General features: G+C 41.6%; 5 protein-coding genes across 7 annotated transcripts; all 5 read right to left on the bottom strand.

Annotated features, from left to right (window-relative positions):
• Nucleotides 1-5685: 5685 nt before the first annotated feature.
• On the bottom strand, nucleotides 5686-7303 carry LOC108442749 (free fatty acid receptor 2-like). The gene has a single exon (XM_017722933.2). It carries the CDS (start codon nucleotides 7293-7295, stop codon nucleotides 6318-6320), a length of 978 nt encoding a protein of 325 aa, XP_017578422.1. The 5' UTR covers nucleotides 7296-7303; the 3' UTR covers nucleotides 5686-6317.
• Nucleotides 7304-20232: 12929 nt separating this feature from the next.
• Nucleotides 20233-21316, bottom strand: LOC108442750 (free fatty acid receptor 2-like). Its single transcript, XM_017722934.1, has one exon. The coding sequence runs from the start codon at nucleotides 21314-21316 to the stop codon at nucleotides 20387-20389; it is 930 nt and encodes a 309-aa protein (XP_017578423.1). The 3' UTR covers nucleotides 20233-20386.
• Nucleotides 21317-27278: 5962 nt separating this feature from the next.
• On the bottom strand, nucleotides 27279-28256 carry LOC108442743 (free fatty acid receptor 2-like). The gene has a single exon (XM_017722927.1). The coding sequence runs from the start codon at nucleotides 28254-28256 to the stop codon at nucleotides 27279-27281; it is 978 nt and encodes a 325-aa protein (XP_017578416.1).
• A 7489-nt stretch (nucleotides 28257-35745) lies between these two features.
• On the bottom strand, nucleotides 35746-40692 carry LOC108442748 (free fatty acid receptor 2-like). The gene is made up of 2 exons (XM_017722932.2): nucleotides 40661-40692; nucleotides 35746-37869 (listed from the first exon to the last, which is right to left on the bottom strand). Exon 2 carries the CDS (start codon nucleotides 37845-37847, stop codon nucleotides 36870-36872), a length of 978 nt encoding a protein of 325 aa, XP_017578421.1. The 5' UTR covers nucleotides 37848-37869; nucleotides 40661-40692; the 3' UTR covers nucleotides 35746-36869.
• Nucleotides 40693-51677: 10985 nt separating this feature from the next.
• On the bottom strand, nucleotides 51678-66137 carry si:dkeyp-97a10.3. 3 transcript variants are annotated; one of them, XR_005129569.1, is made up of 9 exons: nucleotides 65659-66124; nucleotides 63501-63848; nucleotides 61896-62162; nucleotides 58860-59144; nucleotides 58410-58514; nucleotides 58263-58324; nucleotides 56296-57972; nucleotides 52454-52531; nucleotides 51678-52218 (listed from the first exon to the last, which is right to left on the bottom strand). XR_005129569.1 is itself a non-coding variant. In XM_017722935.1 (9 exons), exons 2-9 carry the CDS (start codon nucleotides 65699-65701, stop codon nucleotides 52505-52507), a joined length of 2814 nt encoding a protein of 937 aa, XP_017578424.1. In that variant the 5' UTR covers nucleotides 65702-65981; nucleotides 66070-66137; the 3' UTR covers nucleotides 51678-52504. The 3 variants fall into 3 exon arrangements, 2 of the variants coding, with proteins under 2 accessions (XP_017578424.1, XP_017578425.1); XM_017722935.1 differs by having other exon boundaries at nucleotides 51678-52531; nucleotides 65659-65981; nucleotides 66070-66137; XM_017722936.1 differs by having other exon boundaries at nucleotides 51678-52531; nucleotides 65659-65716; nucleotides 66070-66131.
• Nucleotides 66138-72089: the final 5952 nt, after the last annotated feature.

Raw genomic sequence — 72089 nt, 5'->3', positions numbered from 1 at the left:
TTTTGGGACTTAACTGGACCGTGAGGACAATGTTTCATTCCATTCATTCCATTTCATTCAAGTACCACATGTGATGTGATTGACAAAGCCTTATCTTATCTTATCTTATCTTGTCTTATCTTATCTTATCTTACCTTTACATTTGCATTTTTATGTGGCTTGGCCTTTCAGAAATAATCCTGATAACTCCAAACGCAAGAAGTGACCAAGTCTAAACAGGGTCAAAAGGTCCTGTGTGATGAGGCAGCCCCCATATGTGTGAGTAAATAATTCTAATTGTTGTTACGATCCGGCTTTTAGTGTTTTGAGTTTTTAAAAAAGTATATTCGTGTTTACAGAGGACAGAAACACAACATTACAAACGACTTAATGCTGAAGCAAAGCTGCAAAGTGTGACATTTACAGCTACACAAATCTGCATTGTGTCACTTCTAGAGAGTTCTGACAATCAGCTCTTCGAAATGTAAGGTAAACCTTCTATGTTAAGCAGCTAGCAGAGCTCTAAAGAAACAAATGTCTTTTAGAAAAAAAATTCAGGTGTATCAGCTTCAGAAGTCCTGTCAAGAAGAAATGGCAAACAAGAACAAACTGGATCAGAAAAGAGGAAGAGTGGTTGCAAGTCAAACTGCAAAACAGTACATACGCAGACAATCAACAAGATAGTTGCTAAACGATGCAAAACCCAGATATTTCCACAGAATGAAATAGCACATCAGGCATTAATAGTTTTTTAAAGAACTCAACAGAGTCAGAAACAGCAAAATTCCACCGCACAAGAGTGGAACTAAAGCATGGCCGGCGTTCATGTCTTCTTATCTGTTGTTTGAAAATCAGAAATTTGTGCTTGTTGATCAGTTCTGCTGTCCACCAGACCTTCATCAGTGCTCAGTTTCTGAACACACATCACCATATATATATATATATATATATATATGAAGCCCAATGCACACTGTAAACTCAACAGTACTCAAATTATATTATAGTTAATATGCTTACTTTTACACTCATCATAGTTTTTGTAAGTGCTCATGACTTTTCATTTTATTGTTGTAATATATATGCTATAACCCATGACTCCTCCATCAACGTGAGGAAAGCCAGGGAACGTACACAAGTGCTTAAACTGTTGATGAAAGAAGTCGTGCACATACCAAAATATCTGCACTGTGAGACTAATTACTTACATAAAAGCAACTGAAGATGTGCCAGAACTTGGTGTTGGTTCCATCTTGGGATCACTGAGTCTACAATCTATGATAAGGCACTTCTTGGCTTCGGCAAAATATTTGTAAAGCTTGCAAGAAGATAATTCTAATAAGATTTATTCTGATCTCTCTGCAAACATAAGCACTTAGAGCCTGCTTCATATCATCAGGCTCAACTTCGGAACCTGGTCAGATGGGACCAACGTAGAGCCTTTAGGTTCCAAACACCACAGCAGGATTTGGCACAAAAAGAGAACATGGACTAATGAAGGCCCTGGGAATTTTGTTAGGACACATGACATCATGGATTCCAAGTTCCAGGATATTTTAGACGTCATGTAAGGTTTCCTATCTGTTCCACATGGTTGTATATTGACTAGGCAGTACAAAGCCAATTTAGCAGACTAAGATATGGCAATGGTGATCTATCACTATCAGTGGTGAGATGCTAAATCTAAAGGACCAAGACTGCTAATAAACCCTAATCAGGTTGGATTCAGTTTACCAGGAGAACGTCTGTACGTTGGACGTCTCCTCAGTGATAAAATTCTTCCATCCAGATGGTACTAAAGATACTGAAGGTGCGTGAGTTTCTAGTGGGTTGTATTTTCTACAAAGCAGGATGTTTATGTCTCATGGCTGCCGTTATAATCGCTCATCCACATGCAGGATCTCACTTTTCTGACTGACTTCTTTCTCCAATTGCTAATGCTTCCCACTGTAGAGAGGATGGAAATTCTACCACCTAGACCTGGGGTGTCAAACTCAACCACTAAAAGGGTCAATTCTGAAAGTCTCAACAAATCCATGGCCCGAGGGATGGCCCTGTTTTTATTTCATTTTTAAATAGTGTTGTGCTGTAACTCAAACTGGCCATTGTTTATTCAAAATACCTAAAAACTTCAACAGTAAAATTCAGGCACGTGTAGTAGACCTTAAAACATACACCTGGCTTTCTTGGCTGCTCGTTCAATAAGCCTTGTGCTCAGTTTGAGCTCCTGAGCAAATGTTAGGTGTCAGTGAAGCTAGTGTGTTTGGTGATATGACTGGTATGGAATTGCATAGAATTGTGTAGAGTTGAGACGTAACTGCTGTTGGTGTGGGAGAATGGAGCACACATTACGTTGCAGATGCTGGGGATTGTAGAGCATTGCACTAGTGAACTAGTGAACCTAATTAATATTAATAGAAAATTTAAATATTTTTTCATATGGCCCGTAGGCCTTGTGTAATAATGTGTATTAGACCTATATTAAGTAAATGACTGAGACTCTTTCAAGTGTCCATCGTTTCATAAGGAAGATTTTAATATGAATACATGTGCTAGAAGACTGAGAACAGCAAGTCGCAAGGCAACATCTGCCTGGAAAATCATGTAAAATGTGTTTTGAGATGGGACTAAAATTATTAGAGCAACGCTGAAAAGCAGTAGGTAATGTAATTACCTACTGTAATTTTCTCATGGGAGGACTGAGAACACCAACAGAGAGAAAATTACCCCAGGGCCCCTCTCCAAATCATGTTATTGCCAGGCTTTTCAGAAAACTATACCAGTTCTCTGGCCTAAACCCTACTGAAAACTCACGGAATGAGGATTCTGAGAGGTTTTCCGGATTGTCCTCATTATCCTGCATTGTCGCTGTTATTTCTACCTCTTCAAATATGTCAAGTAAAGAATCTTGGCAGTGGGGGAAGCATTCAGTGGTACCAATTACTGTGAATGACTTTGTGTCAATGTTTTCATTTTCATCGCAGAATTCTGTCCTGATGTTTGTCAAGCTGCTGAGCGTAGACCACACTTCATCAACAATGAAATGAATTTTATCCAACCTTCTCTTAACATTAACGTCCGCCAACTTTATCGGTAACCTGTCCAGCCTGTCATCTCTGAATTATTTCAAAGCTGTTAAGGCCCCACAGTGTCGCCTCACAGAGTAAACAGATATACATGTGCATATACTGCAAGCTCTTTTTGGAAAGTGTCTGTACGTGAAAGGAACTTGCAGCACGTAGCACTTTCATCACATCACGTCCAAATGTGCCTCGTGTTGAAGCAGAAGCGGCGGCAATCTGCACCGCCTCCCCTGACATTTCAGCTGATACAATCAGCGGCCTTATGCTGATAGATGGATCTATGTGATAATTAGATTGGCCTGTTTTTTATCTCACGCCGTAATTACCCTGAAATCCAGTGTGTCCGTGAGCAATGTGAACAAGCAAAGGGGATGTTTATCAACACAGATCTGACAGGCGCTTCCTTGCACACCACTACAACTAGTGATTTACCCACTGATCATGGGTCTAACAACCTGTCAGCAACAGCCATTTTAACTCCTAACATCAACATCTTATCTCATGTTAAGAGTGTTTCTATATCTTAAGTCCTAGGAAGTGTTGATTTTAAAAGCTCCCAAATTCTACTAGAGGATCTACAGAACACTTTGTAGCAGATGTGTGTTCTAATCTAGCAAATAAGTACCTGAAGACTGCAACCCTTCCTGTGGACTATGTGGTTTAATATTGTAACGGAAGTGGTTTGAGTGGTGTAACTGACTGGTGAAGAGGTGCTGGAGATCACTATTTGTGCACATTTCACATGCAAAAGTAGCTACATGCACTGCAATGATTTGCAATGATTTGAATTCATTTAGTATAAGCAACATGCTGAGTCAACACATTCAAATGACATTCTCGCCTGTTATTTAAGTGCAAATGAATCTCTATCCACTTTGCCAGGCTTTATTAGCCCATTACATATGAGCCTTTTGCTTTCAGGTGATGTGTGTTGGCTGTCCTGGTTTGTCAGTGTAGTAAATGAGACAGAGGATCCACATTCTACACATTGTTGGCGCCCTCTAATGGACAGAAATGCTAGTTTTCTCCATTTGCTTTTTTTTAATTTAGATTTGAATTTAAGGCCATGATGGCAAATTCTGTCCATTAAAAAAGAGAATTTCTTTTAAAAGATGAACAAACTTTATTTTTTTTAAAAACATGTTTCAGTTACACTGAATGTAATATATGATGTACACAGTTCTTACTCACTCTTCATTCTGCAAACACAAATGAAATGCTACATGTTTAACTGTATAGCTATTAAATGAGCATGGCTACATATAAGATACATTTCATAAAAGTACATTTTCACATCAAAATATGTATAAGTGCAAGGTCAAAAACCGCCTATTCATTTTATTTCCCAAATAGCCCTTAAATATTAGACATTTAAAATATATATATATATATATATATATATATACAGTGAAGCCCAAAATTATTCACACCCCTGGCAAATTTTGACTTAAAGTTACTTTTATTCAACCAGCAATTTTTTTTTTTTACCGGAAATGGCACCGGCATCTCCCAGAAGATAATAAGACGATGTACAAGAGCCTTTGGCCTTTGCAAATGAAGAATAGAACAGAATAGAATTCAGAACCATTTGTCTCTGTGTTCTGCACACTGTGGAATTAGACCTCTGCATTTAACCCATCCGTGCAGTGAGACACCCACATACACACACACTAGGGGGCAGTGAGCACACTTGCCCGGAGCGGTGGGCAGCCCTATCTACGGTGCCCGGGGAGCAGCTGGGGGTTAGGTGTCTTGTTCAAGGACACTTCAGTCATGGACTGTCAGCCGAGGGGATCGAACCAGCAACGTTCCTGTCAAAGGGCCGGTTCCCTAAATGCTCATCTGGATAAAGAAGAAGACGTCTGGTCTTCTGTTTTATGGTCAGATGAAACAAAAATTGAATTGTTTGGCCACAATGACGTGTCCTTCATTTGGCATAAAAAAGGAGAAGCCTTCAACCCCAAGAACACCATCCCCACTGTCGAACATGGTGGTGGGAACCTAATGATTTGGGGATGTTTTTCAGCCAATGGACCAGAGAACCTAATCACAGTAAACGGCACCATGAGAAAAGAGCAACACATCAAGATTCTCAACAACAACATCAGGCAGTCTGCAGAGAAACTTTGCCTTGGGCACCAGCGGACATTTCAGCACGACAACGACCCAAAACACACAGCGAAAGAGGTGAAGAAGTGGTTAGTGGACAAGAACATTGACGTTTTGCAGCGGCCCAGCCAGAGTCCTGACTTCAATCCAAATGAGAATAAGAGCTAAAATACCATGTGGGCAAAAATACCAGTGGAGACACGCAAAAAGCTGGTGAGCAATTATAGGAAGCGTTTGCTGTAATAGCCAATAAAGGCTTTTCTATTGATTATTGAGAAGGTTATGAATAATTTTGGACTTGCCACTTTTTGTTCAAATGTAAATAAAAGCTGAGAAATATTTTTTTCCACAATGATGCCTCTTGTACATTGTCTTATTATCTTCTGGGAGATGCCCGTGTCATTTCCGGTCAAAAAAAATTGCTGGTTGAATTACTGGTTGCCAGGGGTATGAATAATTTTGGGCTTCACTATATATATATATATATATATATATATATATATATATAGCACTGAGTTGTCTTCTCACAGTTGAAGGATGGACTGTGGAGTGGAGTGATTTTCCAGTTATTTTCCTTTTAACGTTTCTCCCTCCTGATGCAATTGGATTATCTTATGTCTAATCTCATCAGTAATGTCTGTTAACAAAGAAATACCTCTTACTTCATAGCCGCTTTGACAGCCAATGAAAGGCAATCTATGACTTTTGCTTTATATTGTACATAAAAAGCGATAAAATAAAGTGCAGTAAAATAAACCGCATGCTAAGCTCAAGTTTATTGCACTACTGAGGGTATCAGAAGCGATGCACCTACTAAAATATCTCCCCTTTGAAGAACACTTAAGTATGCAAAAGAACAACTGAAGCTTTGCTGAACCTGCATGGCGCAGGACGCGGGTGAAATTTGAGCGAGAAAAGGCCGCTCTTAGGGGATTGTCTTGGGGTTGGTTCCATGCTGGGGTCACTGGTTCTGTGAAACTGTAATGAGACACCAGCAAACTATGTGTAAGGCATGCTGACCTAACTGTACTACTGTGAGCTTAGACCTGAGGTTTCAACTTGGTCTAGTGTTTCTTTTGGCCAATGGTCTTAACGGTCTGAATACTACCAGAAAGAAATATGGAATAAGAGCAATCTTGGAATGGTCTTCTAGCGGAAGCTGTTAGTGGAGCTCTGTGTGCTCTCCTCAATATAGGCGCAGTTTATCCGGGGGCAGCAAACAGCTTTAGGACAATAGGGCAGCCTTTTGATGAGTCTTCGCGTGAAGAGTTTCAGCGTCTCCCGGAGTGCTGAAGAGGAGAAGTAAAAGATGAAGGGGTCCATACAGGCGTTAAAGGTGCTGGTGAGCAATGCGTACACTCTCCAATCTGGATTGTACCAACCAATGAAACCCACCAAGTGGGAAACGCTGAAGGGCATGAAGCAGACGATGAAGACGAGGAGAGTGCCGAGAGCGAGCCCGATTGCCCTGAAACGCTTCTTGGGATTGATGTTGGGCAGTCGGGAGAGGATGAGGATGAAGTTGATGTAGCAGAAGCAGCAGATGATGAAAGGGATGCAGAAAAAAACCACAAACAGCTCCAGACGGACAGGCAAAAGGACCTGCAACTGTTCTTTACTGAAATCCACGTAGCAGGTGTTGCGTTGTGAGAGAGCAACCACAGTACTGTTGGTGTGATCATAGTACTGCGTGATGAAGATGATACTGCAGTGCGCCAAAGATATCGCCCCAAACATGATGCTGGCTATCACAGCATTGCGGGGATGACGTTTGACCTTGTACCTGATGGGGAACGCCACTCCGAGGTAGCGTTCCACGCTGATTGCCGTCAAGAGAAAGGCGCTGTTGTAAATCGTGGCAAAGAAGAAGAAAATTGATAGTGTACAGAAGAAGTAACTCCTTTTCCATTGCTTTTCTGCCGCCTCTTGAATGCGGAAGGGGAGGAAGAAGAGGAAGATCAAGTCCGAGATGGTGAGACTGAGAAGGAGCACATCAATGGGTTTGGCGTTCTGCCGTACCTTTCGAGTGAAGGTGTAGAAGGCCAGCATGTTGGCAGGAAGGCCTGTAATCAGCGTGAAGCCATAAACTACCAGGACCAGGATGCTCATTTCATTTGTCCACTCCATGGTGCCTTTTGCAGGTGAATCAATCTGTAGAAAGAAAAAAATGCATCAGCTGCATGTCATATGATGAAATAAAATAAATCTGACACATCACTGATGACTTTGTTTCTTATACAGTTGTGCATAAAAGTAGTCTGTTAACTCCGGAAATCTGAGATATTACTTTTCAGAAATCGAGAGATTTGTTTTCAGATTTGTTACTGTGCTGTGCAACTCGCTGTGAAACTAACTTGCTCAGAAGCTGGCTTGCTTATGATGCTACATAAGAAAAAAGACAGTTACTGTGCTATCCAGACATTTAACATGCATATCGATGCTAAACGGTAGGCAAATATGCAAAGAAATCAGGTTCCAAGAGTTGGTCTACTAAACGTTATTTTAGGAACATTAGGCCAGAACCCTCTGCGTGATTATGTAGTTCTTTGGACCATGAAAGGCTTTTTCAGAGTGATGAAGAATGTGTTGGATATGGTGCTATATAGAACCTTTTTTAAATGAATGAATATAGATTGAAAAAAAGGTTCTTCTATTACAACCCCAATTCCAATGAAGTTGGGACGTTGTGTAATTTCCCATTCCTGCTTGATGTACAGCTTCAGCTGCTCAGCAGTCCGGGGGGCTCCACTGTCGTATTTTGAGCTTCATAATGCGCCACACATTTTCAATGGGAGACGGTCTGGACTGCAGGCAGGCCAGTCTAGTACCCGCACTCTTTTACTACGAAGCCACGCTGTTGGAACACGTGCAGAATGTGGCTCGGCATCGTCTTGCTGAAATAAGCAGGACGTCCCTGAAAAAGACGCTGCTTGGATGGCAGCAGATGTTGCTCCAAAACCTGTATGGACCTTTCAGCATTAATGGGGCCTTCACAGATGTGCAGGTTACCCCTGCCATGGGCACTAACACCCCCCCACACCATCAGAGATGCTGGCTTTTGAACTTTGAGCTGAAAACAATCCGGACAGTCCTTTTCCTCTTTGGCCTGGAGGACACGACGTCCATGATTTCCAGAAACAGTGTGAAATGTGGACGCGTCAGACCACAGGACACTTTTCCACTCTGCGTCAGTCCATCTCAGATGAGCTCGGCCCAGAGAAGCCGGCGGCGTTTCTGGGTGGTGTTGATATGTGGCTTCGCTTTGCATGGCAGAGTTTTAACCTGCACTTGTAGATGGAGCGACGAACTGAGTTCACTGACAGTGGTTTTCCGAAGTGTTCCTGAGCCCATGTGGGAATATCCGTTACAGAATGATGTGGGTTTTTAATGCAGTGCCGCCTGAGGGGTCGAAGGTCACGGGCATTCAGTGTTGGTTTTCTGCCTTGCCTCTTACCTGCAGAGATTTCTCCAGATTCTCTGAATCTTCTGATGATATTATGGACTCTAGATGATGAAATCCCTAAATTCCTGCAGTTGCACGTTGAGAAACGTTGATCTTAAACTGTTGGACTATTTGCTCACGCAGTTGTTCACTAAGTGGTGAACCTCGCCCGTCCTTGCTTGTGAGCGACTGAGCCTTTCAGGGACGCTCCCTTTATACCCAATCATGACACTCACCTGTTTCCAGTTAACCTGTTCACCTGTGGAACGTTCCAAACAGGTGTTTTTGAGCATTCCTCAACTTTCCCAGTCTTTTGTTGCCCCTGTCCCAACTTCTTTGGAACGTGTTGCAGGCATCAAATTCAAAATGAGTGAATATTTGCAAAAAACAATAAAGTTTATCTGTTTGAACATTAAATATCTCGTCTTTGTAGTGGATTCAGTTGAATGTAGGTTGAAAAGGATTTGCAAATCATCGTTTTCTGTTTTTATTTATGTTTTACACAACGTCCCAACTTCACTGGAATTGGGGTTGTATTACAATTACAATATTATTATATTATTCTATCATTACTTGACATCATAACAAGAACACAACCTTGAAGAAGAGCTTTTTAAGTGTGTAGGATAATGTGAGGAGTGTAGTTCAGGGATCGGCGTGAACATAGCTACTGAAAAAAAATGTTAAAGATTTTTTTTGTCATCGTAGTAAAATGTAACAGCAACAGTATTCCTGCCAAATACCTGACCAGTGGACTACCCTAACCCTAACCCTAACCCTAACCCTAAACCATCAGCCCCCAGCTCAAGTGGTGCAACCCTGGTTTGCTGACTGTAAATGAGTCTCATACAGTGGAAAGACATTAGTTCAATTTAAACTTCCACCACTTCCTCGTTTAATCAGCTCCACTTACTGTATAGCTGCACTCTGTAGTTCTACGGTTACAGACTGTAGTCCATCTGTTTCTCTGCCTTTCACCCTGTTCTTCTGTGGTCATGACCAGAGGATCCCCACCAAGCATATTATTTGGGTTGTGGGTCATTCTCAGCGCTGCAGTAACACCGACAGGGTAGTGGTGTGTCAATGTGTTGCTGCACAGTTTGTGTTGTTCATCCTCTAGTCCTGACAACGCTGGACTGAGATTAGTCCACCAACCAAAGATATCCAGCCAACAGCGTCCCATAGACTCTGAGGAAGGACTAGAAGGCGGATTGTGCAGCAACAGATGAGTCTCTGACTTTACATCTACAAAGTAGACCAACAACCTGACCACTGAAGAACAAGGTGAAACAAGACTAACAAAATGAAGAAACAAGACTAACACAGGCTAAAGATGGACTAAAGCCTGTAATTATACCACCAACTGCACCTATATGGCAAGTGGAGCTGATAAAATGGACAACGCATGTAGACAAAAGGAGGCGGTTTTAATGTGCATCGGTTCACCAGCTGAGAAAACAAACAACAGTGAGCTAAGATACCAAAGAAGAGATAATTATTACCAAATAGTGTAGAAATATGTACTCAGATGTGCCAAAACTCATGGATGACATGGCTAAATTAAATTTCCTGTTAAAATGTGTTTTTGTTATTAATTTGTTTGGTTGGCTTGTTTCTCAGTGTTTGATAAGGAAGCTGCATCAATCATTTTGCCACATTGCAGCATTTGTATAAATAGGCTAGATTTGACACAGTGACCTACTTTCATGTGCGTCCGTTGTGCCTTACGATTGCCAGCTTTACTACACTCAAACAGTTGCATGTACATATTAAATGAATTCTTCAGCATCTACTTCATGCATAATTAAAACTAAACAAATCTCAAGTATATATGTGTGTATGAACACAACTGAAATATATTCTGTGATTCTGTTCTAAAATGGATTGTTCTGCATAAAAGATCTTAGCATGACATTAATAATACATTTAAATCAAGCAATCAATTGTTTGTGCAGTAGATCTTTGACAATTGCAGATGTAGAAGTGAAGATGTTCTTACCTATAGCCAGTCTGGATGCTACTGGCTTAGATGTGATCACACTCACGCTTTTACTAATGCTGCAGTGACATATATGCAAGTGTTCATGAAGGAAAAAAGTCTAGGTTCCCCTTTTCCTTGTCAGACTATGTTAATGTGCTGAAAGCCTTTTAATTGTTTTCTGTTCACTTGTGTTAACCAGCTCGTGTACATGCAAATCACAGTGCTGCATTTTATGTAGAATTCATTACAAAAATACAACGGCTGTTTATGGTAATTTTATTGCTACAGGACTTTGTTAATAAGATGATTGGCTAGTGGAAAATGCTAATGATACAGCATGTCCTAATAAGGCCATAAAAGCTGTGGGTGGTTAGCTGCCTGGTGAAGAGGTGTTAGAGAACCGGATTTGACTGAGAATATAATTAGAACAGCAGAGTCTGAAGTTGTGAAGATGACTTTGTGAAATATGTACGTGCATTACATACATTAGGCCTTGGCTATGTGGTCAGTGCATCTTCCAAGTTTGCAAAGTTTTGCGGTGTTTATTCTTAAACCTCCACATTTAAATACAGACTTATGGTCACATTATTTTTGTTACTGCAGAGTCCTATTTCGGATAAGGACCTTGTGACTAGTGACCAGGTTTCTGGCCATTTTAACACTCATACTAAAGTTCCGCCCTTCTATAGCACCTCTGCTGCTGTGTCTCTGGTCTTCCACAGTCTAGCTAAAGAAACAAGTTTCTCAAATCACACACTGTTTTCCTGTGGATGCATCAATATCACTCTTTTAAGACTGAGTGCACGTATGTTTTTCAGTGCTTGCTGATACTGATACTGACCATAATAATCCAAAATTAAGCATTTCTCTGTGTAAATGGGTAGCATAGACAGACAGACAGACAGACAGACAGACAGACAGACAGGCAGACAGAGAGAGAGAGAGAGAGATAGATAGATAGATAGATAGATAGATAGATAGATAGATAGATAGATAGATAGACAGACAGACAGACAGACAGACAGACAGATAGATAGATAGATAGATAGGTGTCATTGCAGTGTTTCAGTAGCAGGACATATAATTGCACATAAACTATGTAGAAAAATGGAAATAAATCTAGACAGAAGTTTAAGCACAAGAGAAATAAAATCAAATATAAAAGTATCTGTTTACATGTTTACATGGCGTATGAGATTCGCTGTATTTACAGACAGCAGGCCCTGAGCGGTGTGAGGGAGTGTAACAGTACAGATTATAGACATCACTAACTCTGAGCTGCATCAGTATTACAGCGTAAAGTGCATAGGGAACGTGGCAGTGCAGTAATAGTGATAGTGATAGACCGCACGGTGTGTATTAATCAGAGAGGAGATACGGTGATGTGGTTCAGCTCAGTTCAGACAGCAGGAGATCAGTACCATCTCTGCAGTAAGGAGACTCGTTATAGAGCTGAATATCAGTGGGTCAGAAAGATCTCACACGGCTCTTTAACACAGCACAGCTGTAACAGACGCCACTGAAGGAGCTTCTCCGTTCATCCAGTGTAGCATGCAGACGGCGTGAGGTGTTGTCCAGGATCTCTAGCAGCTTGTTGAGCATCCTCTGTTCTGCCACAACCTCCAAAGTTTTAAGTTCAACCTTCACCTGAGTAGCAGTGAATGAATCATCACTGCACGTTCCAGTTGTGGGGAGAGGGTGAGAGGTGTCCATGGCAGACAGTGGTTGCTGATGGTCAGAGGTGTGAATGACTGTGGTGGGTGAAGGCGAGGCTGTGGATGGCTCATGGTGTAGTTGTGTAGGAGTGTTAATCTGCGTAGGAGACGGATACAATGGAGTAGAAGAGCTGCTGTCAAACCGCACAGAGAACTGGTTTGTTTTCCAGCTTGGACTTGTTCCCCTCTTTGGCCTTTTTAAATGAGTTTTTAAGCTCCTTGTGTACCCTCTTCAGTTCCTGCCATCAATGCTCTTTTCTTCTGGTTCAACAGAGACTTTAAGTGTTAAGGGTATGTTGTTCGGGAAGCATCGGACAGTCTTGGAGGGTACGACAGATTCCACACAGAAATTGATGTAGTCAGTGATGCATAATGTTACTGCATCAATGTCCTCACCATGTGGTTCAAACAGGACATCCCATTGTGTAGCCTCCAGACAGCCCCTCGGTGATTCGACAGCCTCAGGTGTCCACTTCTTCACTGTCCTTCACTGCCTGTCTCTGAACCTGGGGTTTATACCAGTTGAGGTGAACCAGGTTATGGTCTGAACGGCCCAGTGGACGGAGAGCTGTGGATTTATATGCTTCCTTGACATTGGCATACAGCAGGTCCAGAGTCTTGTTCTCTCTCATACTGCAGTCCACAAACTGGCTGAAAGTGGGCAGACATGATGAGAGGGCAACATGGTTGAAGTCTCCAGACACTGCGATGAATTCACTGGGGCTCTGGTTTGCACCCTCGCAATGGTCGAGTGGATGACGTCACACGCGGCGTCCGCGTTAGCAGAAGGTGGGACGGACACAGCACACTGGCGTGGGAGAACTCACGTGGGAAATAATACGGACGCATAGCTACAACACACAGTTCAATGTCCGGCTTACAGATTACTTCTTTAACCGTCATGTGACGGGAACACAGCCAGCCCTCCTCCCTTCATCTTACCAGTGTGCTTATGGTCTCTGTTGCCCTCACAGTAGTAAAACCATTCAGCTGAACATGGGAGTCAGGGAAACATGAGCTCAGCCGTGACTCAGTGAAGCACAGAATGCTGCATTCCCGGTATTCCTGTTGTGTCCATGTTAGAGCAGACAGTTCATCCATTTTGTTGGCCAGTGACCATACGATCCCCATAAATATTAAGAGGAGATTTGGTTTTTTTCTTCAATTCTTTTCCCACTGTTTCTCTCCCGCTCTGCAGCCCCGGTAAGGACGTCTCAGCTCCGCTGGAACCACCAGCCACTGCGATGTAAACAAAGCTGATTCCTCGTGTAGGCAAAGCGAGGGTGGGCGGTGTAGTCATAGTCTGAAAGTTCCATTAAATTATTCATTGAAAAGTCAAATAGAGTTTTAAAAAGTTGAGTAACAACTTTAGACCCCGCCTCAATATCCAGAAAAGAAAGAAAGTGGGTAAAAAAGAAACTATTTACAAAAAAAATAGAGAACGCAGACACGGAGCTACTGGCACAGGCGGCCACCTGGAGCGCCGCCGCAAGAATCGAAAATGAACAAGGAATTCTTTCACATCCAGCTTTTAAAGTGACATGGATTAGCTGTGTTAAATTATCATGGATCAAGTTTTGTTCCACCTCAGAAAAACACTTGTGTGTAGCTGTGAGTAAAGTACAGTTTGGACCTTGGTGATGTAAAGCTTGGATGCAGCTGCTCGGCCATGTTTTGGAAAGCAATGATAAAGATTGAACGTGCATTTTGATATGAAACAAAGGAGTATCATGTTACACAAGGAGTCTTCAAGGGGAATTTAGAAAGATATGTAAAAATAGAGACGTGACATATGATATCAGCTGGCACATTAGCATTTCCTTGATTGATTTGGTCCAAATCCATGTAGCAGGAATAAAAGCTGCCAGTCACAGCAACACTATAAATACAGTGGTCAAATCCTCCCATGTTGGGTTTCCAGAGTGCCACACATGGCTATGCAATGCTTCTCCCAGCTTCACCCATCACACGATTCATATCACTAGGTTGTGAGAAGTGTGGTCAACACTATAGATAGTGTTGTGGTGGGTGAGTAGCCCAGATGCTCCTAATTCACTACACTTAGACATCAGGTCTCCATTTTCCAGTGCTCTAACATGTATTGAAACTACACACGCAAGAATATTTATACTAATAACCAAAGCTGTATGTAAATGACTCCACTGACCCCTCGGTCAGAATCATTTCTCCATACAGAAGTAGCGTAATTCTGCTCAATTAGATATGAAGCTGCAAAGCCAAACAGACCTTCTTAAATCACAAAGGAACTAACAGAGATGGTTTATTAGGAGTCTGGCCACTTCCGGTTTCCCCCATTATATCGAAAACATGACTGTAAAACAGCAGAGGGCGCCCATGAGTTCCTGTTCCTGTCTTCCTGTCCTGTCTCCCCACTTGTCATATTGTATGTGCTCGGACGGGTTGATCAAAATTTCGCTGGTTACTTTGGTGACTATGTGACAATAAAGACTTCATTCATTCATGAGTAAGTCCTCAATGAGTGAGGCTGAATGGAGCTAAACAGCTAAAAATGAGAAGTTAAAATAGTTTCTAATCACTTTCCATTAATTTTAGAAAGTAGAAGATGTATTTCACTAAAAAAGCAGATTTACCTGTATGATTCAGTTTTTCTACAGCAAACAGGTTTTTGGCAGTAGAACGCAGGCATTACTGCTACTGAGTGCTGCTTGTACATGAGCTGCTGTTTTAATCTCCTCAAGTTTAAAATCTCAAAAAATATAACAGCGTTGTTTAAATGTTCTGTGCTGTTCAGGATATGAATGTATTCTTTTATCTTAAAAATGTTTCAGCATATAAAAACTATGATTTTGCTCAATTGCTCCATCTTAACACACTTACTTTAGAGTAGTTCGGGAGCGCCCTCTAGCGTTTGAGAACCCTGGAAGACATTGCAGACTGCAAGGCAGACATTCTCATCTCTAAACGTTCTCTGGAACTAACTTTGTCCCCTTTCCCTCTTAAACTGGTAGCTCTTCCTACATTGGATCTGGGTCATACCACTGTTCAGATCTAGGGGTGACAAGAAAACAAACAGTACACATATATATTTCATACAAATCTGGCCATTTCTTATCATATATACATATGCACACTCAACATGTAATAGAAGCTGTATGCTAGCATCATTTAACATTGTTTTCTTTTTTACAGGTACCTGCAACCTGGATCCCACCTCACCTGGATTCCCCGGTAAGTAAAACCTTAATTTTCCCATTGCCACAATAAGTCACCTTAAAGTTCATGAAGGTAAGGGGTGTACTTCAACATATATACACTGGGCCTTCCAGCATGGATTTATCATGAATGTATGTTCTTAGGAATGTTACCTCTCATTTTCATGGATTCCCCACAATAAAACTCTCTTGCAAATACATCCTGCCTCTCCCTGATTATTACAACAGCGGTAGGAAACAAGGTTTCAGATACTTTTGTCTGACAATGTCTTTCGACTTTTTTTTATAAAGAAAAAGTATGCGCATAAACATAAACAAAAATAAAAATAGTGATAGGAGAAAAATGTTCAGACACCACAAATTAATAACAGATTAATTACTTTGCTGTAAAGCCATTTTAGATAATTACAGCTCTAAAACCAATAGCGTAATACATAGTTAGCTTTTGCAGCATTGTGCATGGTTCACTATACACTTTTCACTTGAAGTCAGGTCAGGAGACCTGGTGTGGAAATATAAAAGTTTCTGTTTTAATTACTAACTTGATTATTAAACAAATTATATTTGACAAAGCTGATTAATACAAGCATTCTAATTCTCTCACTAAGGATAGGCCTTGTATGTTAAGGGTTTTAGCTGTGGAAAGTCCCTGAAAATTCAGAAGCTTTGGGATCAAGGACGAACCTCCAAAGAGAACTGCAGAAGCTAAGAACCGGCAGAAACGGTTTTAACAGGCTGTTAATAAATCAGGAGTTAAAGGGCCTCGAGAGGATGGAACAGATTTGAACAGCCAAAATATGTCATGTATGATTGGAAGCAGGGTGTCCAAGAGAATTGCAGAGTTAGGATGCAAAATGATATGCGGAGGTAACGGGGGGGGGGGGGTAATTTCATCGCGTTTTGCATGAGAGAGCAGAATAAATGTAGAACTAAAACTAAATTTAGAATTAATTAGTTGTAACGTGACACGTTCGGACTTGGGGCGGAGGCTGGATCGCTCTAAGTCCTGACACTAGGCCAGGGGTTGGCAACATGCCGCTCTTTCACTGCCCAGTTGTGGCTCCACATCAGAATTACATTTGCAGGGAAGCAGTAAATCATCCTCCTTTGTAGTAAAATAAAGGTCTGCTGATCGTTAGTTCTAGCACAGATTTAACAAATGCTGGTGTTGATGTATAACTGCTAATTCACCAACCTCTGATCCTGAAGGTTGGCGCGCAGCGTGCTGGACTCACTAGTAAGTCATGAAAGGCAAAGAAAAAGATTTTAGATGAAGATTGATCATTTGGAGAAGAACAGGCTTTGCATTTATAATCTTCAGGAGGCATTGAGGTAAGATGCAAGTGCGAGTTGCTTTTATTGAAGTGAGATTCAATTTTCAAGTCCAAAATTAAAGTGGCAGAGGTCAGTGGAACAGATACATCCATGACAAGACAAAGCAAAACACAGTAAAACAGAACTAAACAAAAAAGAGCAACAGGGTATATAGACAATGAAAGACGAAGGGACTGAGCAAACAAAGGCAAACAGAAGATTAGAAACACCTGAAACCAATGAGAGGGCAAAGAACAGGTGAAGACAGGGCAGGACAGGGGAGAAGTCAACATGACAACAAAAGCACGTCACAAGAAAACACATGGCAGATATACAGAAACACAGAGCAATGGGAAACTAGGACAGAGAAAGACCAGGACAAAGACTGAGCGGATGTTACTCGTCAAACACGAAAAGGTTGTGAAGCTGAAGTCCGTTTCTCGTTCACCAACTTCTCAGTTGAATTGTCCTGTTCCACCTTAAATGGTACACTAGTTACAGTCTGGCACGTCAGGCACCATTTAAGGTGGAACAGGAAAATTTGAAGAAGAAGTAATAAGTAATTGTTCAGGAACTAGACTAGACCAGCATTAACGCTACTCAGGTCATAGTGAACTAATGACTGTAGTAGTTCAATATTAACTGATCAATATCTACTGAGTAGAAAATGACTTTAGTAACTATGGCGTCTTAAAATAAATACTCATAAGCTGAGTCTTGCATGGTTACCTACCAAATGATGTAGTGTATTCCAACAGCTAAATGTGTTGAAATAATTTAGGTTATACTCTCCATCATTATTAATAACCTCAGTGAATTAATATCCTGGTGTACCACATGTACTTACACTGTTATTGTCAGCAACCTAAAAACACTAATGTAATCTTCATATCTTCATATTTGGCAGTGTGAACTAACTTGCACATCAGCACACTGATAAATGGTACAACTGCTAAAATACTACAGTTTTAAGTAAATTACTCCAATTAACTCATTAAGTCATTTTAAGGATAGAAACTATCATTCTTTTCTGCAGGAACATGTGTGACTGTGTGTGGATTTGCACTTAATGCACTTAATAATCTCATAACTGCAGAAAACCAGATGCTGTCAGTGATCTGATCAAAGCATTTGCACCTAAGTAATCAGATGATAGGGAAACACTGGGTCTGCATGAGTCAGGCTGTAATCAGGTTTTTGCTTTGCAACCAGCCAATAAACTCACAGAAGAACATGTGATGTAAAAGAAATCTTAAATCTTAAACTTCAAGGTTTTTTTACGTCATGCCACTTTTCCTGAAAATAAGAGCATACATCATCTAGAAGGTGGAGAATATTTAAATCCTTTATTTTATCAAGCAAGTAGTTGATTTTAGCATCGCTCCAAAAGCATTTTGCTGCTATCTTGCGCCAATGCTCCTGAGAAAAGTGAAAGAAATCAGATTAAGAGTTTACAAGCACTGAGAAAACTGATTACTAAGCTAAAATCCAGCTCTCTTTAATGGATTTCTTAATTGGATTTCTAGACCTTACTCCAATCTAAGGAATCAGAGTATGCTGTTTATAAGACCATTTGAATAATCAGATCATAAATCTGATTATGATCAGTTTATTGTATGTTTAGTTTATTGTAGTTTATTGCATGTAAACACAATCAGTGTTGTTTCTTCTAAACAGTAGTTATTCTTAAGGACAATTGAAGAGGTGGCTCACAGAAATATTTGGCTGTGAATGTGACAAATCTTCAAATTCCTCCAAAATTTCTTACAACTGATGTCACAAAGCAGCTTCACAGAATTCCAGTAAAGACAGAGTTTTAACATGAATGTAAAGCCCCCTGGTGGGCAGGCCGGGGGGCAACAGTAGCAAGGAGAACCTCCCTCAGAGCTGAGGAAGAAACCTTGGGAGGAACCAGGCTCACCAGGGGGGACCCGTCCTCCTCTGGTCAGACTACCTACAGAGTTATTATACTACTAATATTAATAGCAGTAATATTAGTAGTAGTAATAGCTGGGAGTCCATAAATATGAATACACAAGCCGATCAACAAGCTGAGGTCAGAACAGAAAATAGACAATTGGCCTGGTTCCAGATTGGCAAAGGAGTTAGGCAAGGCTGCCCACTATCACTACACCTGTTAAACCTGTTTGCAGAACACAATGAGAGAAGCAGGACTGGAGGAAGAAGATCAAGGCTTTGGAATTGGTGGGAAAAAATGTCAATAACCTTCAATATGTGAATGATGCAACACCCATAGCAGACAATATGGAAGGCCTGAAGGCCCTTATAAGGAAGGTTAAAGAACTCAGTGAAAAGATGGAGCTCAACACGAAGAAGACTAAGGTTATGACGACAAGAAACCCTAACCCTAACTTTACCATTGATGGAGACGATGTGGATATGATGGACAACTTTTGCCTTCTCTGATAAATTTATGACAACAGGGGATACAGCACTCAAGAAATTCGACGCTCAGCAGAACAAGGAGGAAGGAAGCTTGAATAGATCTTTAAATGCAACGTTTTGTTTCTACAAAAGTCAGAACTGTCCAGGCTGTGGTCTTCACTGCCTTTGAACTCTGGTGTTGGCAGACTTCTATGAAAACCTTGAACAGGAAAGAAAACAAACAAATGTTTACAATCAAACTAATCATGAACCAGCCATTCAGAAGCCTGAAGACCCAGACAGAAGATAGGATTTGCTGGAGATTGTTATATAATTATAATTGTTATATAATTATAACCCTAACCCTGAAATTTGAGTTCATCTTAAAATATTATATGACCTAAAAATATATTATCAGAAATATGTTCTCTATTATGCCCTGAGATGGACTGGCGACCTGTCCAGGGTGTATCCTGCCTTCCGCTCAATGACCGCTGGGATAGGCTCCAGCCACCCCCCCACGACCCTGACAGAGAAGCGGCTTGGAAAATGGACGGATGTTCTCTATTCTGCTCATTGTGCATGCAAGGCTAACGGTTTAACCTTCAAACAGGTATATAAACAAGCATGTGCAGAGATAGACCTTCACCACTCTTGACCGTCCCCTTTTGACATAGTATCAGCACCTCTGGAGATTTCCCCTCAGCAACTCTGGTCTGTTGCAGATTTATGCATCACCTCATCACTGCAAATTCTGGTAATGAAGCATTGATTTATTGTATAATAGTGGTTATTTTGAACCAAACAAATGACAAAGGAGCTGTTAAAAGCCATTAACAACCAAGTTTTTGTTATTGTTTTGTAGAAAACAGAGTGTGGTTTGCGCTTGTCCCCTGGGCTCTGATGACAGCCACACAAGCTGGCAGGGCCTGAGCTCTTTAATTTGCCTCTTATTTAACAGCTGACCAGCCAGGGACCAGAGGCAGTGCCCAGGAGGCGGGGCTCAGGACTTGCACACCTTCCCCCACTCCCTTGTGGATTTCATCCTCTCCCCACTGTCTTCAGGGGGTTTCATCTGAGCTCCACTTTCCTGCTGGCTCTCATCGAGTCCCAGGGGATGGGTACGTGCCAACCAGGAATTTTGCCGGACACTGTGGAGCTCTTAAATAGAATTGGAACTCCAAAATTTATTGGTCAGTTGAGTTGTGACTGTATAGTGCTTTGGGATAGCAGGACAATCTTTTTAGGAGTCCTCGTGTGCAGAGTTTTAGTGTCTCTCGAAGTGCTGAAGAGGAAAAATAGAAGATGAAGGGATCCAGGCTGGCGTTAAAGGTGCTTGTGAGCAGTGCATACTCTCTCCAGTGGGGACTGTGCCACTCAATATAACCCACCACGTGGGACACGCTGTAGGGCATGAAGCAGATGGTGAAGATGAGGAGAGTAGCAAGAGCGAGCCCAATCGCCCTAAAACGCTTCTTGGGATTGACGTTGGGCAGTCGGGAAAGGATGAGGATGAAGTTGATGTAGCAGAAGCAGCAGATGATGAAAGGGATGCAGAAAAAAAGCACAAACAGCTCCAGACGGACAGGCATGAGGACTTTCAATTGTTCGTTACTGAACTCTGCATAACAAGCGTTTTGTACAAGTTGAGTGGTGGTGTTGGTGGGGATCCGGTATTGCACGATGAAGATAATACTGCAATGTCCCATTGATAACACCAAGAAAATGACGCTAGCCATCACAGCATTGCAAGGATGCCGCTTGATTTTGTACCAAATAGGGAAGGCCACTCCGAGGTAACGCTCCACACTGATAGCCGTCAAGAGAAAGGTGTTGTTGTAAATGGCAGTGAAGAAGATGAACGTTGACATTGCACAAAAGAAGTAGCTGAAATTCCATTTCATGTCAACCGCTTCTTTCATGCGGAAGGGGAGGAAGAAGAGGAAGACCAGGTCTGAGATGTTGAGACTGAGCAGGAGCACATCAATGGGTTTGGCGTTCCGCCTCACTTTTTGGACAAAGGTGTAGAAGGCCAGCAGATTAGCAGGAAGGCCCATGATCAGCGTGATACTGTACACTGCCAGGACCAGGTCACTCATTTCCCTCTTCCAATGCATGGTGCTGTGGTCAGTGTGAAATCTGCAGAGAGATGGAAATTTTAACTACGTCACATTTAAGTAAAAAAAAATTCAATCTTATAAATGTTTCAGTGTTTATGTATGTTTTGAAAACTAAATTGATAGGGAAAAAGTATTCAGACCCCACAAATAAATAATATTAGTACTTTTTGGGAAACCATGTGTTTACAGTCACAGCTTTGAGACAGAAAGAAGTAATTGGGGTTTAACTTTGGCGCCAGGGTTGTGAAGGTCCCTAGGATGGACTTGCAATTTCTAAACCTTTCACACATTTTTTAAGTGGTTAAAATCGGGAGATTAGTTAAGCCATGCGAGCAACTTCGCCTTTTTTTAGAAACCAATCTTGAGTTGTTTTGGCTGCATGTTTGAGGTCTTGTTAAAACTTCTCCCCAAATTCAGGTTCTTGTCTGATGAGATTAAATTATCTTCTGATATGTCCATCGTTCCATTCACCACTCCTGTCATCCTTTGATGGCATGTAATATCCCAGTACCATTTGCAAAGAAGCAGCCCAATACCATGATGCTCCCACCGCCATGCTTCACTGAGGGTTTGATGTTCTTAGTATCAAATACATAACTTTTTTTCCCACTTTGTTCCAAAACAGTGCCAAAGCACAGAACAATGGCCTGTTGCCTGTTACATTTATAGTAATGCCTGTGTTTGGAATGGGATATTCCATAAGCTCATATAGGTGTGAGGGTCAGATATCCACATACTTTTCACCATATTCATAGTCATTCTGTAACAAATTAAAAATGTTGACATTCTGTGTATCAGAAGAAGAAATTCCCCACTGCAGCTTTTTGCAGATGTATAATTTCAGACATAAGAGTAGATATTAGTGCAGAACTGGTTACATTGTTTTGTATTTGGTATGTTTCATTTTCACATTCAACATGACATCATCTATTAATCAGCAGTAAGTTGAGAGTAATTCTACTTCTTATGCACATGTAAGAGTTTCAGATGGGCAATAAGCATTTATTTGCTCAGTACAACACTTATGTAAGATACAGTAAAACACATATACACTATACACTATATACTCTACACTATAAATACAGATTATGTTAATACGAAAAGGTGTAAATAAGTAGTGACTGTTCTGGGGAAAAAATCTTTTACATTTGACTGTGTTTGCATGTATTATAATAATATTTGGTGATTTTACAAGTAAAATGACACTCAAATGGCTTTAAATAATGTTTTAACTGCTTAAGACTTTTGGACAGTACTGGACATCTTCCATGCCCTACGTTTCAGTTCATGCTTTTCTTCAGTTCACTCAAAACTTAATTCAGTAAATCCTATAATTTATTTGAATTTGCGCATTGATAAAACTTGGCAATATTTTTATTAATACACATTTATACAATTGAAATATTTTTACTAATTACATTACATTATTTATAAATCTAAGTCAAGATATTTGCTATTTACATAGAGATTTTTCAAAAGATATCGATGCAGAAGTAAAGATGGGAGGACTTACCTTTTGCCTGTCATTGATGCGAAGGGCTGATATTTGACTGCTCTTGTCTTAACAAAGCTGCAGTGACATGCATACAACTGAGTTCAGAAAGAAGAAACATGTGGTTTTCCCTTTACTTACCAAACAATTCAAATGAACTGAAGCCCTCATTGGGCAAATGTTTTCCTTGATGTGCATTACCTACCTTCTACTGTAAAAGTTAATGACCAGCATGCCCTAATAAGGCAGTAAATGTTGCCTGTGGTTGAGTGTGTCTGTTAAGGTCAATGCTCAGGAATGAGGAAACCTTAGTTCCTTTTTTACTCGATGGAATACTTTAAAGTACGGAATGCCTTCTAATTCTGTTTATATGTTCCCTGAGTAGTCTATATGTTCGCTGCCTGGTGTAGACATCCCACAACCAAGAAAGGCCAGATGTAGTCTTTGGAGAAGGCTGGGAATGGACAGATGTGTAAAGTATGTGCACAAAGGTTGCGTTTTCTATGTTATTCATGTTCATCTGAAGCCAATTTGTGCAACAAGTAAGAGAATTGCACAAAAAATGGGTAGAGATACAGGAAGTGTGTGTGATCACGTCTTCCATTCGGTTTACTAAGAACTGCCCTGTTCAGTGTGAAGATGTTGTAAAGATTACTCTTTAATATTTGTAAGAGAACACCGTAGGAATGCAGAACCTATATGATGACAGACACTTTGACCTGGTCCACCCACACGGAAGCTCTGGTCAAAAGAGCTCAGCAGCGCACGCACTTCCTGAGACGGATGAAAAGAGCACCCCCCCACACACACACCTCCAATCCTCATCCTTCTACAGAGGCACTGCGGAGAGCATGCTGACCAGCTGCATCTCTGTCTGGGCAGGAGCCTCAGCGCCTCTGACTGGACGTCCCTGCAGAGGCTGGTTAGGACAGCAGAGAGAACTATTGGGACTTCACTTCCTCCCATTAAGGACATTGCAAAAAGTCGCTGTCTGACCAGAGCTCAGAACATAAACAGAGACCCCTCCCACCCCCACCATGGACTGTTCTCGCTGCTGGCCTCTGGAAGGAGGTTCTGAAGCCTCTGAAGTAGAACAGCCAGGTTCACAAACAGCTTCTTCCCTCACGCCATAAGACGGCTGAACTCTAAATAACATGCTGCTCCAAATCTTTCTTTTGATTACCTCATACAATGGACCTCCAGTGCAATACACTCCTGTACATATACTTATTAAAAATGATTTATCTGCAGACACACGTGTTTACATACGCACTACACTTTGCCCTACATTGTATTACTTGTATTACCGATCTATTCTGAGCCAAGACAACGAAATTTCGTTCTAATGCGCACTGTACGGTGTTAATGGTAGTGACCAAAAGAACAAGATCACGGATACAAGCGGCCGAAATGAGCTTTCTCCGCAGGGTCACCGGGCTCTCCCTTAGACGTACGGTGAGAAGATCGGCGATTCGGGAGAGGCTCAGAGTAGAGCTGCTGCTCCTCCACGTTGAGAGATGCCAGTTGAGGTGGTTCGGGCATCTGGTAAGGATGGCCTCTGGACGCCTCCCTAGGGAGGTGTTCCAGACATGTCCAATAGGGAGGAGACCCCAGGGAAGACCCAGGACACGGAGGGATTATATCTCTGGACTGTCTTGGGAACGCCTCGGTATCCCTCCGGAAGAGCTGGAGGAGAGGGAGGCCTGGGTCTCTTTGCTTAGGCTGCTGCCCCTGCGACCCGGACTCGGATAAGCGGTGACGGATGGATGGATGGATGGATGGATGGATGGATGGATGGATGGATGGATGGATGGATGGATGGGTCATTGTCTGCATGTTGCTCTTCAGACTGAAGGTTTTTCTGAAGTCAAACCTGACAGGTTTTTAGTCTGGCTTACTTTTGGATAATGTGATATCTGCAGCTAATAACGAGATTAAACCAAAATTCTCTAATAAACATTGGAGATTCGGACTTGCATGCAGCAGCACCACCATTCCTATAGGAGTTAAGATAAATACACATCTCTTTATTTAGAATGCATTTGTTTTGTTATGCAAAATCAATATCTTTGCTGTGCTAAAGACTGGTCTCTCTAATATCATCATAAATAGTACAAAGTAATAATAATACATACAAGAGGAAATTATATTATATTTTATACAAACAATAACAACAGTTACAACAACAATAATAACAGTTATAGTAAAGGCAATAGAATAAAAATAATAAAAGCAGCAATAAGAAAAACTTTTTTTCCATTCAGTGATTGCAGTGAAACATCCTGAGCTTTTCCAGAACATTCAAATATTTGAGATAACGCTCAATAAACTATTCAAAAATGTATATGCTGTGCAATGTGGTCACAGTGCCAGCCTAAACATCGAGGGGCAGTATACCATAAAGATACACGGTGTCACCAGCAGACAAAACAAACCATGATTACAACCACTTCTACTGTTTCTGGCAGCTTCTCAAGATGTTTTAGTTCTAATAGCCCTAAAATAAAGTGTTTTAATATGTAATACACCAGCTGATTATCCATCATGAGTCGAGTCAGGTGAGAGAGGAAAGCTACTTTTTCCAACACTCTGGTAACACAGATTTAAACTATTAGAGTTCACAGTGGTGCTTGAAAGTTTGGGAACCCTTAAGAACTGTCTGTCTGTCTGTCTGTCTGTCTGTATAAATCTGACCTAAAAGTTCATCAGATTTTTAGACGAGTCCTAATAGTAGATACAGAGAACCAAAACAAATGAGACAAAAATATTAGACTAGATTAGACATTTATTTATTGAGGAAAAAGATCCAGGATTACACGTGTTAGTAGCAAATATATATGAACCTCTGGTGTGACCCCCCCTGTGCAGCAATAACTGCTTCTAAACATTTGCAGTAACTGTTGATTAGTGCTGCTCATCGGGACAAAGGCCCGGGGGAATTTTAGTCCATTCCTCTGTAAAAAAACAGCTTCAACTCTGTTCTGTTGCTGGGTTTCCTTTCATGAACTGCTGCTTCAGGTCCTGCCACATTTCTTTAGGAATAAGTTCAAGACTTTCCAAAACATTAACTCTGTTCTTCTTTAGCCACTCTTTGGTAGAACGACTTGTGTGCTGTCTTGCTTCATAGCCCACGCTCTTTTGAGTTTCAGCTCATGGACAGATGTCCTAACATTTTCCTTTAGAAGTTGCTGTTTTAGTGGAGAGTTCATGGTTTAATCAGTGATGACAAGCTGTCCTGGCCCAGATGCAGCAAAATAGGCCGAAACCATGATACTACCACCACCATGTTTCATCTATCCAAAAAAAACACACTCCAATAGCTAATCCTAAAGTTTCACATAATTTTGACACTCACAGGTATATTTATATTTTACTCAAAAATGATTGACCAAGCCTAATATCTTTGTCTCATTTGTCTGATTTGGTTCTCTTTGTCCATTTTTTTTCACTTTTGTGAAAATCTGATTAAGTTTTAAGTCAAATTTATGCAGAAATTCTAAAGGAATATAAACTATAAAGCACCACTGTTTGGGACAGTTTTAAAGTGATTGGTAGAAATCTCATAGTCTTGGGCCCTGTCTCACAAAGCAGGAGTTTTAGTATTACTCAGCTAACTTTAAGTTCAATCTAAACTTGGATTTTCTGTCTCAAGATGGTGGATCACTATTTACCAGGTTTTATCACCACGGCAACCTATGCGGCACACTTAAACTGCTCTATGTGTGGTTAATAAACAGCTTTTAGACAAATCAGGGACTGATGAGGGTGGCCTCCTCGGGTCAGCACCTCATACTAGATGGATCTTAAGAATATAATGCAGTTGTTATGCAATTTAAATGAATCAGTGGACTCTTCATGTTTTTCACACATCAGGAAATCTAAAGTGAACTTGCTTTGGGAGACAGACCCCTGGACTTAACAAATACCAAGAAAATCTAATTGTATATAGAGTGTATTGTAAAATGTACAGAACATTTTAAATGAATAAGAATGAAGTTTTTGTAAGTCAATGGAACCAGACTAGAATTTTCACATTTTCACAATTTAAAGTTTCTCAAAAACTGAAAAAATCTAGTGATGTGTGTATATATACACACACACACACACACACACACACACACACACACACACACACACACCGTATATAGTCATGCCCTGCGATGGACTGGATATCCTGCCTTCCACCCAATGACTGTTGGGATAGGCTCCAGCGCCCCCCTGCGACCCTGAGGGAGAAGCGGCTTAGAAAATGTGTGTGTGTGTGTGTGTGTGTGTGTGTGTGTAGTCATCATATATAGTTACATAATCATAATTAATTACTGTACCTGTAAAATGAAATGCTACAGGTATCAGTGCTGGAGCTGATCTCATGGTCATTGTTCATGGCCAAAAAACCTTAATCTGTGACCAGTAGTATCAAAAAAAAGGGAAAAATATCTCTCTTAAAATTCTGATTAGACACTGAATCTAGTCACAGCTGTTATTGGAGCTTTGTGTGTTCTCCCTAGCACCGGAGCGGTTCTTCTGGGGGCAGCACAGAGCTCTGGGACAGCAGGACAGCCTTTTAACGAGTCCTCGTGTGCAGAGTTTCAGCGTCTCCCGGAGTGCTGAAGAGGAGAAATAGAAGATGAAGGGGTCCATACAGGCGTTAAAGGTGCTGGCGAGCAATGCGTACACTCTCCAATCTGGACTGTACCAACCAATGAAACCCACCAAGTGGGAAACGCTGAAGGGCATGAAGCAGACGATGAAGACGAGGAGAGTGCCGAGAGCGAGCCCGATCGCCCTGAAACGCTTCTTGGGATTGACGTTGGGCAGTCGGGAGAGGATGAGGATGAAGTTGATGTAGCAGAAGCAGCAGATGATGACAGGGACGCAGAAAAATACAATGAACAGCTCCAGACGGAAGGGCATGAGGATGGTCATCTGTTCAGCACTGAAATCCGCATAGCAGGCATTCTGCTTGGGCTTTTCAGGAATGCTGGTGTTGGTGGGGTTATAGTACTGCACAATAAAGACAACACTGCAGTGCACTATGGAACTCATCCAGAACATGATGGTGGCTATCACGGCATTGCGGGGATGCCGTTTGACTTTGTACTTGATGGGGAAGGCCACTCCGAGGTAGCGCTCCACACCAATAGCCGTCAAAAGATAGATGCTGTTGCAGATGCCAGTGAAGAAGATGAAAATCGACACTGAACAAAGGAAGTAGCTCATGTTCCATTTCATGTCAGCTGCCTCTTTCATCCGTAAGGGGAGGAAGAAGAGGAAGATCAGGTCCGAGATGTTGAGGCTGAGCAAGAGCACATCAATGGGCTTGGCGTTCTGCTTTATTTTACGGACGAAGGTGTAGAAGGCCAGCAGGTTGGCAGGAAGGCCTGTGATCAGCGTGATGCCATACACTGCCATGACCAGGTTACTCATTTGCCTCGTCCACTGCATGGTGCTGTTGTGGGTGAATAATCTGTAGAAATGGAGAAATCTTGACTAAATATTACATTTGAATAAAGTTTAAACTGAAAATGGATTTCATTTAATTAATAATTAATAATACATCGCAGAATTACAGTGAGAAGAAACAAGTATTCAAACATTTTAGTTTTTCTTTGTTAATATGCTTCTACTGCATATATCCACTTAAGATTTACAGAAATTATGTCTTTTTAACATATAAATGTGAATAAATACATTATTTTTGTAAATCTAAAGTGGATATAGGCACTAGACCCATATCGTCCCTAACCCTATCTAATTATTCATATCTAACCCTAACACACCAGCTTTATGCTGTATGAAAATGTCATTTTCATACATGAACCAATACAAATGCTCCAGACTCGCTTGGAATAAAATCTCTTTACATCAACTTGCATTAAATAATAAAATGGTTTTTCTCCTGTAAAGTTGTTATTTTGGAGATATTTGGTTTTCGTTGGACAGCGACGATATCTAAAAAAGAAAAGTTTGGTGGGTGTCACACACACAGGCTCAAAAAAAGGGTCCAGCTCAATGTTTAGGTCTCAAATGCAAAATCAACTATAAAATATGCTATGAAGGTATGATGACAATAGTAGATAATTCACTCCCATCCTCCCCGTTTTGACTGAGTTCTCTTCATATACACCCACAAAATGTTCTTCACATGTTGCATACAAATAGAATCCCCAAAGCCCGTGTAGCCCTGCTCTGAGAGTAGTACTACCTAGTATAACATAGTAGTATTGCAAGGTTTTCATTGGCAATTACAGCTTTGAGACGTCTACTTTAAGTTTTTTTTTCAGCACTGCACTTCCCTTTTTGGCCCATTCCTCTTGGCAAAATATCCTCAGTTGGACCTCCAACATTTTTAAAGCGATTCAGAGCAAGATATTGGCTTCGCCAGACGAGGCTCAGAAACCAATATTGAGTCATTTTGGCTAAATGTTTAAAAGCTTTGTAGTGTTAAAAGGTCCAACTTGTTCAGAGATTCAGTTTCTTGGTGGCTGAGATTAGATTCTCTTCTAATATTTACTAGTACATCACTCCGTTTGTGCATCTTGTGATGACACGCTGGTGCCGTCTGCAGAGATGCAGCCCCATGTAATGGTACTCCCACCATCATGCTTCACTGTGGGTGACCTCAGAATCATATGCACACACCTTCTTTCTCCAAACATGACGAGCTGCATTATTGCCTAAGAGTGTGATTTCTGTTTTGCATTGTTCCAAAGGGTTCTGACTGGTCTAAACACTCTAGTGCAAAGTTTAGATCTCTGTGTTAATTTATTGGCAGAGGAGTTTTGCCTGTGGCTTTGGAACTGAGATGTGGTAGCAGCTGATGTTCATGTTGCTTTCGTCATTCTGCAAATCTTGTTTAAGTGACTGCTGCCTTGTCTTTACCTTCGTTATTGTTACATGTTGTTTAAAAATATTATCCCTGAGACTCTTAGGAAGCTACTTCACCTTCACTGTAATTCCGTACCTGTTGCTTGAAGCCCTCCCAGTCTTTTAACTGACGCCAAGTAAAACTTGCTTGAATTTTTTTCTGAAAGAATATCTAGAACTTGATTTATTTTTTAATGCAATCTTTATATGTATACATTTTAATTGGGTGTCTAATTACTTTTTCTTTCTGTGAGTGTTACATTTTCTAAGCACATCTTCGCTTACCGCTGTTGTTGGAAGGAAACCTTGTATCTCCAAAATGGTAACTTTACAGGAGAAGGAGAAAAACTACTTTACTTTCAATGTAAGTCAATGGAACCAGACGTCTTTCCAAATAATTCTTGGCTGTTTTTTTAGGTTCATTCGTCATGAAATTTACACAGGACAACAGGCAAAATATGTCAGAAACTGAAAACTGACACAAATGGACGTTTTGGTTTAGTACACTGTCAACAACCATGATGTGTAGAAATTAGAAGTGGATATATTCAATGAAGGTGCATGAAATAAAAATCAAAATTCTCTGAGCACTTGTTTCCCTTCACTGTGTGCAGCACTGCATGTCAGGTTTTGAGGAGGTTCCTACGGTTTGCAAATTGTATGTGGAAGTGGACCGGTCATTTCTGATACTGATATGTATGTAGGCCATTATTACAAGAGTTCATTTCTCTGGAATCTCAAATGTATATGAGTAACCAGGGCATTACCCCTGTTGACCAAGTGCGGTAGTTCTGAAATGACCCAATCAAATGGCCAAGAGACCTATGTTTTCTTAAAAAACGAAACAAAGAGCCTTAGTTTATAGTAATAGCGTCTGAAATGCAGATATTCTGTGTATTGGAGGAACTGCAGAGTGTGTTCACTTCCATAATCTTCACCCCATTTCACCAAAGTATAAATTTGTCCTTCTAGGTAATTTCTTAGTGATGCGTTTTAATTCACCCAGTAACCTCAGTTTTTCCTGTTTATGAACAGCGAGCAGTTTCCTGGATGTGAGATGAGAGCAGAAGTTTACAGATGTTTCCTACAGCAGCTAGCTTCAGAAGAAGGTAACATACTGTCAATCCGTTCAGTAGAAATGTAGTTCTGTTGTTTTGCATCTGAACGGTTTGATACATATTCTTCATTAAGGCATAATAAATCCTTTAGAAGTGTAGCTCAACATAATCAATGGTCAGTTGGAAGAGAAGTGGGTCTGCGCTCATGTTCCAGGAAATAGATGAATAAATAAATTAGATTTACTTCCAAGGATTGTTATTTCAGCATATTCATATTGCTGATATATATAAATACCCAGAGCCTAGTTAGCAAACCTCCACTATCCATAAGCATGTGTTCATCATATTTGTTTGCATTACTTTCTCTAGTTTCATCACTTCAGTAATTTCAAATTATACAGTTCCTAACATTTTAGAATTTGGGTAAATGGGTCAGATTTGGGACACTTCAAGTAGTGACCCACAACGTCATATGTCCATCTTTCACACTGTGAATTTACCAGATTTAGTTTACTCTTTTTTTTTGGATATCAGTTTTTATAGTAACTGAATCCTTTCATATTTTTTCAAATTCTGAAAAACGCTGGTGATGACTTCATCTACATCTAAGTCAAGACATTTGCTGTTTATGCAATAAATATTTTACACATAAAGATACAGAAGTGAAAGTGTGAAGAATCATGTTCTTACCTATAGCGAGTCAGTGACTCTAATGGCTGAGATGTGATCACATTATTCCCTTTTTAATGATGATGTAGTGACGCAGACTGATGAAAAAGAAGCTTTACTTCCCCCTTTTCTTTTTTTTTTTACTTCCCCCTGATTCTTTTCCATTTCACTTGTGTTATCCAAGTACATAGAAACGGTCCAGGATTTCATGTCCAGACTTTATTAGAATTCATTACAGAATACTTTCACTGCTCATACTATTTCTTTTCTAGTTGCACTGGACTGTGTAAAGTTTTAGAAATGTGTTTCAGCGCTGATTACTACACTGACCGTCCACTTCATTTAAACCACATCCTTGTTTTTACACTCAGTGTCCAGTTTATCTGCTCCACTTACCGTATAGCTTCACTATGTAGTTCTACAGTTACAGACTGTAGTCCATCTGTTTCTCTGATACTCTGTTACCCTGTTCTTCAGTGGTCAGGACCCCCATGGACCCTCACAGAGCAGGTACTGTTTGGGTGGTGGGTCATTCTCAGTACTACACGGTGACACCATGTGTTGTGCTGATATGAGTGGATCAGACACAGCAGTGCTGCTGGAGTTTTTAAACACCTCAGTGTCGCTGCTGGACTGAGAAGCAAAAATATCCAGTGACCACTGATGAAGGACTAGAGGATGACCAACACAACCTGTGCAGCAGCAGATGAGCTGTCGTCTCTGACTTTACATCTACAAGGTGGACCGACGAGGTAGGAGTGTCTAATAGAGTGGACAGTGAGTGGACACAGTGTTTAAAACTCCAGCAGCACTGCTGTGTCTGATCCACAACACACAATAACACACTACCACCATGTCAGTGTCACTGCAGTGCTGAGAATGACCCACCACCTAAATAGTACCTCCTCTGCAGTGGTCCTGTGAGGGTCCTGACCGTTGAAGAACAGGCTGAAAGGGGCTAATAATGTACAGAGAAACAGATGGACTACAGTCTGTAATTCACCTGGTACATTACTCCATTCTTTCAATGGCACGTAATATCCCAGGTATCCCTGCATCATGATGCTCCCACCATCATGCTTCACTGTGATTCTTCTTCTTTCGGCTGCTCACTTTAGGGGTCGCCACAGTGGATCATCTGCCTCCATCTTGCCCTATCCACTGCCTCCTCTACTTTCACACCAACCATCTCCATGTCCACCTTCACTACATCCATAAACCTTCTCTGAGGTCTACCTCTTCTCCTTCTACCCGGCAGCTCCATCTCCAACATTCTTTGCCCAATATATCCACTATTCCTCCTCAACACATGTCCAAACCATCTCAACCTGGCCTCTCTGGCTTTATCTCCAAACTGCTCCACCTTCACCGTCCCTCTGATCTGCTCATTTCTAATCTTGTCCATCCTGGTCACTCCCAACGAAAATCTCAGCATCTTCATCTCCGCCACCTCCAGCTCAGCCTCCTGTGTTTTAGACAGAGCCACAGTCTCCAAACCAAACATCATAGCAGGACGCTCTGCTGTCTTGTAAACCTTCCCTTTCACTCTTGCTGCTATCCTTCTGTCACACATCAGCCCTGACACCCGTCTCCACCCACTCCATCCTGCCTGCACCCTCTTCTTCACCTCTTTTCTACACTGTCCATTGCTCTGGATGGTTGACCCAAGATATTTGAAGTCATCCACCTTTAAGACCTCTACTCCTTGCATCTTCACCTTTCCACCTGCCTCCCTCTCATTCACACACATGTATTCCGTCTTGTCTCTACTGACCTTCATTCCTCTCCTCTCCAGTGCAAACCTCCACCTCTCCAGATTCTCTTCCACCTGCTCTCTACTCTCACCACAGATTACAATGTCATCTGCAAACATCACGGTCCATGGAGCCTCCTGCCTGACCTCATCTGTCAACCTGTCCATCACCATTGCAAACAAGAAGGGGCTCAAAGCTGATCCCTGATGTAACCCCACCTTCACCTTGAAACCATTTGTCACTCCAACTGCACACCTCACCACTGTCTCACTATCCTCATACATGTCCTGCACCACCCTAACATACTTTTCAGCTACATCTGACTTCCTCATACAGTACCACAGTTCCTCTCTTGGCACCCTATCATCTGCCTTCTCTAGATCCACAAAGACACAATGCAGCTCCTTCTGACCTTCTCTGTACTTCTCTACCAACACTCTCAATGCAAACACTGCATCTGTGGTGCTCTTTCTGGGCATGAAACCAAACTGCTGCTCACTGATCTGAACCTCTCGCCTTAGCCTTGCTTCCACAACTCTTTCCCATACCTTCATGGTGTGGCTCATCAACTTTATACCTCTGTAGTTACTGCAGCTCTGCACATCACCCTTGTTCTTAAAAATGGGGACCAGTACACTGCTTCTCCACTCATCAGGCATCCTCTCACTCTCCAGGATTTTGTTAAACAACCTGGTTAAAAAGTCCACTGCCTTCTCTCCTAAACATCTCCATACCTCCACAGGTCTGTCATCTGGACCAACTGCCTTTCCATTCTTCATCCTTTTTAAAGCTGCCCTCACTTCCACCTTACCAATTCTCTGCACTTCCTGATCCACTATCTCTCCCCCGTTGTCCTCCTCTCTCTCTCGTTTTCCTCATTCATTAGTTCTTCAAAGTCCTCCTTCCATCTACTCAACACTCTCTGTTCACTCACTAGTACATTTCCCTCTCTATCCTTTATCAGCCTAACCTGCTGTACATCCTTTCCAGCTCTATCTCTCTGTTTAGCCAAGCGATACAAGTCCTTTACTCCTTCTTTACTGTCCAGCCTCTCATACAGCTCATCATAGGCCTGAGCCTTTGCCTTTGCCACCATTCTTTTCACTATGCGACCAGCCTCACGGCACTCCTGCCTACTTCCTTCATCTCTCTGGTTATCCCACTTTTTCTTAGCTGCTTTCTTCTGAATACTCTCCTGGACTTCCTCATTCCACCACCAACTTTCCTTGTCTTCTTTCCTCTGACCAGACGAAACACCCAACACATTTTGCCAGTTTCTCTCACCACCTTAGCTGTAGTTTCCCAGTCCTCAGGTAGCTCCTCACTGCCCCCAAGGGCCTGTTGCAATTTTTCCATGAACTGCCTGCAACCATCCTCCTGCTTCAGCTTCCACCATCTAATCTTGGGCTCTGTCTGACAACCAACCTGTGGTGCATATGAACTGACCACATTCAAAATCATGCCATCAACCTCCAACTTCAGGCTCATGATCGTGTCTGACACTCTCTTTACATCCAGAACACTTTTCCCAAGCTGTTCCTTTAGGATTATCCCTACTCCATTTCTCTTCCTCTCTACACCATGATAGAACAGTTTGAATCCACCTCCAATGTTCCTGGCCTTCTTCATTTCCATCTGGTCTCCTGGACACACAGAATATCTCCCTTCCTTCTCTCCATCATGTCTGCAAGCTCTCTGACTTTACCAGTCATTGTCCCTATGTTCAGAGTCCCTACTCTAACCTCCACACTCCTGCCTTTCCTTCTCTCTCGCTGCCGTCTAACCCGCCTTCCTCCTCTCCTCTTTGATGGTCTTCGACCTACAGTAGTCCAATTTCCACTGGCACCCTGCTGGTCAACAGCACCGGAGGCGGTCATTGTTAACCCGGGCCTCGACCGATCCGGTATGGCATCATATTTGTGATCCGCATGATAGTTTTGGCACAAGTTTTACGCCGGATGCCCTTCCTGACGCAACCCTCACCATTTATCCGGGCTTGGGACCAGAAGTACACAGAGTACACCCCTAATGGCTGGTTTATCATGCTTCACTGTGATCATATGCTCAAACCTTCTTTCTCCAAACACGAGCTGAATTATTGCCTGAGAGTTCTATTTTTGTTTCATCTGACCAGAGAACATTGTCATACATTGTCATAAAAGATTTGTTTAAATGCTTGTGGGAAAGATTTAGATGAGCATCGCTGTGGGATATTCTTCTTCTATTCAACAGATTATTTATGCGATTATTTTAACGATTATCCCACTTCGTTCAGACTAGTCTACTCCGACTGGTCTATACATGGACGTATTCTATTATAATTGAGCTATTAGTTGGATTATTGCTGGATTATCAGGCTGCATGTGACCGTGACAATTGAAAGAGAGGATACTGGCTTCAACAAAGTTCAGCTTAAGATTGAAATTTTTACTGAAGAATTCACTTTAAACCTTGTTTTTTCTGTAATGGAGTAGTTGACTTTTTTGTGCTCTGATCTTGGCTATGATCATGTGCTATGTTCTTGATTTTAACTACAGTAACTACTGTAGTTACCAACATGAACAGTGGGGGCAGTATACCACAACATAAGACAAGGCAAGTTTATTTGTATAGCAAGTTTTATACACAGTGGCAATTCAAAGTGCTTTACACAACCCACAACATAAAATAAGGGTTTAAAAAAATTAAATAGTGCTATTAAGTGCAGTAAAAACAAGGGAGTTTATCACATCCCAAAATCAAGCACGTTAGAAAGGCATTTGTAAAGATAGTTAATTAAAAGAAGGTGCAAAGAACATAGCTCATAAATAATAAAACTCAATAATAAAAGACATTTTAACTTAGAGCTAAAAATAAAAGACAAAATAGAACCTAAAATAAGGACTTAAAAGAGAAAGTGCAGTGCTGAACAAAGGCACAAGAAAACAAGGACATTTTCAGTCTGGACTGATTCTGGGCACTAATAACTGAAGGGTCCCACGTGTGATTGGAGAGGGCTTTAAGGTTCATCTATTTCCAGGAGGTCAGCAAATGATTTCAGCAGAAGATGGAACAAACTGTGACCACATCTATTTATGCTGTCTGCTGGAAACAACTGCTCAAATGTTGTGTTGGCTGATAACCTTACGCCATGTCAGGATAAAAGAAAGAAAGAAACCCCTTTTTGGCCTTTGCTGTGTCAGCCCTGAACTGCCCTCTAGTTCATAAAGCTTTTGATTCTCTGCAAAAGTTACATAAAAATATATACAAACAATAAATGTGCATGAATTGAACAGATGCAGAGTGTATAGTAACACATACAAAACCACACAACACCTCGAAACTGTGTGAAGAACATAAAGAACTTTGTTAGAATTTGAGGAAATTCCACATAATGTGTTCTAAGAGCCCGAACATTTGAACCTTTACATTATGTACAATTTTCTTTACATCTTTAAAGCTTTCTATAAATCTCTTCTCAAACATGAACATAGCTACAGGACAGATCACAAAATTTGATGAGCTGTAGTTTTTTGTAGCACTGTAAGCATCGGAGCTGGAGTTTTGATCCAATTGTCACTGTTCAAGGCAATTTAGTTAAATTTAATATAAAAAATTTAGTTTGGGGGTTTCATGCTGGTTGCTCTTGGTTAACAGTCTCCTGGTATTCTTTATCTTTATTTTTTCACAAAGAAATGAGGGAAAAGAGCAATCCAAAATTAATGCTGAATCTAGAGAAAGCTGCCACTGGAGCTTTGTGTGTTCTCCTTAGCACTGGGGCGGTTCTTCTGGGGGCAGCACAGAGCTCTGGGACAGCAGGACAGCCTTGTGACTATTCCCTGTAAGCAGTGTTTGAACGTCTCCCGGAGTGCTGAAGAGGAGAAATAGAAGATGAAGGGGTCCATACAGGCGTTAAAGGTGCTGGTCAGCAATGCGTACACTCTCCAATTTGGACTGTACCAACCAATGAAACCCACCAAGTGGGAAACGCTGAAGGGCATGAAGCAGACGATGAAGACGAGGAGAGTGCCGAGAGCGAGCCCGATCGCCCTGAAACGCTTCTTGGGATTGACGTGGGGCAGTCGGGAGAGGATGAGGATGAAGTTGATGTAGCAGAAGCAGCAGATGATCAAAGGGATGCAGAAAAATACAATGAACAGCTCCAGACGGAAGGGCATGAGGATGGTCATCTGTTCTTCGTTGAAGACCCCATAGCAGGAGTTTTGCTTGAATTCGTTATGAATGGTGGTGTTGGGGGGAGAACAGTACTGAACAATGAAGACAACACTGCAGTGCACTATGGAAATCACCCAGAACATGACGCTTGCCGTCACCGCATGCCGAGGATTCCGCTTGATTTTGTACTTGATGGGGAAGGCCACTCCGAGGTAGCGCTCCACACCAATAGCCGTCAAGAGAAAGGTGCTGTTGTAGATGGTGGTGAAGAAGACGAAAATCGACACTGAACAAAGGAAGTAGCTCATGTTCCATTTCATGTCAGCTGCCTCTTTCAACCGTAAGGGGAGGAAGAAGAGGAAGATCAGGTCCGAGATGTTGAGGCTGAGCAAGAGCACATCAATGGGCTTGGCGTTCTGCTTTACTTTTTGGACAAAGGTGTAGAAGGCCAGCAGGTTGGCAGGAAGGCCTGTGATCAGCGTGATGCCATACACTGCCAGGACCAGGTTACTCATTTCCCTTGTCCACTGCATGGTGCAGGTATGGGTGAGTAATCTGTGGAAATAGCGACATTTTAACTGCATGTCACTTATAACACTTAATACAGGGAAGAAATGATATGAGCATAATTTAGCCTAATAAGTGCAGAGGCTGAGGCATAATGCAGAGTGAAGGTAAGTCTTTAACTAGGATTTGAAAGCTGAGATGAAGACACCAAGGGTCTGTTGGAGCTTCAGATGCCACTCCATTGACTGATCTGCTGTTCATGGAAGAGAGGTGGAACTTGAGGACTGCAAGGACACTATGACTAGAGGATATAAGGCCAGCATGTAACAATTGAGTACCACTGACTAACATTAGGAGGCAAATGGTTAATATGAATGGTAACTGGTTGCCATGGCATGTTGTCGAGGATGAGGGTGATAGGTGTACATCAATTGGTGTGTGTAAAAACTTTAGCTGCAGAATTTTTATTAACAGTTGCTGATGGTAAGAGAGAGAAGGTCAACGAAAAGGGTGTTAAAGTTCTCAGGAACAGGTTTGAAGGCATGAATTACTGAGGTGAAAATTGCAGTACTGACAAGGGCGCAAGTAGGGATTTCAGAGTAGTGGTTCAAGAATAACACCATGGTTCCAAATATGTGAGGTATCTGTATCACTACTCAGATCTGAGCACGTATTTTCTAGGGATTTTAGACCAGGCAGGAGGATTGCTTATTGAGAGCTGAGAATATAAAATGCCATCCTGTGTTTTATTTAACAGGTCTTCATTCTCATATTCTACACTTTAGAATGCACCACCTGATTTTAACGGGAGACAGGTCCAGACTGCAGTTGGACTCTAATTATACAGTCATGTTCTTGTAACATGTATAGAATGCGGTTTGATGTGTATATATGTTACGCATATTGAAAATGTCTGCCTGACCATCACACCTGTCAGTCCAAAATCATGAACATTAATATGGATTTGGCTCCCCCATGCGGCGGCTATAACAGCCCCCACTGTTTTGTTGTGCCCATTCAGTCAAAAGGGCATTTGTGGGGTCAGGCATTGATGTTGGATGAGAGGGCTTGGCTTGCAACTGATGTTCCAGTTCATTGAACAGCCCCAGACCATTTGTCCCTCCTCCACCAAACTGCACTGTGGACACTGCGTGCAGGTAGGTAGCATTCTCCTGGCTTCCACCAAACCAATTTTGTCCATCACACTGCCAGTTGCATTCCAGTGAAGCATGATTAAGAGTCCAGTGGTGGAGTACTCTACACTATTCCAGCCGACGCTTGGCATTGCACATGATGTTCTTAGGCTTGTTTGTAGCTGCTCAGACAAGGAAACCCATTTCATGACGGTTCTTGCGCTGATGTTGCTTCCAGGGGCAGTTTGGGACACTGAAGTGTGATGTAACAATAGATGTGGTGCGTGCTTTAGCACTCGGCAGCCCTGAGCTGTGAGGTGACTTGGTTTGGCACTTTGCAGCTGAGCTGTTATTGCTCATAAATGCTTCTTTTTAACCATAACCACACTTTTTGTTGACCAGATGTAGCAGGGCACAACTTTCACAAACTGACTTGTGCCAAAGGTGTGACATCCTATGACAGTGACACATTTAAAGTCAGCAAGATCTTCAGTAGGACCTGCTCTACTGCCAGTGTTTGTCTATGGAGATTGCAAGGCAACGTGCTTGATTCTATAGATTTGTTAGCAATAGGTGTGGCTGAAAAACCTGAATTCCATAATTAGGGGTTGTCTTTCAGTGTGAGTGCTGCCATCACATGGCACATATGCCACAAACACTATTACATCACCGCACCATGACAAACAGTAGCTTTTGAAGTTGAGCTGGTGGTGAGGTGGTCAATGCAACGCAATCTGAGGGATCAAAGCTTGCAGACATGCAGTTGTGTCTATTGGCTTTTCCCTTCACACAGATTTCTCTGGATATCCTGAATTTTTTGGTGATACAATGCACTGTAGATTGTAAAATACAAATCCTTGCAGTCGCTCCACTGTCTGGATGACTTGCTGATTTTCCTGTAAAGTGATGAGTCTCAACCCGTCGCTCATGAAGGACTAGGCTGGTCCTGGACGCTCCTTTTCCCCACAGAAATGATTGCAACATTTGTTTAAGATGTTTTCTGAACATTTCACAACATTCCTACACAGTCAGAAAAGGATGTACTGTAGATGTGAAGTTTTGTTAATCAAGGTACAAACAATGTAAATGTACCCTCAAAATTAGGACTATGACCTGAAGGTCCAAATGTGTACCTTGTAGGTTTTTCCCAGGTATGTATTCATACATTTTAATAACCGAAAGTTTTGAAACATTAAAAAAAAGCTAATGCAGGATGTTTTAATCCTCCCAGTGACCTCAGGTGGCCACTGCTGATCAGCACTTTACAGATATTACCAACTGCAGCTGTTTGCACCTGAATAGTGTCTGTATATTTTCATGAGCAGAAGTAGAAATATTCAGTACAGGAATTTGGCCATCATGTTTCAAATCATATATGTTATATATATATATATATAAAATGTTCATTAAATTATTAAATTACTTCTTAAGACTTCATTATTTAAATGCATTAGTCTATCAGCATCAGCAGTTAAAGAGATTCTGTACTATCGGTCCAGTGAACAGATAAATACATTCAATATATCCACTTCCAAATGTTTAGACAGCCCACTTGGCTATTTGGGCTTTTCTAGGATGCTGTACTTTGGTTTTCTGCCCCAGGCAACTTTTCCACAAAAACTCAACATTATTCATAAATTTAGGTCAAGAAATCTGCTACTTAGTTAAAAATGCAGAAATAAAAGTGCGAAGAAGTTCGTTCTTACCCGCAGCCAGTCAGCGATGCAAATGGCCAAGATGTGACCTCACTGCTGCTTTTGGTGATGCTGCAATAACCTGTGGACTTGTTTAGGAAAGATGAAACCAGTTTGTTTTTTTCTCACAACTTCAGACATCGTTAGATTTCAGTGAATTCCACTGAAGTTTCTAAATTTCTGCATTATTCAGTGTTTGAGACGTGATGTGAAATTTTCTAACTCAATTTTCTTCACAGTGGTGGTGATGGAAACCAGGTTTTGCCATGTCTATAGCACAAATATAGAGATTTTATTTCTGCAGGATCATCAGTGTACCTACACGTGTCTTCTGAGTTTTTAAATTTAATGTTAATGATGTTCTCCCTGTGTCTGCGTGGGGTTCCTCCGGGTTCTCCGGTTTCCTCCCACAGTCCAAACACATGCAGTCAGGCCAGTTGGACATGATAAATTGCCCCTGGGTGTGAGTGACTGTCTGTGTCTGTCTGTCTGCCCTGCGATGGACTGGCGACCTGTCCAGGGTGTATCCTGCCTTCCGCCCGAAGACTGCTGGGATAGGCTCCAGCACCCCCCGCGACCCTGACGGAGAAGCGGCTTAGAAAATGGATGGATGGATGGATGGATGTTAATGATGGTTAAATGGAGATAAATCTATAAAAATATAAGCTTTTCTAGGGAACTCTATTGCCTCAAAACACTCTATACCATGAATGGATTTTAAAATATACATTTTAAGGCCATATGTATTAAAAGCCCTGCGGAGGTGGACGTCTGGTTCCTATCACCACCACTGTAAACAAGTTTCTCTAGATCAGAGCATTTCAAACCAAGCTGCTCTAAATGACATATTAACCTTTTACTTATACAGACATTTGGAAAAATCAATGGAATCTCACCTTAAGGTGGAAATATATTTATTATATCATGTAATAGCTTAACATAACTGGAGTCACTAGAGAGAAAAAGTGGATGTGCACTGATGGTTAATAAACTTAGTACATTCATATTTGTTCAGATTTGTTTACTTTCAACTGTATAATTAGTTTCATAATGTTCCATAATTACATCACATTTACATAAATATATTTTGTCATTGATTACTGATTACCTCTTTAAAAAGTAAACAAGATAATCATTACTTAATAAAAGGCAAGCAAACTGGACTATTTCATAAAACAACATATGTGACCCATTTATAAAAGTCATGAAATGGTTTAGTGAAGATAATTTGGTGTTCAAATAAGGCAGTTTGGAGCTGGTAGAACCACAGAGGACATAAGAGAGACGTTAGCAACTGCTATTGTGTCTCAAATAATTATTGAGCCCATGTTTTGCTAAATGGCCAAAAGTAAGTGAAGCCCATGCGATTATTTCAAACAAAAATGACAAATTTGTTCCCCTCCACCCCCAGGCAATTTTCAACAAAAACTCTACATTATTTATAAACTTAAGTCATTAAATTCGCTATTTGCACAGGCAATTAGGCCTCAAATACATAATATGGTCAAAAGTATGTGGACACCTGACCATCACACCTATACACATTTTTTGGGTATATAAGATATGGAGTTGACTCCCTTTACAACTGGATCACCTTCCACTTCTGTTCAAGCATTTAGTCAATAGAGCATTTGTGAGCCATGTTGTGAGAACATCTGGCTTGTAATCAACGTTCTAATTCATCCCAAAGGTGTTCAGTGAGGGGCACAGTAATAGCGAAACAGGATCTAAGGGGCCTAAAAAACAGCTGCAGCCCATTATCCCTCCTCCACCAAACTTTACTGCTAACACTGCTAATGCATTCTGGGAGCATTCTCCTGGCATCTGCCAAACCCAGATTCATCCATCAGACTGCCAGATAGTGAAGCATGATTTCCACTGCTTCAGCGTTCAGTGGTGGGGTGCTATTCATCACTCTAGGCACTGTGCATACTGATCTTAGGCTTCTATATGGCTGCTCAGCCACAGAATCCCATTTCATGAAGCTCCTGACACAGTTCTTGAGTGCTTCAGCAGTCAGCTGCCCTGCTTTGTGTTTATGTAACTTCCACTTTGTGGTATAGCTGTTATTTCTTGTAAATGCTTCCTTTTTGCCGTAATAGCACTTACATTTTACCAGGGCAGATCTAGCGGGAAAGAAATTTCACAAACCAGCTTGTGGTAAAGGTTGCATCCTAGAACAGTGACATATTTAAAGTCACCAAGTCCTTCAGTGAGACCCATTCTACTGCAAATGCTTGCCTATGGAGATTGCATGGCTATGTGCTTGATGTGCTTGGATGCATCATTATATAATTCCAAATGCATTAGTCTAACAGAATCAGCAGTCAGTTGTCAGTCTAATGAACAGATTCATTAGGTCCACTTCCAGTAGTATTGTTTTAGAATTGTTTGCTTCAGGTGAAAGTACAGACAGCCCACTTAGCTAACTTGGTTCCCTTATAATTATCATATTGTATTAGTTTTGATCATTTCACACTGATATGATCAAAATTGATATCATATTCTTTGTATTTCAGAATCTGCAGGAAGAGAATTTATTTTTAATGCAAAGATACTTTAATGAATTTACACTGATACATTGAGATTATGTTCTAGGATGCTGTGCACCCCCTATGTATATATATATATATATATATATATATATATATATATATACATATAATAAACTTTGAAATTTGCAATTTGTACAGTAAACCATTAACAGTAAACCATTAACAGAAATGAAGGTGTGAAGGGTTCATTCTTGCCAGTCAGTGATGCAAATGGCTGAGATGTGACCTCAATAGCACTTTTTAGTAATGGTGCCATTACCACGCTCAGGAAATGGTTTTTCAGAACTTTATTAGGTTTCACTGCAGATGGTATTAGATAGGCACTCTGTGACTAAGTGTCTGGTGAAGAAGATGTTCAGGTATGAAGAAACTTTGGTTTTTGGATTACATACTTTTAGCATTCACCATGTGGCCTATATACTACATGTTGGAACACAATATGTTGGAACACTAGATGTTGGAACATTGCTGTGAGGATTCGATAGCATTCAGATACAAGAGCATTAGTGAGGTCAGGTACTGATGTTGGATGATCAGTTATGGATCACTCCAGCTCATTCCAAAGTTATTAGATGGAATTTCAACATTCCAGGAAACAGTTCCACTGCTCCACAGCCCAATGCTGGGGGGCTTTATATTTGTCCTGAATATTTATCGCTGGGACTTCAGTCAAATTGTGTAATGGAGTTGGTACTGTACTGTATAGTCTGTAGACTGACTGAGATAGGATTCAGGTACAGATGGGCTTTTGGGTATGTTTACGCTTTTACAGGGTGATTTTATCTCCATCTTGATTGGCCATGTTGTTGTTTTTGCAATCGAAATGATTGGCCGACATGCATCGTGCAAAACTGGATAAATGACCCTGCATGTCTAACGTGGTGGGTTCCATTTTTTCGGCTCTGCCCAGTGAAAATCTGTGTCTTTCGATCTGTGAATTTTCATTCATTCCGTGTTCAGTATGAAAGCAGCTTAAACCTCTGTGTTGCATGTGTTTACAGTAAGAGCCTTTAACAAGGTAAAATCACACGGCTCTCACATCTTAATGCTTTCATAAGTCAGGGCTGCTGCTGCTGTCGCAGGTCACGGACAGGCTTTATCCTGAGTAGAACCGTATAAATGATCCTTGATGGTCTGTTTTTACCTGCTGAAGCACTAAAGACTGTGGCTGTGTGAACGGCGAGCCTTGAGGTCTTTACAGTAAAGCAAAAGTGGACTGGGGCCACTTTGTTTTCACAATGGACAAATCAATCAAACAACATCTTCATCTTTGGGGCCGTTTAGAGGGGTCTGAGTTTGTTTGTCGTGTTCACAAATGCACAGAAAACCATGATTTATTCCACTTCAGAATACATAACCATATTAAAACACTTCCCAAATCCAAAGTTATGGATGTTTTTGAGAAGTCTCTCAACCTTTTTCCTGGCCTGGGTGGTAGAAATTCATCTCTCTCCTCTGTACACTAGGAGACCGTGAGCATCTGCACTAGGAAAGCATCACTTTATATTCACATACGCACAATATTATCAACACATCATATGACTGTGACTCGAACATCTGGGTTCATAGAAAATACAACTCACTAAATAGTGAGGAATTATCACAGGAATTCTACTGCCGTCCAGATGTGTGTTTTATAATTGAGGACACGTCCCCTGTTAGACTAATCCAACAAACCATTTGCTGTAAATGTTAATACTACAACATTCTCCACTAAGGAAATCAATGACATCTACCAGATGAAAAGAAGTACTAAACTGTTCAGACAGATGGATTATGGATAGAAACATGATAAATTCTCTTCGTCATGCATATTCAATTGTGGAAAGATCACACAAAGTGTGGGAGGATTGTGCAAAACTGGATGGAGGTACAGGAAGTGCTAAAGAGCTAAAAACAGCAATTCAAGTTATGATGATGATTCACTGATATCTGTGCACAAGATTATGTGCAACATTTTCCAAAAGTGTCACTATAATATCAGTTCCCTGTGAGTGCTGATGTACTAATATAGGCTAAAAAAAATTATATAAACAAAAAATCCAGACTTACTCTGCTCCGCTTTGAGCTTCAGCTCAGCTATAGCTGCTTTTCTCACATCTCCAGCAGGAAACGTTTCAGAAGTAGAGCAGTTTCTTGTAAAACGTCTCTCAACATTACATTTTTTACGAGGCTGAAGTCGCTTCTCATTCGCCAGCTTCTTGTTTAAATTTTCCTGTTCCACCTTAAATGGTGCCTGAGGCCCGAGAATGGACCTGCTGCATCATTTAAGGTGGGAGAGGGAAATCTGAAGAAGTCAACTTCAGCTTTGTGACTTTTTAGTGTTTGACAGTTTCTCACTGATTAAACGTGTCAGGAAACCAGCTGAAGGGATTAGAAACGCAACTCAGTCCATTCGTCTCCAAATTATCGACGTCCGTCTTAAATCTCTCTCTTTGCCATTTCGTAGCTACTAGCTGGGCGAGGCTGTCGTCTGTGTTGCTATGGTGACCAGCCGTCTGCGCTGATCTTCAGGGTTAAAGGGTGAATCAGCAGTTCTACATTAACTCCAGCGTTTAAGACCATTTACTGTTAAACTGTGTTGAAGGATCAGCAGAGCTTTATTTTACTGTAGAGGAGGATTATTTTATTATTACCTACTGATCTGATTCAGCTGTGGAGCCGCGACAGGGCAGTGAAAGAGCCGCATGTTGCCGACCACTTGGTCCAGTCTGTCACTTTTTCTTCACTATGTTTATTGTTTTGGTGCCTGTCTCCCCCCCGAGCCTGCATGCAGTCTGTATCCCCACCCCTCTCATTAGTCCCAGTTGTTTCTTGGCTGTTCCCTGTGTTTTCTCAGGGCTCTTTGGCTGTGCTTGGCTCAGTGTTTTACTCCTGTGCATGTCCCATATCTTTACCTGCTTCGGCTAATCGGATTCTACACTGTGTAAAATCTGATGTTAGTCAAAATAAGTCTGCCTCATCACGTCAACGCTGCACCAACACATTTGATCCAAATAATCATCGCATTAGCAACTACTCACTGAGTTGGAGTGGGCGTGTTAAACAGGGGAAACATCAACACATGCAGAGCAATGCACACTGAAAAATTCAGTCGGGTCATCTTGAAAATTAAATTCACCCTTTGCATAGTTTTTTTAAAATTCTCACAACTTACAGTTTTTATCTAAACTAAGTTAGGTCTACAGTAAGTTACAGTAAGTTAGGTCTACAAAATACACTTTGTCAAGCCTACTTAAACAAACACTCCCCTCAGGAACTGATCTTTACATTCTTTCCTAAACACAGAAATTCAAAGCAGTTTATGGCTTCTAAGTGGTACAGATGTTTATATGCCTAACCATAACAAGCATCTGCAATCAGGAGGCTGAGTGGAGGAAGCCCAAGCTGGGGGCACTGTTTGATAAGGGGGGAGTCGTAACCTGTGGGCAGGGAAATTGCAATCGCTAAATTTGCGGAGGAAGCCATAAACACATTCAGTCCTATTTAAAACATTTCTTTTATGTAAATGTGTTAAAACTGTATTGATTATAGTTTTTATTTGGATATTACAGACTCTTTAACACAGTTGGGGGCACTCATAATGCATTTTTGTCTGAACAATGCACAGCACTTTTATTTCCTTTGGGGTTCATGCTGGGTTTTTTTTAATGCATTTATTGTTGCTAAGCAACAATAGCACTGTAATCAGCTAACAAAAGCTAAGAAAGCCAGCAAATACAGGATTCTTAATTCAGGGAAGTGGTCACTGAGTCCCCACCACTGGAAAAACAGGATGCATGGAATTCTTCGCACAAATACAGCTGTGCAGGTCACAACAATACATGACTACCCTTAATAACCTTGAAAAAAGCAACACCTCAAAAAGGTGCATACAGGGTAAGACCACCCACATGGTACCCCATTTACATACATAGCTATGTTATTATTGAATATTTGTTAGTGGATCCAAAGTATTCTTTTAACGCAGTCCTGTTTCTCTTCTAATTCATACACATTTGTGATCGATATGCAGTGTCCACCTTGTCCTCATTACCAAGCAGGTCAGCCCAGCTACAGGAAATAGGGCTAACGAGCTGCCAGTCCACTGGGATTCCTGATAAACACTACAAAAAGGCACATAACAAAACGCGAGCCAGAATACAAACAAATGTCTGCTGTTTGTGGGACTGCACTCTGGGAGGTAGAGGGAGTCTGAACATTCCAATCAACTCATTAATAGTTATTAAACATGCACCAACTGAACCCACTGCAATGCCACAGTCCATGAGGGGTTTGCATACAAGCCCAGACTGGCCTTTCTGCCTTTGTGGAGAAATCTGTGTACAAATTAGTTTCACTCATAGAAAAGTGCATTAGCAATAGTTAATATCCCTCTTTTCATGCTTTTTAAATGATATATTGTGTTTCAACAGCTGTAGAGACTAACGTATTAAATTATTATAATTGTATATGTTTAACTGGGTCATTGATACACATAAAATCACAAGAAAAAAACCTTTATTTCATAAACAGACACTCCGTACTGAAACTTGGAATAAATATGGTAATTGTTTGTGTTTGCTGTAGATATGACCGTGTCTAGATAACCAGCTACTTCGGCTTGTTGTCCTCATGATGGGTCAATTCTGTCATATGAGTAATCAATTCTCTCCACTGTAATGAAGATTTGAAGACAGTTACTGCAGGTATATGTCTACAGTAACCTCAGCTGGGCCGTAAAATACCGACAACATTGTATGAAGAAAACACAACATCTGTACTTTAAAGAGGACTCACTCCACAAAAGAGCACTCATTAGTTTTTATAGAACCATTAAGAGTGGCGTGATGACTGGAGCAGTCCTCCTGGCGTGATGACTGGAGCAGTCCTCCTGGCGTGATGACTGGAGCAGTCCTCCTGGCGTGATGACTGGAGCAGTCCTCCTGGCGTGATGACTGGAGCAGTCCTCCTTGCGTGATGACTGGAGCAGTCCTCCTGGCGTGATGACTGGAGCAGTCCTCCTTGCGTGATGACTGGAGCAGTCCTCCTGGCGTGATGACTGGAGCAGTCCTCCTGGCGTGATGACTGGAGCAGTCCTCCTGGCGTGATGACTGGAGCAGTCCTCCTGGCGTGATGACTGGAGCAGTCCTCCTTGCGTGATGACTGGAGCAGTCCTCCTGGCGTGATGACTGGAGCAGTCCTCCTGGCGTGATGACTGGAGCAGTCCTCCTTGCGTGATGACTGGAGCAGTCCTCCTGGCGTGATGACTGGAGCAGTCCTCCTGGCGTGATGACTGGAGCAGTCCTCCTTGCGTGATGACTGGAGCAGTCCTCCTGGCGTGATGACTGGAGCAGTCCTCCTTGCGTGATGACTGGAGCAGTCCTCCTGGCGTGATGACTGGAGCAGTCCTCCTGGCGTGATGACTGGAGCAGTCCTCCTGGCGTGATGACTGGAGCAGTCCTCCTTGCGTGATGACTGGAGCAGTCCTCCTGGCGTGATGACTGGAGCAGTCCTCCTTGCGTGATGACTGGAGCAGTCCTCCTGGCGTGATGACTGGAGCAGTCCTCCTGGCGTGATGACTGGAGCAGTCCTCCTTGCGTGATGACTGGAGCAGTCCTCCTTGCGTGATGACTGGAGCAGTCCTCCTGGCGTGATGACTGGAGCAGTCCTCCTGGCGTGATGACTGGAGCAGTCCTCCTGGCGTGATGACTGGAGCAGTCCTCCTGGCGTGATGACTGGAGCAGTCCTCCTGGCGTGATGACTGGAGCAGTCCTCCTGGCGTGATGACTGGAGCAATCCTCCTGGCGTGATGACTGGAGCAGTCCTCCTGGCGTGATGACTGGAGCAGTCCTGGCGTGATGACTGGAGCAGTCCTCCTGGCGTGATGACTGGAGCAGTCCTGGCGTGATGACTGGAGCAGTCCTACAGGGTCATCGATGTAGAACCTTTTTAGGATGTGTTTTGGCATCAAATTAAAAATGTTGTCTTTGCACTATTTTCAATTAAATATAAGGTTTAAATAATTTACACATCGCTTCATTCAGTTTTACAGTTTAAGACAAGAGAGACTTTTATTATCCCACTGGGGGAAATTTGCATTTTTACAGCAGGTAAAGAGCAGTAAGCAGACAAAGATGTGCATCATACAAAATACAAAATATAAGATACACTATAGAAATAAATAGATAGACAAGGCGTCTGTTAGCAGAAAAATATAAAAAAATAAAAATAGAATTAAGAAACTATAAAAAATTACAGTTTACACATGCAGTTGTGTGGATATTGCACATTTCTGAGCAGGTAATGACTGGATATCACGCAGATATTATAGATATTGCACAGTAATGTTTATAGATATTTCACAGAACTTGCGTATGTATTGCACTTGTACCATTCAGCAGCAGATATCACACATTAATTAGAGGTAGGATAAGATACAGGACTATGTGGTGAGCTCGTGATGGAGTGCACTATGATAGAGTGAGGTGTGAGCCCATAGTGTGTTTATGATGGAGAGTGTCTGAGTCTCTGCTTGGGGAGGTTCTGGTTGTAGAGCCGACCGGCCGTGGGGAGAAAGGAGCTGCGGCATCTCTCCTTTCCACATCGCAGGTGGAGGAGCCGGTCACTGAAGGAGCTGCCCAGTCCACCTGTAGTGGGTGAGAGGGGTTGTCCATTATGGATGCAAGCTTGGCCAACATCCTCCTCTCCCCCACCTCCCCCACTGGGTCCAGCGCACAGCCCAGGACAGAACCAGCCTTCCTGATAAGCTTGTCCAGTTTCTTCCTGTCTGCTGCTGTAATGCCACCTCCCCAGCAGACGATGCCATAGAAGATGGCTGATGCCACCACAGAGTCATACAAAGAGTGGAGAAGTCCACCCTGTGTTCCAGAGGACCGGAGCCTCCTCAGCAGGTGGAGTCTGCTCTGGCCTTTCTTATACAGGGCGTGTGTTGCCAGACCAGTCCAGTTTGTTGTTTGGATGACCACCCAGGTACTTGTAGGTCTTGACAATCTCAATGTCCCTTCCCTGGATGTTCACTGAAGTGGGTGAGGAGAATTCAGTCCTGTGGAAATCCACCACCAGCTCTTTGGGTTTAGCCGTGTTGATCTGGAGGCAGTTCTGCTGGCACCAGTCCACAAAATTCCTTTTGCACAGCGTCTTAACTTTTTTTGGAAAAGGGTGGCATAAAACCATTAATACACACTGAAAGACTTTTCCACTATATCATTTAATATATATTTACCTATTTATTCTACTTTATTTACACATTTTTACATAATATAATTAAAACATGTTCCACTGTTTATATAAATATCTCCACTTTCGGTTTTGACATAATTAAATGCTGAAATGCCTCTTTCTCTTAAATTTTATGGTGAATTGACCAACAGAAACAGCCTAAAATGCTTCTGGTTCCATTGACTTACATGAAAATCAAAGTATGTTTTGTCCTTCTCCTGTAAGGTCATTATTTTGGAGATGCAAGGTTTTGTTCTGACAGCAGCGACATCTTCATATATTTATTTAAGCATTGTGTTAGAATTGGTGTAAATAGCAAATCTTGAAGTTGAACTTGTATTTGATAAGGTGGCTTTCTAGTGTTCATTTTTGTCTTGGTTCTGGATTAACTAGCTAAATTAATTATATCAATAGCAATAATTATTTTAATACTAGCAATAATAACTTCAAAACAACAACTCAAAAATTCCTCTCAGCAGCTTTGCAGATTCTCAGAAGCTCCTCAAAACTTGAAGATCAAAGAACCTCAGAAGGGGGTTTTGCTTGTGTTTAAACTGGAAAATGTTACTTGACACAGGATGTGAGTGAGCATAAACAAAAGGTGGCTATGCTTATATTTATCATTTCCTATTTAACCCAGGCATATACTACCATCAAGGCCTTTACCCTAAATGCATGCATGAGCCTTACGCTTAATAACACCACGTTTTGGCCTTTAACCTTCTTCATATTAAAAAGAGAATCATGAAATATAATATCTCATAATAATAATAATAATAATAATATCTTTGCCCACTGGATGTCGATTTGTAAAGAAATACTTTTATACTTTACTCCAACATGCAGGATGGTACTGCTTATTGCTTGGGAACTCCACTGAAAATGAGAGCTACTGTTGTTCCATATGGAATTCGCTTCCTCTCCTGAACATACAAAAGTGTTTGCATCACAACATGAGATATGATGACTCACAACATGAGATATGATGACTCACCACATGAGATATGATGACTCACCACATGAGATATGATGACTCACCACATGAGATATGATGGCAGTAACATGAGATATGATGACTCACCACATGAGATATGATGGCAGTAACATGAGATATGATGACTCACCACATGAGATATGATGACTCACCACATGAGATATGATGACAGTAACATTGTCTTTACGTTCAGTAGATGTGCTGCAACCTGGGTGCACTAACTTTAGTTTTCAGTTTGATTCAATAGTAAGACCAAAGGTTAGAGGTTACATGGAGTTTACTTTCACATCAGCTAACAGAAGAAAAAACGAATGAATACATTAAATAAACAAGAAAAAAGCAAAAGCCAAACAATCACATTTGCAATTAATCAGCGAAGTCTTCTGTGGCATGAGAAAAAGTCAGCTGAAGCAAACGATTACTCTGTCGAGCTGATTTTCAGAGCTCTTCTCCACAACCTCCACCACTTCAAGTCATTAGTATTTTCCAAGTCATTAACATTAAATAAATGTGCATAATTAATAAGAGCGTGTCCGTTTGGAGCCTCTCCTTCATAGTTAGCTGAGCATTTCGTCCACATGGGCACCGCAGCACATCGCGCTAATTGAGCAGTGTCGCAAGAAGCATCTGTGAAGCGAGCGCTGAATAAACAGCTGTGTGAGAACGCACAAAACTGGAAGTCCATTAGTTATCGTTTAGCACTTTCTGGTAGCTTGGCCTCATTTTCCCACTTGGATCCGGTCCAAGTCCTCCGCTCGCAGGGCGACACTTCACTCCGCATTGTGAATTATGTTCGGGCTCTAATGAGGAAGCAGTAGCATTGTTTGGGTTGTAGATAGTCATCGTACAGAAGGCCACACTGTAGCCTATTAAAGATCTTTAACAGCACAGTTTTATTTGGCATTTCACAATTAGCATTCTCTACTGTTGTATATCTGCGGAAACAACAGCTCTGAAGTACAATGAAGTGAAAAATGCCACTAAAGCGCGACACGACGTCTGCGAGATTCTGTCTCCCCCTAAATTGTATTTTACCAGCATGTGTCTTGCTGTCATTGCTGTGGTTGTCAAAGCGACGGGCTGTCCTCAGAGCCGGGGTCTACTTCTGTGCACCTTTCAAAAGAGAGAGAGAGAGAAACGGATTCATGTCCAACAGAGTATTTGACACAGCGAGGCAGTAAAACATGGCAGATAGAGCCCTACTTCTGAATACATGGGCCTCTGCTGCTGTGACAGCACACCTGCAGGAAAATATTACTCATATGCTGTCAGATAAATATAGACAAATAAATAAATAATATCCACCGTGCACATTCTGAATACAAATGAACCTGATAAGTAAGTGGAGCAAACCTAGCACGTCAGAACATGACACGTAGGTGGTTATACGGCTCAGATGTGCGATAAATGGGTGCAACCGCAGACAGGATGAGCTAATGCACTCAGCAGGTCTTTAGGCATCACAGATACTGCGCTTGGTTGCATAAAACACCTTAAATTTTCTCCTTAAGTATGAAATCTAAAGGTTAGAAGTCGAGGATTTTCTGTGAACTTCGCTCAACCCACATGAACCACACCCAGGTCTTCGTTTGGGGACTGTGAACTATAAACAATGAGCAAAACATCATCGTGTAGCTGTGGTTAGCCACTCTGGACAGCAGGTGCGGTAGCCGCAGCACTAAACCAAAAAAGCTCAGTTCCCCTGCCCCCTGTGTTTGGCCCTTGGAACTGGGATACACAGTAGTGGTGGAAACCCTCAAATAAAAGAAAAGAACATTAGTTCATTAACAGGCTACTAGCGGCAACCGCACTGCTGGGCTGTGGTTACATTAAGAAAATCATATATTTATTAACCCCCGCGACCCTGAGGGAGAAGTGGCTTAGGAAATGGATGGATGGGTATATTTATTAACACCCACCCCTAATTCTTTGGTGAAACTGAAGTCAGCTGTTTGCCAGGTTCTTATTTGAATGTTCCTGTTCCACCTTAAAATATACAGTTACTGCTGCACCGTTTAAGGTGGAATGGGAAATTTAGCTAGCTACCAAGAAACCCGCACACTACTGTATAGTATGCAGATGTCTTGGTAGTTTGTTATATAGAAAAGGACCGTAATACCCTGAAAGGACGTTAAACTAAGATAATACTACGGTTATCGTCATTTTTAATAGAGAGAATACATTCGTTTGTTTGGTGTCTTGCTGGGCCTTTTTTCTTTCTTCATAACACGCAAACCTCAGTTTGGAGGCCAAGTAGCCCCAACACTTCACCCTACGCCTCTATCTCAACAAAGTTCGGGACGTCCCACCCCTAGACGTGAACGTGCAAAGCCGAGGGTTGAGGGCTAAGCGGCAGGGAGGAATGGGATTGGGCCCAAATAAGTCTCGGCTGACTGACTACAGGTAAAGTGAGATATTTAGTCTGTTTTTTACCTCAGTCCTTTCTGCTGAGCTCATTGCTCAAAACGTCAGGCTAAGTTCTGCCAAAGAGTGAATGAAGCAGCTGGAATATTCAGACAGTTTTAGCCAGCTGTGGTTAATGAACCGGCTAACTTAGCACACCAAAAGGGTTTTGCGATGACCTTATTTTGCAATGTAATTAAGTGCTTTTGCGCAGTTGTGGTCCGAAATATTAATAAAGAGCTTCAAAACTAACTGCTCGTCTGTATTATTCTAGGCTAATTGCCTGTTAGCTAAAATGGGTGCGCTACTATTATCACCAGGACTTCTTAGTTCACAGTTTTAGAGGAAAAGAAGTGCTGAATTAAACAGATAAGAGGAATCAGCTCTTCACGGGTAACACTTTAAAGAACTGAATGACACCATCTTAGAAGTAAAATTTGGTATAATTAAAGCTTTTAATATCTGACCAATCAAAATAATAGGCTTAACAGATTTGATGTGTTCCCCTGAGGATATATGTATTAATAGACATTGTATTGCATCTTTATTCACCAACAGAACAGTAGAAGGCCACAGAGCCTATGCGTAAAGTTTATATATGTACGGTTATTATAAAACAGAGTAAATACAACTAAACAGACACACAGTGAACTGAAAAAAAGAGTCTCTCCTTCAATGATCACTTGTTAGGTGGTGTCATTGCTCCCTCTGCTTTGTTTGGCTCCACGTGTCCATTATCATCTCCTGTTTCTTAGCTGAAGGCTGATGCTGAGGGGTTTATTGTAGTGACTGGGGTTTTCTATTCTGTCACCAACAGAACCTTCTATTACCAGCTAATCTGGGTAACGGTGATAACCTGATAACCCATCCATCCATCCATCCATCCATTTTCTAAGCCGCTTCTCCGTCAGGGTCGCGGGGAACCTGATAACCTGCCAAGATATTAAATGAACTGTTTGGTTTAACCACAAGCAAGGCGTGTCTCCCACTCGCTGGATGACCCTGCCCAGAGAGGACGTGAGCATGAAAAACACTTCCTGCCAGAGACGGTTTACCACTTGCTTTCAACACCAGCGTAACACGTCAGTCGCATGTCAGGCCAAGATTTGAAGCTTCCCAGAGCAAAAAAATGTCTTTCTTAAAATCGCCTTAAAGAAATAAAGCAGATCTTAATATCGTATTAATGGATCACTGATTTCTGAACTCCCTATTAAACTAGAAGAGGAGGTTGACAACTGTAAGACGTTCTGGTGATGAATGAGAAAAGCCTGAGTTCTCCTTCTACGCAGATGGACAGCTGAAAGAGTTCTGTAATATACAGAGAGTCAAAAGTCACAGGACGCCGTTTGATTTTATTTTATTTTATTTTTTATGCCGCCTCCACGATGCGGTGCTGAAGGTGGTCTTTGTTGCGGATTTTCTCAGCATACGCAATTAGTTAGACGACCCCAGAGATAAAAGTCGATAATAAAATAAAAAATAAAATAAAATAAAATGAAATCAAACCCGTCCTGTGACTTTTGACTCACCCGGTAGAATAGAGCTGTATAAGCAAACTTTTCTTATGGAAATCTTAATCGCCTGAGACTGGACTGAGATCAGTCAGACACAAGTTCATCAATATGTTTGACAACATTTTGATCAAAGTGAGAAACTCTGGGTTATTTTTCAGGAGCCAAATTCCAGAAACAGAAGAAAATGGCCTAAGAGTCACTCTGAGTTCAGTCATAACCATGTCTAGAAGTACAAGAGGTTAAGAAGGATCTTATTTAGAGTATTTCCTCTGGGTTATCAGCTTCTGTCTATTCTCACAGCCCAAAACAATATTCTTTCTAAAAAAACTATGTAGGATCATTGAATGCCTGACATTTTCACTGAAGGGTGTTTACATGCACTTAATAATCCGATAAGTCAGATTTAGCCAGGTATCCATCCCAGGTTGCTATCTGCACCACTGCAAAGAAAAGTAGTCAGGAAATTTCTCTCTTTCACATCAAACCCCTCGTCTGACTTTGTTTAAATCGTAAAGAGTGAATTATGCAGAAATCTAGAAAAATTGGTGGAATTCCCCTTTAGCTTATTTTGCGCAACTCACTTAAAGCTACACTATGAAAGATTTGAAGACCTCTCTGGTGGAAATGGACACTATGTACAGAAGAACATGTGCTTTGGACCCCTTCACCCAGCAGATGAATCTAATGATTGCAAGCAAGATAGAGAACACGGTCAGAGCTTGGAAAGGACGTGTCTTCTGAAGATGAGAGTGAATTATCTATTACTGTCATCATATTTTCATTAATATAATGCTGACTTTGAGATCTATACACTAAGTTGGACCTTCTTTTTGAGGCAGTGGCATTAGTACATAAAGCAGCATGCACTGAAAAATCTTAAAGGTAAACTTCAGGAAAAACTCAGCTTAAGATGTTTAAAGGAACCAGGCACAGAAGCTCAGTCTATACCAAAGCTCTCACCTGGCTCACATGAGGAGGGTGTCTATGGGCTGGTGCATTGCCGTGTCTGTTTGGGCTGCCATGCATGTGTGGGTTCCCTGTGTGTCTCTGTGGGCTGGTATGCATGGCGTGTCTGTGCATATTGTGAGGTCGTTGACCATGAGGCCTCATCACATGAGCTGGCTGTAGGGTCCGCGGTTGTCGCAAAGGATCCCGCGGTAATGTCTGAAACTCCGTCGGCTGCAGAACTGGAGGGGGAGTTGGTGGCCTCTGGCCTGTCTGCTTTGTCTCTGCCGTAGGACGAGGTTGGGCCTGATTGGGCTGGACGGGTCTTGACCCAGGCCCAGGGTATTGCAGAGCAGCTTTGGTCTGCTGGATCCGGTTAGTGAATGGGTTGGGAGTGTGATTGGTGTGCAGCTGCAGGGCTGCTTGGGTGAGAGAGACGGAGTTTGGAGGGTTGGCATGTTGTGGTGGTTGAGCAGTCTGTACTTGAGTTGTCTGGTTTTGTGTGACACTTGCTCTCTGGGATGCCCCTTCATTTTGTGTGCCATGTGCCTGGACAAGAGGATTCTGGGGTACAACCGTCTGATTTCGTTGAGCAGCAGGTAGATGAGCAGCATCATTGCGCTGTACATTTTGCCTCTGCATATTCGGGTCCATTTGATAGGGGCTTGCTATATTATTACCTGCATCTGTCTGGACGTTTCTCCGTCGTGCCCCGGAAACAGTCTGAGTCTGTGCATCTACAGGTGACCTTGGTCTGGGAACCTGAGATGCCCGTCCCCTCTGTGGATCTAGCCGTGCTGGTCTACCTTGCAGTGCTGTAGTTTGAGAATCTGAACTGTCTGAACTGTCCACTTGAGGATTGGGGTATGCTGGTGTACCCCGAAGGCGATCCCACGGCATTTGAGGGAGATGTGCGCTGGTACTTGAAATGGGGTCAGCAGATCTGGAGCGCACGTCGTTCGAGCGCCTGTGACTGGGCTCTAAGGAAGGATCTGTCGCTCTGGGCACTTGGGACTCACTGGGCACTTGGTTTTGATTTCTGAAAGTGCTATTCAAGGCAGCTTGGTCTGTGTTATGCATGTTTTCCACTGCGTGAGCTCTGGAGTGAGGCTCAACAGCATTTGAGAGATTTTGCTGGCTAACATTACCAAGGTGCTGCGGCAGTGCATTGTTTTGCTGCGCATTATACCGTGTGCCATTCTGGTTTGGCTGGCCTAGAGATGGTTGAGGAGCATTGAGACTGACTTGCACCGTGTGGGGTTGTGTGGTGGTATTCCGTGCCTCCATATGTGGCAGTGGACTGAGATTTATTAGTACAGTTTGAGTTCCTGGCTCGCCATTGCCTGTTTGTATGAAAATATTTGGGTTCTGTTGGCCTGACTGTGGGAACAAGCTGGAGTTTTGCGGGCCATTGTGTGGATATGAATTGCTACTTTGATGGCCATTGTATGGGCGGGCACTGGAGTTGTGGACGCCATTGTTTGGTAATCTGCCAGTGTTAAGATTAGTGCTATTGAGTCTATTTTGTGTCACTGTTTCGTTGTTTTCCTGGCCAGTGTGCCAGAAAGTGGGCTCTGTTTCTTGATTTTTTGGGAGATTGAGTCTGTTAAGATTGTGCAGTGGTGGATCAGGTTGGTCACCATTGCCAGTGACCCCAGAAGTAACCCGGCCATTCTGAGGAACTGGAGGAACCTGAGAAAGAGAATATAAAATCACATTGGTGGCTTCTCCTAAATTGAATACACTGCAACAAATTGTTGTATCTTGGCAAGTGTAATAATCTTAACTCAAATCAATATATCTAATATTTTACAAATTGACTGCTGAATAATTTAACTAGATAAAATCACCTAAAACTAATCTCAAAATATTTGTACAACAGTCATAAAATGAGAAATAGTAAATATGTTGACAAGATGTTTTCACACGGTTAAAGGTTTGTAACCACTGCTAACTGGTATACATAAGGATGTTTTCCTTACTGATGGTCCGCTGTTCAGGTTTGTCTTCTGCTGTCCAGTAACATCTCTGAGTCTTCGATCAACTGCAACAGGAGTTAGTGAGTATGGCATATAAAGTCACGTTAAAACTGCTTGAAATGCTCAAAGTGTAGAAAAGATGAGCTTTACCTTTCCGTTGCCGTATCAGCAGCACAATAGCAACAATAATTAAGATGAGAGCAACAAAGCAAGCCACAACAATTCCTGCAACTGCGCCCACACTGAGACACGTTCCTGAGGAGAGACAGGTGCATGAACAGTGTTGGTGTGTGGTTGCACATGTGGAAAAGGAATTGTTGCAATCCTAAAGGTTGATAATGATAACAAGCAGTGGAGCTCTGAGATGAAGTAATGTAGAGAAGCAGATGATAGAATTCTAACACTGGATAACACAGTTCATGAAGGGCTATGGAAACAGAAACGAAAGCCATTACAGCTGTATTCCTTCCAGTGTGGTGGCATCTGTATTTGTCAGTCTGTTTTTCAGTCTCTGGTCCTCTACGACAGAAACTCTCCAGTCAGGAAAACTGATGCTAGTCAAGCAGGTCACGCATCAGTCATAGAGAATCAGAAACTCACCCACAACGCTGAAGCTGATCTGCTGCTGCGAGGTGCCCAGTGTGATGCTGTTTTGTGCTCTACAGATGTACTGCCCACTCTGATTGGCGGAGAAAACCTGCAGATTCAATGTGCCACCATCCGTTTGGCTTGTTGTCAGCAGGTTACCGTTATATTGCCATGACAACAGAGCAGGTGGCAGAGAGACAGACGTGCAGGTGAGTTTGGCCGTCTGACCCACTGTGGCATCTCCCCCACCCACACATTCTGAAGATGTTTTAGTCAACTGAGGGGTGTCTGGACCATCTGGTGGAGATACAGTAAGATGTTATTAATGGTATCATACGTGAGATGTGTTATACGCTGTTATGCATCTGTTATTCACTATGCCATAAAGCATGGCTCTTCAGTTCCAGTCCATGAGGGCAGGAGTCCAGCGCAGTTTGGTGCTTTCCTTGCACAAACGTACCTACTAAACCTGGCATTTAACCAGGGGTGGGACCATAAGCAAATTTGAAAAATCTTTAAATTGGGACAAAATAATAAATAAATAAATAATATTTATATTTATTAAAACTATTTATTATATTTTAAAAACTATAATATTATATTTATTTTTAAAAAATTGATTTTTGCAAACATTTGCCAGCGACATGAACTCCCTGACCAATCACTGATGTCTCTGCTGTTGGCATGGCAACAACCAAGCTGGAAATTTTTGACAAATGTCATAAAAATTTGTTTGCCCTTTGCATCTTCTTTGGTTTGGCTAATATGGTGTATGTTTTTAGGCTAATGTGTTACTGCTTTGTGGTTTAATGTTTAATTAAGTCTTAAGTCTGGCCCTAAAACACTGCTGCCCAGCTTCTCCAATTTCACTGTGAATGTTGGTGTCAGTCCAAGTCATTAAAAACCTTCATTTTTTAATTCTTCACCTACATCTGAGCCTCATATTAAGTAATGGACGCCTCCGCCCTCTGTTCAGCAACGCTGCTGCAAAAATGCTTAATTTTCTTCCCTACACTGATTACTGAAGCTCTTCCTGTTGAATTGCTCAACCCGCTTCAGTCTATTAAAGACGCTGTAGCCAAAGACCCCACTTTTTCCAAGCGTTCTGCACATCACCCCCATCTTTAAGTGCTGCTACTCCAAAACTTTGGAACTGTCCCACAATCCCTTCGTGACCTGCTCTATCCTCTTTTGCTTTAAAGCTCAGGTTAAAGTCTTCCTCTTTGCTGCAAACTTTTCGTCTTATTTCTTTCTTCTTAAAGGGTTTTTTTTTCATTGTTATTTTGCTTTTCAATTTAATGCTTTGTAATAAAAGCACTATAATCCTTAGGTCTGTTTTTATAGGTACTTTTATTGTTATTAATATCTCCTAAAGTCTCGAATGGGCCTAAAACTCCGAACCACTCGTAAAGCTCTTCACGCTACTTTCACTCTCAAACATGAAGAGTAGCCTACCGATGTCACTGTTCGCTCATTTTGTGAGCTGATTAACTGGATAACTGCATCACCCTTAATACATCCTTTGGGATAAAAAGTGAATTTCTGATCAACAACTGATATTTGAATAGACGGTTCTTCATTCAAGTTGAGAATTGTTTTTGAACTGTACACATAAGGGCGCAAGTGCATAACTTGTTCCAGCAGCTCTACTTTCTGGAGTCAACCCCCTTTAATTTTGAGCGGTAGCACCAAACCCTTCCAAAAAGGCAGAGATGAAACCTTCCTAAACGTGCCTCACAGCAGTACCACAGCTAAGACATTCAGCCACATGTCACAGCGCCAAGCTACGCAACAACGAGTCTTTTAATAAATGCTCAGTTGCTTCGGTTCAGTGCAGCTTTGGGTGATAACAAATGCGTTGTGCCTGAGGTTATCCTGTGTGGTTAGTCCGATGACAAGACAGCAGAGTCGCGAGCTACCAGGGTCATTTTCTTTAAACTGTGCATATGGACTTCATGATAGCCTTCATGCTATTGAGGTATATAAGTGGTAAATGTAAGTAAGTAAACTGCATATTTCACTACTGTCTAATCTGGTAATCAGGCTGTGATTTTCATGCAGTAAAACCTAAAGTCTTGTATATTTAAAATACAGTGCAATACAAATTCACATCGCCCATTTGTTTGGCTGTCCTTGTTGTGTGAAGAGCACAGCAAAATTCTAATATACGTCTACGGTGTATAGTTCTGATGCATAAACATGCATATTTTATTCTTTCGTGTTGTTTATTTGCATTGTGGTTGTTCCTTTAGTTTGCTTTGTTTGCTAATTGGCTAAGTAAGGATAACTTTGTCACTGTTTCAACTCAGTGGATCCAGTTCTTCCATGTTCAGAGCGTTTGCCTAATAACAAAAGTTGGACTTAATGTGACTCTAACTGTAATGCTGCACCCAACCCAAGTTTTGATTTGACATTCAAATGAAGGAAAATGATGACTATAATCACGTTATTACACTGCATACTAAGTAAACCTGGAAGGCAGGGGTAGAGCGAGAATGAGGCATTTACTGGGGCTGACTTGCTCATTTACAAAGTTTGGTGTTCAGTCAATGCAACCTCATTAGACGGCGTATTTAATGGAATGTCTGTTCTCCACGATGCATAGTCATAGTTTTAATCGACTTGCTGTGATAATCAAGTAAAATCAGGAGTGGAGTTTGGATCACAGAGTGTTGTGCTAATGAATACAGAAAGGAAAGGAAAACAATCAATTCTACTTGCTGTATTTGGTAGTTATCAATAAATCGACAGATGGTCCCAGCTCTACATTTACAAGATGAATCCAACCAGGTGTGTGAGAGCACGGAAATTAGCAAACTATGCTGGACCAGAACTGAAGAATTTTCATCTTAAAGTTCACGTCAAACAGGTATAAATCTGTCCACCTCTATTTTGCTAATGACGTGCCAAAACACTGCCTGTAGATTGGCTGATTTGTTGGAGAGAATGAGCCGAGCTTTTGCAGTAATGACTTGTTTTCAGAGCTAATACTGATAGTAAAAAATGAAATCTGCAGCATATCTACACCAAAAGTGAAGATGAACTCACAGTACACAGTCAGGCTTGCTGTTGCTGTTTGGGCACTGATGAGGTTGCTTACAGTGCAGCTATAGTCACCAGCATCACTCCGCTTGACTGGGCTGATGATCAGAGAACCGGCATTGATGGCGATGTGAGAGTCTGCCGTAAGGCTAGAGCCGCCTTTCCCCCACGCCACACTGACCTCAGTGCCTTTAGTCCAGCTGCAGCGCAGAGAAACATTTCCACCCTCTATAGACATAGAGGGCACGAACAGACTCACCTGACCCACAGCATCTAAAGTGTTATTACACAGAATTACAGGGATATCAGTGATTCAGACATGTGACCAATCCTGCCTTACTGTCAGATTAGAAAGAAAAGATTTCAACAGATTTCAACTTTTAAGAAATATATTTATGCTGTTAATCTTTTCAATATCTCTGTATTATAAATGGTTAAAATATTTTTAAAAATAAAATAAATGTAAAAAGTCGTTCAGAGCGGTTTAGTGTGAAATGCTCTGTTCTAGTGAAACTTACAGATTCAGAATTGTTCTCAGTGGTGGTGATAAGAACGCGACAGCTGCCTCTAAAAGCCCCCTCACAGAAAGTTACCACATGAAAGAGTTAAGAACGTAAAAATTGTGACTTTTTTTTTTTTTTTTTTTTGATGTGAAGCACCTCATGGACCCAGCTTGTAACTCACTTGTGATTACCAAGATTGTCCACAAGGGGGAGCAGTATACTGGCAGTATCAAGTAACTAGAGTGAAAACAACCGTGAGCATTGTGAACACACTAGCAGTGCATGCTTTCTAAGACTTTGGGGCACTTCATGCTGGTGCTTTGCGTTAATGCCGGTGTGTATTCTTGTTTAAACCCATTCGTGGTGGAGAGGTACAGATTTACTACTATTTCACCATCAGCATCTCACATAAAGCTCAGCAGACACATGTAGGTTCACTATTGGTATATATGTGTTGTAGTTATTGTGAACCCTGGTTCCTTTCACCACCACTGTAAAGAAATCAGAGTAACTTTCACTACAACAGATCATTTCACATCAAGCCACTCAGACTTGAATTATGCAGAAATTTCGAAACATTGGTGAAATTGCCCTGCAAAGCTACATAGTACACAAATATATAACATTTCATATATGTACCGTATGTGCGTGTATATATACATATATGTACTTAACATGCTCATGTTGTGCTATGGTACTGGTCATTCCTGGACTTTTATTGTTCCCAAAGTTTTACGAATGAGCTGACAAAAGACTTTATTATCCATACAAGTATCAATAGTAACCATGGCATTAGTCACGTTGTTCATGTGAAAATCTGAATTCCTCTCCGAGATAAATATCCCTTCCATTCGCTCATTTGCATACCCATCAGACAGCTGCCGCGTTATTTACTCGGTACTGTGACTGGCGCTTTGTCTCGAAATGTTTAGCACAGGTGTGTCTCCATCTTTTAAAGCCTAAAAATAGATTCACACTTGCAAATATACATGGAATGTGCTAACAGGCTTAACTGCATAGCTTGTTGTTTTCACCTGTGGACTGGTCAGACAGTTCTCAGAGCGGCTGGGTAAAGACTCTCAGTGCTGAAACACAAACCATGACTTACCAAACACTCTCAAGGCCACAGAGAGGGAGTTGGTGGCGAATCCAGTGGTCGCAGTCGGTACCACAGTGACCGTGTAGTTTCCAGCGTCGCTGAGTAGGGTGGAGCTGATAGTGAGCTGAGTGGCCGTGATGGTCACTCTGCCCTGGAACTGAGGCACTGAGTTAAGCACGGCCTGGCCTCCAACCCACTGGCCCAGGGTGCTCCCTCCTGGAGCGATCCATGCGATGGAGAAGGTGTTGGTGATGGTCTGCAGCGTAAAAACAGCATTACTTCCTGAGGCCACCAGCACAGGAGACGTCTGAAACTGGATGGGCACCAGGCTATCAGACCCTGTTGTCCAGGGCAGCGCTGATGAAAGGAAGTTAGAATTAGGACAGTATAACAGTTGCTGCGTTAAGTTCTTACATGATATGGTTATGAATGCACTGCCTGATGTCTGAGACACTGTTTTACTGTAGTTTTGAGAAGGTTTGATCTAAAACCTTTTTAACGGACATTCAGGCAATTGTTTTGTCAGTTGTATTATTAGTGTTTTAAATTATTTTACCATGATCAACATTACATAACTCATTTCCTAACTTCTAAAAACTCAGAAGACACGTGTAGGCTCACTGGCGGTTTTAGATAGTAAACTAAATGGTCATGTTTTTCACGGTGACCCCTGGTTCCTATCACCACCACTGTAAAAAAATCTGAGGCTCCACAATCAACTATTTCACACTAAACCACTGAATTATTCTTTTTACATTCTTTTTTTTTAAAAGAGAGGAATTCCTCTTCTAGCTGATCAATTAGCGTAAATCTATTAAACTGTGTAACAAATGTGAATTAATGAATAAAAACACTGTAAAACGTGGTGCACATATTTATGCAGCGCACAGAGTCGTATGGGAATTCTATAATAAGCTGCGTCACTCAGAGTAAATAATGCAGTTTAACTGGTTGCACCGTTTCTATTCAACTCTTTTGACCCTTCAAAGGCAGTCGCTACTAAGAGGGGCGTCTCTGACTCACATCCACTGACGTAAACATTGCATACTGCACTGCCTCCCAGGCACAGTGAGCACATCTACTTACATACGTTATCATTTACAGTGTTTAGTCACTCAGTTCATTCACTGGATGTGACCTACACCACTGCATTGTCCCCACCATGATATTTATACAATTTCACCGACATATTTTTGTACTGCACACTATACTTTAGGGTTGTTTTAGTATATTTTATTATATATCTTTACTTTTTCTATTTATGCATCTGTTTAATCTATCAGTCTATCCATCCATCCATCCATCCATCCATCTAGTTTCAAAGCATAGTTTACGTTCCATCATTGCAGAACTGATGTTTTTGTTAATGTGTGTGTTTAAGCACAAAGTTAAATGCCTTAATTCAATGCCTCTAAAATCTCCCTGACAGAAAGTTATTACACAATTTGTCATTATTACACTGACGGATGTCTGACACACTGTTTTATGATAGTGTTGTGTTAAAGCATTTCAAAGCATTTATTTTATCCACTGTCGGCGGAGGGACACACACAGGGTATCTTAAGGAAAAATAGTCCCCAAAGAACACTTTTGTTTTTCAGATTTATGCCTCGTTCACCATCATCAACATTACGCATAAAGGCTCAGAAGACATGTGACGGTTCACCTGTGGTTTTGGACAGCAAATAAAATGTTTTTGTCTTTGTTCCTAATCTTACTCTTTAAAAAAATAGATACGAAATAAAAAATAGCTTAATTTTCAAATAAAAATCTTCTATTTCTATTTTGTATTCAGAAGATGCTGTTCCATGTTTTCGTGTCCCTACAGAAACAGTCAGTACTGTAATATTTGGCAAAGACACGTGAAGATTCGTTGGTGGTTCTAGATAGTAAATATAAAAAGCCTATATTTGTGTTATGGACATGATGACTCCTGGTTCCCATCACCACCACTGTAAAAACATCTGAGTGGCTGTGATGAACCATTTCACACCAAATCTCTCTGAATGACTCTGTTTACATCTTAAAGACTGAAGTGTTCAGAACTTCTGAAACAATGGTGGAATTCCCCTTTAAAGGCGTCAGAACGTAACCGCTGCAGCATTTAAGGTGGGACGGGAAATTCCAACAAGCTAAAGTACATAAAGGTGAACAGAGAAGCACCAACCTGCCAACGTTATGACCAAACATGGGTGTAGCAGTGTGTTCATCTCAGTCTGGATGAGCTGAAGGAGAGGAACCTCAGGTTAGCTCGCGGTGACGAGCTGCATTCAGACTCCGCGGGTGGCTCAGGGTGGGTAACGAAGCTGACGCTTAGCTCGTTGGTCGAATTTTCCCGTTCCACCTTAAATGGTGCAGCGCTTACGTTCAGGCGTCTGCACCGCCAGAATGCGACTGCTGCATTTTTAAGGGGGAACGGGAAAATTCGAACGAGAAGCCGGCGAATAGGAAACAAACTTCAGCTTCGTTCGCCTGTAAACATCCCGAGATCTGCGAATGTGTCGTTTACAGCGCGGTGAATGAATCTGAGATCATTTTAACCAAAGTTTTTCAGTGAAATGTAATAAAATCCACTCACTGTACACTTTTCTGTTAGCAGTCATGACCAGCTGAAGGTCCACAGCGCTGTAGACAAGCATGATGTTTTCCTGACTGACTGACTTTCTCTTCCTGATTTTCCAGTTTCACCTGACGGGCACACCTGCATGACCAGGTTAGCTGTGAGGCTGTGTCGGTAGAGCTAAATAACATTTTGTTGTATATCTGAAAACCCTGGACTGATAAAAATGTTGCTCATTAACAAAAAAGCTCCATATTCCCATATACCCATATATCCATATATCCATATACCCATATACCCATATATCCATATACCCATATATCCATATACCCATATACCCATATATCCATATATCCATATACCCATATATCCATATACCCATATATCCATATATCCATATACCCATATATCCATATATCCATATATCCATATACCCATATACCCATATATCCATATACCCATATATCCATATATCCATATTCCCATATACCCATATATCCATATACCCATATATCCATATACCCATATATCCATATATCCATATACCCATATATCCATATATCCATATATCCATATATCCATATACCCATATATCCATATATCCATATATCCATATACCCATATACCCATATATCCATATATCCATATACCCATATATCCATATATCCATATACCCATATATCCATATATCCATATATCCATATACCCATATACCCATATATCCATATATCCATATACCCATATATCCATATATCCCTTCCTAAGCCACTCACACTGAAGAGCTGCCCTATAGTTCAAACTATCATCAACATGGCATTAAAGGGCCCATATGCTATTTTTTTCTTGCATTTCATGTTGTCCCCTGAAGCCCACCCCGGTGACATTTGTGCTTTTTTATGTACCAAAGCACCCCCAGGAATTTGGGGGGTCCCGCCAGCAGGCTAATCCAGCGCTGGCTGCCTGCTAACTCATTTGCCATGGCAACACTAATGTTAGCTTTAACAGCAGAAAATGGTTTTAACGTTTCTTTCTTTTGGTCTTTTAATTTAAGTGATACTTTTTAAATACCATAATTTTACCATCATACCATAAATTCCACCTTTTAACCTGTCCACCTTTTTTACGCTGCATTTAACCCATCTGTGAAGTGAAACACCACACACACACACACACACACACACTAGGGGGCAGTGAGCTCACTTGCCCGGAGCGGTGGGCAGCCCTATCCACGGCGCCCAGGGAGCAGTTGGGGGTTAGGTGTCCTGCTCAAGGACACTTCAGTCATGGACTGTCGGCTCTGGGGATCGATCCAGTGACCTTCTGGTCACAGGGCCAGTTCCCTGACCTCCAGCCCACGACTGCCCTTTTTAAAGTCTGGTAACGCGCTTTTTCACACATTCATTGAGATCTTACACGTCTTCTCTTTCATATTTGGTTTGATGAGTACAGTTCACTCTTTCCACCAAACGTCTGGGAAACAGAGTAAGATTTGCAGATACGCTGCGTTTTTCAGAGGTTTCCTCAAAACAAGTGCTCTGACTATTTGCCCCACCCATATCACTAGTATAGTGTAGTAACTTAGCGCTTCAAATGTTTTAAATGTTCTTTGAGTACAGACTCAGCTTAATGTTATCACTCTCTGCTAAGGTGAATCAGGTGATCAAAATATCATAATTATTCTTTTAATGCTGGGAACGTTTTATGATAAGGACATTGAGGCTATCAAATTATCCTACCTATAGATTTCAGTGCTGGTAGCATTTTCTGATCAGGTATTTTAGACCATCAAAATATCCTGCCTACAGTTTATGAGGAGTCTGGCCTCTTCCTGTTTCCCTCATTATATTAAAAACATGACTGCAAAACAGCAGAGGGCGCCTGCGAGTGAGTCCTCAATGAATGGGAGTGAATGGAGCTAAACGGCTGGAAACTTTCTGAACTGTTCCCCAGAACTTTCCTTTAATTTTAGAAAGTAGGACGTGTTTCACTTAAAAAGCAAAGAAAACTCACCTTGTTTCCTCTTTTGTGCAGCAAACAGCTTTTGAGCAGCAGGATGCTAATATTACAGCTACTGAGTGCTGATTGTCTGGCGAGCAGAGCAGCTAATTGACTGTTCACGCTCACTTAAGAGCTCTTAAAATATAACAGCGACGTTAAAATATTTTATGCTATTCAGGAAATGAGTGTATTCTTTTACATTAAAGTGTTTAAGCATTTATAGACTAAAATTTAGCTCAAATGCTGCATCTTAACCCATTCGTTTTGCTCAGGAGCGCCCTCTAGTGTTTGAGAAACCCAGAAGACATAACAGAGTCATTTTCCTCTCTACAAGTTCTCTGGTATAGTTGCAATTGGAAGGCTATGAAGGACCAGCTGGGTGAGCCCGTTTGTTACAGTGCCACCCTGAGGCAAAGCAGTGCTGCAGCTCCAGTTAGTTAAGAATACCAAAGACAGAAGCTGCTGATTGTGGGTGAAACAGCTAAACGTCATAGTAAGTTTATTTTCAGGGACCCCATAAAACAATGTAAAGTTAATTGATCCGCGGAGCCGGCAGGAGGGCGGGGCCCGAACGGTGAGACAGCCGCGATTGTCCCGGACGGATGCGCGGGAGGAGGAGGAGGAGGAGGATGAGGACGCTGGTGGCGTCGAGAGGCACGAGAACAAGGAGTGAGTCCCGAGCTCCGCCGCCGGTTACGCGAGGCCGCTTCACTACACCTCACGTTCAACCCAGGCGGTGATGAGGAGGCGGAGCGGCGAGCTCTCGTTCCCTGACGGCTCAGGCGCTCACGCTGCCGTTAATCAGCGCCAGCTGATGCTGATCAGCGCCTTTAAAGAGAGCTGATAGGGAGCAGAGTCAGCAGCAAAATCAAAACAAGCTGGAGGCAGAGCCTGGGAAGCTGGAGGCAGAGACTGAGAAGCCTGGCTTGACCAGCACGGCGTTGGTTGTTTGGTTTTGTGTTTATGGTGTACGAATTAAAGAAACATGGCTGCTGCAACCCTGCATCCTGCCTCCAGTGTCCTGCATCCTGCCTCCAGTGTCCTGCATCCTGCCTCCAGTGTCCTGCATCCTGCCTCCAGTGTCCTGCAGCCTGCCTCCAGTGTCCTGCATCCTGCCTCCAGTGTCCTCCAGCCTGTCTCCAGTGTCCTGCATGCTGCCTCCAGTGTCCTGCAGCCTGCCTCCAGTGTCCTGCAGCCTGCCTCCAGTGTCCTGCCTGAGCCCAGGGTAGCACATGCTGGAAGGCCGAATTGGTGAGTGTAGGTAAATGAGACGATTTTCATGACATCACAAAAACTATAAATTCAACACAGTAAGTTTTTGTTGCTTAATTGTCATATATGGACTGGAAGGGCTGGAGAGTGAACAGTGTATTTGTGGGTCTTTGACCTGGCAGTGAAGGTGTTGACCAGCATAACGTCATCATGAAGTAGCCTAAGGAGCAAAATCAACTCAAGAGGTCACCAATGATGACAACAATAAACAAACATGCTCAACTTCTTGAGCTGGTTTTGTTGTGAATATCCACCATGCCAGCCCTGAGAAACCAAAGTATTGGAAAAAACACACACACTGAAATGAGCACTTCAACAGCTGGAGCGTAGCCCAGCAGTCATTGGGTGGAAGGCAGGATACACCCTGGACAGGCTGCCAGTCCATCTCAGCGCTCGCCATGGCTCAGAGTTATTTGATGCAAAGTGTGAAGCAAAATATTCCCCAGTCTTTTTATGATTCATCACTATATTACCATCATCAAATTATTGCATATCACAGGTACCTGGGCGTGGACCTTAACTATAAACTGGACCGGTCAGACAACATTGTTGCACTTTACAGGAGAGGACAGAGCAGACTCTACCTGCTCAGGAGACTGAGGTCGTTTGGAGTGCAGGGGCCACTCCTGAGGACCTTTTTTGACACAGTGGTGGCATCAGCCATCTTCTATGGAGTGGTCTGCTGGGGCGGCAGCATCTCCACTGCAGCCAGGAAGAAACTGGACCAACTGGTCAGGAGGGCCGGCTCGGTCCCGGGAACTCCTCTAGACCCAGTGCAGGAAGTGGGAGAAAGGAGGATGCTAAACAAGCTGGAGAACGACTCCCACCCCATGCGTGAGACTCACTGGGCAGTTCCTTCAGTGACCGGCTCCTTCATCCCAAGTGTGTGAAGGAACGCTATCGCAGGTCCTTCCTTCCTTCCTGCTGCTGTGAGACTGTACAACCAACACTGCTCCCAGTAGACCACACACACACACACACACACACAATATACACACATACACACACACACACACAATATACACATACACACACACAGTATACACTTATATTCAGAATGCAAAACATTCATAAGTGCAATACAGATATTCTGCAATTCTTATTTTACTGTAAATAGTCTAGAGATTTAACTTGAATTTTTATTAATTATAATGTTTGTACTGTTTCCTGTTTCTATTACTGAGCGTCTTATTTCTGTTATTCTGCTGCAGGAATATTGTGAATTTCCCTGCTGTGGGACTAATAAAGGATTATGTTATCTCTTATTTGCCAAAATAGTAAATTAAATTATTGGGAAATGCCATGACATGAATTTTGTCCAAAAAATTCAAATTCCATCATAAAATGTACATTTGATATTGCACCAAATATGCCAAAATACATAAGGCTGTAGTCTTACCTTCGTGTGCGTTTTTTCACTGTTGATAAATTCCCTTAAAATTCACTTCAAGGTATCAGACGTTGGTGGAAAATGCCTCCACATTATTTATTTTGTGTAAATAATTGAAATTCCATCATAAAAGGTACATTTGATATTGCACCAAATTTCCAAAATACATAAGGCTATAGTCTTACCTTCATGTGCGTTTTTTCACCGTTCATAAATTCCCATAAACTTCACTTCAAGGTATCAGAAGTTGGTGGAAAATGCCTCCACATTATTTATTTTGTGTAAATAATTGAAATTCCATCATAAAATGTACATTTGATATTGCACCAAATTTCCAAAATACATAAGGCTATAGTCTTACCTTCATGTGCGTTTTTTCACCGTTCATAAATTCCCATAAAATTCACTTCAAGGTATCAGAAGTTGGTGGAAAATGCCTCCACATTATTTATTTTGTGTAAATAATTGAAATTCCATCATAAAATGTACATTTGATATTGCACCAAATTTGCCAAAATACATAAGGCTATAGTCTTACCTTTGTGTGCATTATTTCACCGTTCATAAATTCCCATAAAATTCACTTCAAGGTATCAGACGTTGGTGGAAAATGCCTCCACATTATTTATTTTGTGTAAATATTTGAAATTCCATCATAAAATGTACATTTGATATTGCACCAAATTTCCAAAATACATAAGGCTATAGTCTTACCTTCATGTGCGTTTTTTCACCGTTCATAAATTCCCATAAAATTCACTTCAAGGTATCAGAAGTTGGTGGAAAATGCCTCCACATTATTTATTTTGTGTAAATAATTGAAATTCCATCATAAAAGGTACATTTGATATTGCACCAAATTTGCCAAAATACATAAGGCTATAGTCTTACCTTCATGTGCGTTTTTTCAATTCTGATAAATTCCCTTAAGATTCACTTCAAGGTATCAGACGTTGGTGGAAAATGCCTCTACATTGGGTGTTTTGTGTAAATATTTGAAATTCCATCAAAAATTGTACATTTGATATTGCACCAAATTTGCCAAAATACATAAGGCTATAGTCTTACCTTCATATGCATTTTTTCACTGTTGATAAATTCCCTTAAAATTCACTTCAAGGTATCAGACGTTGGTGGAAAATGCCTCCACATTATTTATTTTGTGTAAATAATTGAAATTCCATCATAAAATGTACATTTGATATTGCACCAAATTTGCCAAAATACATAAGGCTATAGTCTTACCTTCATGTGCGTTTTTTCAATTCTAAAAAATTCCCTTAAAATTTACTTCAAGGTATCAGAAGTTGGTGGAAAATGCCTCTACATTATTTATTTTGTGTGAATAATTGAAATTCCATCATAAAATGTACATTTG

The sequence above is a fragment of the Pygocentrus nattereri genome, chromosome 24 (genome assembly GCF_015220715.1).
Source record: "Pygocentrus nattereri isolate fPygNat1 chromosome 24, fPygNat1.pri, whole genome shotgun sequence".
In the NCBI taxonomy this organism is placed as follows: domain Eukaryota; kingdom Metazoa; phylum Chordata; class Actinopteri; order Characiformes; family Serrasalmidae; genus Pygocentrus; species Pygocentrus nattereri.
This window is presented reverse-complemented; position numbering and strand designations above follow the sequence as displayed.

What these genes read in the sequence shown, in the direction of transcription:
- si:dkeyp-97a10.3 (XM_017722935.1), bottom strand. Translation starts at nt 65,701, where the DNA reads ATGAACACACTGCTACACCCATGTTTGGTCATAACGTTGGCAG. An exon ending in TTTGGTCATAACGTTGGCAG is followed by an intron (nt 63,849 to 65,658) that starts GTTGGTGCTTCT and finishes TCCTTTCATCAG; the next exon opens with CGCTGCCCTGGACAACAGGG. An exon ending in GATCAGCTTCAGCGTTGTGG is followed by an intron (nt 58,515 to 58,859) that starts GTGAGTTTCTGA and finishes GTCTCTCCTCAG; the next exon opens with GAACGTGTCTCAGTGTGGGC.
- LOC108442748 (XM_017722932.2), bottom strand. Translation starts at nt 37,847, where the DNA reads ATGCAGTGGACAAGGGAAATGAGTAACCTGGTCCTGGCAGTGTATGGC.
- LOC108442750 (XM_017722934.1), bottom strand. Translation starts at nt 21,316, where the DNA reads ATGCATTGGAAGAGGGAAATGAGTGACCTGGTCCTGGCAGTGTACAGT.
- LOC108442743 (XM_017722927.1), bottom strand. Translation starts at nt 28,256, where the DNA reads ATGCAGTGGACGAGGCAAATGAGTAACCTGGTCATGGCAGTGTATGGC.
- LOC108442749 (XM_017722933.2), bottom strand. Translation starts at nt 7,295, where the DNA reads ATGGAGTGGACAAATGAAATGAGCATCCTGGTCCTGGTAGTTTATGGC.